This window comes from Diabrotica undecimpunctata, chromosome 3, assembly GCF_040954645.1.
Source record: "Diabrotica undecimpunctata isolate CICGRU chromosome 3, icDiaUnde3, whole genome shotgun sequence".
NCBI lineage: Eukaryota > Metazoa > Arthropoda > Insecta > Coleoptera > Chrysomelidae > Diabrotica > Diabrotica undecimpunctata.
Genome location: NC_092805.1, coordinates 6,763,516 through 6,835,604, shown reverse-complemented (window position 1 = coordinate 6,835,604; position 72,089 = coordinate 6,763,516).

The following is a 72,089-nucleotide window of genomic DNA, read 5'->3' as shown; positions in this document are numbered from 1 at the left end:
TGTTGTTATCAACACAGTGGATATTTTTTATAAAAACTTCTAATTCGTCATCAAGTTGCCTCGTGTTTTTCAATGGCACAGCAAGATTAATTTTGTGTTCAAGGTTTATTTTGAAGCTCTACCAGTCAGTTTTTTTATTAGTCAAAAGTTGTTTTAATAAAGTATTAGTGACTAATAACCTTTATTAGTTGTTTGTACTATAAAATCAATATCGTTATAAATAAAAAACATGTAAATTATCCTTTTTAAAAAAATTAAAATTTAATTAAACAATTTCTTGGCATATTATACGCTTAAAATATAGACTCAAGTCAAAAAGCTCTGAAATCAAAGTTCTAAATTAATAAAGTAAAGTACAAGAGCACTAGAGGAGTAAAGTTTTATTTTTAAATTTGTCTACGAGCTTCTTTTTAAAAGTCCACTGATCTAATATCTACGCTACTGTTCGTCAAAGATATACGATATGCCAAAAATGCTATAATGAAGGGAGAGAGTGCTGAAAATAAGGAAATAAATTGGTCATGTAATGCATCCATCTCAGGCAGCGGCTTTATTCTAGTGCTCAGGGGAGCTAAACGAAAGGGCGGGATAGGGGTTTTTAGCTGCGACAAAAAGACAAGGAGAAGCAAATGGCGGTATAATGTAGAAAGGAAAGTGCCTACTTCCTAAACGGAATTTTTAACGAGGAATTTTAAGGGAGAGAGGTTGTCGGAAAAATTGAAAAAGCGTTTGGGAAAACCAGAGGAAGTAGAGCAGCCAACATTGTTGTAAGGGTTTACCTACGCTTTTTTGGGAACAGAAAGAAAATTTTAGCTTTAACTTATTAAGATCCTTATACGGCAGGTATTAAAATCGTATTTTAAGATTGTTTTTATGAGTGTGAACGCTGAACATAGTAACTCTATAATCACAACTTTTCAGAAAACAAGTTCAAAGTTTATTAGGTTTTTCATTGATACAAACTAAGTTTTGTTTATTTAAACGTAAATTTTGGCTAGAACTAAAAGAAGATTCGTCGCTGTATGTCTATTAATTATGAAATTGAAAAAATACTTAAATATTTGTAAATTTTAACTTAAATGAACATTTAATTTACTTATTTTGAAGTAGCTAATATCTTATCAACAGATACAATATTATAACAGTTTTTTTTACTAAATTAATATCGTATATGAAGATACAATTCAACTGCTTGCTATTTCCGAAGTCACTAACATCGTATCTAAAGATGCACAAAAGAAGAATTTATTACTTTGATTTCTTGGTAGAAAAAACTATTGTTTAAAAACACAAAAATTTTTTGTACTGTTACGTAAAAATATGAGTCATATTAAAAACCTGTAAACATGTTTTTATTCACGAAAAGGTTGTACTCCCAAATTGCAGCAGTTTTGGGAAGGCCCATACCTAATTATCGAGAAGATCAACGATGTCATCTACCGAATAAGCAAGATTCCGAGGGGAAAGCCGATGATAGTACACCATAACCGGCTGGCGTCTTTCGAAGGTGACCACGACGTAGATGAAGAAGTGGAAGTAAACCAAGCCCAAGACGTGTCTGACCTCACGTTTGAGGAATTCATGGGTGCCTATGGAGGTACCGGTAAAGCAAGACAAGGTGTTACCACTGAAGAAAAGCAAGATCTACTCGCGCTCCCCGATGACTACTCGCTGGCCCTTACCATCCCGGCCAGTATCAAAGACGCACCAGGGTTGGCATCCGTCTTTCGAAGGAAGTTTGGTCGAGTTGCAGAACTTCAATGCCAGGTGCCAGCTCCCGGTAAAACCTTGAAACTCCAAGATGCATCACGTTACCTTTTCTATCTGGTAACAAAAGACACTGCCCGTGACCAACCTACCTACCGAGATGTATGGGAAGCCTTACTTCAATTGAGAGGGCACGTACTAGAGTCCGACGTGCAAAAGTTAGCCATGCCAAAGTTGGAGTGCCGCCAATTAGATTGGAGGGTTATCCGAAATATGGTGGAGGAGATCTTTAAAGACACCGAAGTCCAGGTGTTAGTCTGTTGCAATCCGCATAGTTACTGGTGCGGAGAGAAAACCGTCCCTTGTCATTTTTATACAACTGGAAGTTGTAAAAGAGGGTCCAGTTGCCGATACCAGCATACCGTTCCAGTTCTAGTCCCGACAAGGTTCCAGGAGGAACCATCTTTTGAGAGGGGGGCAATGTTACGTAAAAATATGAGTCATATTAAAAACCTGTAAACATGTTTTTATACACATGTTTATGTTTTAGATTGTACGAGAGGCTTCTATTTACCTGAACGGACCTTCCAGAAAACGGTCGAAACGATGACCCGGATTGACCTTCTAGTATAATCAGGCTGAATTCTCGACCGGCTGTGTTTTGATATATAATAACGGAGCTTTCATGGAAGGGACAGTTAATTTTGAAGACGCGCTCGCGATTTTAAATGTTACGTTCGGATATATAAATTATTGTAAGATAAGTTAATATAAATAAAAAAAATAAATTAAATTCGTAAGTGTTATAAATATTGAACCTTTTAATAAATTCACAACAGTACATTACAATGTAAAGATATATCTAATCAGTTTTCTTCATGTAATCTACATATTGTTGGATAAGTGTTTGATGGGAAAGATTTTTATTAAAGTTGTGATACATTTCAGGAGCTCCGTGCTTGCATAGGTATTACAAGTTATCATATTTTTTTTGAAATGGGAATTGTTTTTATAGGCTTTGACTAAAGTTTTAGGTGTACATATTAAAAGCTTCTTTATTCTTGTATTACTTCTCTTGTTTAAGTCTAAAATACATTTTTCATTTTCATCTATAAAGTTTTACTTTTATTCTCAGCGGTTCTTCACTAGAGATTTTCATTTCCCTTAAATCATTCCATCTAACGTACTTTCCGCTTTCATCAGTCTTCCGATTTTTATCATTTGTTACTAACTGTTTTAAATCATAACCAATACATTCTTCTTCTTCAAGTGCCATCTCCGCGGCGGAGGTCGGCAATCATCATAGCTATTTGGACTTTTGAGAGGGCTGCTCTGGCTTGCGCAGCCATGACATTATACGCCTCCCTATGCTTCTCTTTCCTTGGACCTTTCCCTGCATAATCAGTTGGAGCAAGGTGTATTTCTTTCCACGTGTAATATGTCCGAGATATTCCAATTTTCTTGTTTTAATTATATTTAAAATTTCTATTTCTTTATTCATCCTTCTCAGAATCTCTTTGTTTGTGACGTGTTCTGTTCACGATATTTTCAGAATTCTTCTATACACCCACAGCTCGAATGATTCCAGTTTTTTCATTGATGTCTCATTCAAGGTCCAAGATTCCATTCCATAGAATAAAGTCGAAAAAACATAGCACCTCGCCAACCTAACTCTTAGTTAAATCAAATAGTTCAATTTTAAATCCCTTGTACATAGCACTCTTCTCATTTTGTTGAAATTTGCTCTAGCCTTTTCTATTCTGATTTTGATCTCCTGAATGTAATCAGTTGTGGGGTTAATCATTGTTCCCAGATATGCATATTTGTCCACTTGTTCGACGTTGGTTCCGTTTATTAGAAGATTCTCGTTATTTCCTTTGATTTTTCGATATTCTCATAAATTTCGTCTTCTTGACGTTCATTGTTAGACCATACTCTTTTCCATATTCCGCTATTCTGGTCACCAGTCTCTGAAGATCTTCAATATTTTCGGCTAAGATCACAGTGTCGGGTTAACAACATTAGATATGCGGACGGCACTGTAATCTTAACCAATATACTGGTTAACTTCTATTACGTTATAACCTTCTCCAGTGACCTTTGCCATCTTAATAAGCATAATCCATTGGTCAGGAGTATATAAGACTTTACCACCTTTTTTTGTCCCTCTATTAATGCGTGTACACTGTCTCCCTTATTTTGGGTATGCCCTTTTTCTAAAAAACAGTGGATTATAGAAACTATTCAAGTAGTAATGGAAAAGTCAAGATAAATAACGAGTGATAGACAATGAACTCGTTCATATACAAGTTATAAAAGTCTAACAAAGAGAAGAAAATTTTAAACTTTTATATAATTTATTTTTAAAATATGCAAATTAAATAAAATAAATTTATTATTTTTTTTTGCATATATTTCGCTCTCTATTTATATTTTACCAAGAATGAAAACTGGATCGGCCTGTTCACAAATATCCAAGCACACAAAACTAAATTCGATCAGCAGTGCTAGCAAGCCCGAATGGAACTATTGAAAATTATTGATTTCCACTATTTTAAATGAGGAGCAGACTTTCATATCGCACTTTGTCCATTTTTAACATTTTTCAGGAAGTGAGAAAAACTGATACTCAATTATTAATAAAGTTAAAATAAAAATACAAAATATGAAAAAATGTACTTTTTTATTATCAATTTATCCCATTTATAAGTTTCATCAAGCTTTATTAGTTTTTTCAAAAAAAAAAAAGATTATTGATGGACAAAACGCCATTTGGTTGTCTTTAAATGACAAAATGTAGTTTGATTGTCCCTAAATGATTAAAATAAAAATATGAACTGAAAATGCATTTCTGCGTGTTTCTAATGCAATATAGTAAATAAAAATCATATTACATGTATGTCGTCCTCCAGAAGACAGCAACATTCTTCTCCATCTTCACATTCATCGCAGGTCTGGTCTTTTTTAATTGTATTTTCACGATACTGCTCTTTCAAAATTGGATCTAACCAAGTTAACTCTGGAACTAATGCCTATTTTTACCTGATAAACTAACTAAAATTGTTGATAAGCTATCCAGTTTTTTCTCCTTAACAGCATGCTTCATTGGCTATTCCGGCAATACTATGTTACTTAGTTTTTTCTGTGGTTGAATTATATTTAAAAACTTTTTAGTCATAATTTTTATATAGTACCTCTGTTTTATACAAGATTTTACTTTCCCCACCAGTTTTTTGCCCCGAGTTATGATCATTTTTTTGGCTCCACTGATATCTATAACTTTTTTAAGTGAAAGTGCTGCATGTTTTATGTCATACAAAGGCCAATCAGACCATAGCTTGCGTACTTCTCCTTTCTTGGAATAGATTTCATAATATTTGTCTGATGACTTTATAAAATCCATGCCCATGATTTGATGATAAGTCTAGCTAAACTTGACCAAAAACTCGACCAGCAGGCACAAACGAATGGCCACGAACTTGAAACGTCATCGTAATTGTTTTAATAGTTTTTGGGGCATTATTCAAAAGCCACAAGATGGGTGCATGTACCATGTGGGAATTTTTATTCTGACCCCCACATCCATCCGAAAACAATCTTAGATGTTATCTGGGTTATGTATATCTGGGTTAAAATCAGTCTTTTTTAGAAAGCCAGTCAACGCGGAACTTATTTCTGCCACCTCTTCCTGCTTCATGCTCAAGCCATGTATAAAAAACAGGAGTTTTGTTAAAATATCTGTCACACAAAATGCATAAAAAGACAGTTGCTGTGCATAGAATGCTTCCGTAATAGGCGCTTTTGGGAGATTTCGCATTTTTCTTGTACTTCCTGTCTCCACCACGATTGTCTTTTATACCAGTGCCAAGAATCTTTTTTTCTCACTATCGTATGAATTTTTCTTGGACCGCAATTAAATATAGAGGAAAATAATTTTTGTTCTAACAAAGACTTTCTTGCTATTATCCGAAAGCCGAGAATGTACTGATGCTGAAACTCGGTTTATTCAAATAAAAACGTACATAAAATTCTGTGTGAAAACCATGTGATTTACCACCTTTCCAGTTCCTTTGCCTTTTAATTTCCTTTATATTCGTCATTTGTGCTAATTTGTTAAAAACACAACATAACCTGCAATTTACCTTATTTCTCTCTTACGTTCTTTGCCGTAGAATTTATTTTTCTTTTTCTCGTTCCTTTATTTGTATCACTCACAACATGCTGACCTTCACTCATTTTAATATTATTATTGTAATCAGAAATAACTTATTAAACGCTAATAATATCATATACTGTTGATTACTACAATGTCTGATAACAAAATAAAGTCGTTACATGGTAGAAAAGCATTGCAATCAAAATAGCGCTGTTTGTTTGTCTCTCGCTACTAGACAAAATGCGTTTTGTATGTCTAGCGGATTTTTGAAGCCAAAAATATACGTGAAATATTACGTTTAGAATATCTAGGAGTATGTACATTAATAAATAATGTTTTGACGAATCCAACGCCACCTCGAAGTCAGAATGTGAAAATATGGAGAAAGTGCGATTTGAAAGTCTGCTCCCCAAATATGATTATTAACAAGAAAAAACTAAAAAATCAAAATAAAATCTGTGGTAAAAAAGCTGAATTTTGCTAGATCCAGAAATAAATTTTAGTTGATTTTATTAGATTATTTTCAAGTACTTCAAAACTTTTCACCCTTATCCTAACCCTCTTCATTAAAAGGTTTTTGCCTTTTTGTACATCCTTTGTCAGCATTCTTTCAATTCCTTTCTGACAAATCATCGGGATCGAGAGTGAAGCGTAATCTCCAGAGGGTAAGTTTTATACGAATTGGCATTATCTTTTGCATGAGGGTGTTCTAATAAAGTATCCCGGATTAGATGGTATTTGGATCCTCGAAGGGGTGTGGATTCTAATTGATTGTTTCCTTGGATTATGAGAAAGTTATACCTTTCAGCGTGATAGGAGGAAATTATATTTTTATATGGTGTAGGAAATAATTATCGAACATAGTGAGTAAATAGTAGATCTAAAATGTTCGAAATTTATTAAAAATCAATTACAAATTTATAAATTTTCTTAATTTTTTTTATTTACATCATAAATAGTTGGAAAATCTTTATTTTTATTTAATAATGCAAATTATGAACGGCTTTTACAGCTTAGATTTTTTATTTGTTTTACTTTGAAATCATCATCATCATCAGTAGCTCGACAACCCTTTCTGGGTCCTGGCTTGTTCTAGGATTTTCCGCCATTCTGTTCTGTTCCTTGCTTTGTTTTTCCAGTTGGTAATCTTAAGTGTTTTCAGATCTTGTTCCACTTGTTCCATGTATCTAAGTTTGGGTCTTCCCTTTGATCTTCTTCCTACTGGTGTTTGCCTCATAATATGTTTTGGTGTTTCAGTCTCCAACATTCGTTCAACATGGCCCATCCAGCGCAGACGTCCGTTCTTTATGGATGTTATGATCTCGGGTTCATTGTATGCTGTGTACAGTTCAAAGTTATATCTTCTGCGCCATATGTCATTTTCCTTTACCCCCTTATATATGTGTCTAAGGATTTTTCGTTCAAATGTGCCTAATAGGTTTTCATCGCTTTTCGATAGTGTCCATGTCTCTGATCCATATACAAGGACCGGTTTTATCAGGGTCTTGTATATTTTGCATTTGGTTTTTCTTGTGATGTTGTTAGATCTTAGATGTTTAATTAGTCCATTATATGTTTTATTAGCGATATGTATTCTTCTCTTAACTTCTTCACTGACATTGTTATCTGCGGTAACTAGTGAACCTAGGTATGTAAAATTTTTCATGCTTTCGATGTTATAGTCTCCTATTGTCAGATTCTGTAGGTTTCTTTGGCCTGTCGATTTACTGGCCTTCATGTATTTGGTTTTTATTTCATTAATGTTTAGGCCACTGTTTTGTGCCGCTCTTTCTATCGCATTAAATGCTTCTATCATCTTTCTTTCGTTTCTGGCTATGATATCAACATCATCTGCAAATGCCAATATTTGTACACTTTTTGTTATTATTGTTCCTCTGGTGTTGACTTTTGACTCCCTAATTATTTTCTCTAATGTGATGTTAAATAGAATACAGGATAGGGCATCTCCCTGTCGTAGGCCCGTTCTCACATGAATTGTATCTGTTAGTTCGTTTTGAATTCGAATTTTGCTTTGGACTTTAAGTGTTTCTTTTATGATATCAATGAGTTGAGTTGGAATATTATACTCTTTCAGTACATGAATCAGAAATTCTTGATGGATACTATCATAGGCACTCTCAAAGTCAATGAAAAGATGATGTGTGTCTATATTAAATTCACTAGTCTTTTCCAAGATTTGCCTCAAGATGAAGATCTGATCTATTGTGGACTTCTGCCTGCGGAAACCACATTGATATCCCCCAACTATTTGTTCCGCATATGGTCTCAATCGGTCATACACAATATTTGACAGTATTTTATATGCCACAGTCAGTAGCGTTATTGCCCGGTAGTTTTTACATTGAAGCTGATCTCCCTTTTTTACTTTGAAATGGTTTTTTACATTTTCACAAATTATATGATATTTTGCTAAATACAAAATTAATTTAAAATCAATAAAAATCGGTTTATCACGATTTTCAGCAAAAATTAAATTCCAATAGAAAAAAGATACATAGCAAAGTTGTCGGTAATAAAAATCTACAACTTTTGTATTTACACTTTTTCCACATGAACTCAAAAATGCAAAAAATTAAAAAAAAACCGAGGGGTGGTTTTTTATTTTTATCTTCCACAAAAAAATTCTTTTTACGAAATTTTTTAAGAACTTTCCTTTTCCCCTTTTGGCACAAACAAACTGTAATTTTTTTAATTTAAAATATTTATTTTTTTCTTTCATTTTGATTTAATATCGAAAAATGACCATAATTTTAAATCGAATCAAAATATCTGCTCCGATAAAAGAGTCGTTGTATTTTTTTCATTATTTACAATTTTCATAGGTTTCAGTACTGGTCTAAATTTTTTTTTATTTAAACACAAAAAATACATGAAATATTACATTAAATAAAATTGAATAACTTGATGTCTTTTAAATAGCTGAACACTGTCGAAATTTTTTTGGTGAGAACTATCTTGAGATCATCATCTGTGAATCCGTGGGATCTTCTTTTTTCCTTGAATTGAGGACAATCAAGCAGGATGTGTTTCACAGTCAGTGAGTTAGAGCAGGAAGATAACTACTCCGCCACTGGCCTGTTGTGCTACTCTGTTTTTTGAAAATCATTGATAATTTCAAAGATTTATATTAACTTGTTTAAAATGAGTTTCTTGAAGACATAAGATCTTTGGGCATAATTCATTTATTAATAGTTTTAACTATTCCAAATGGGTATAAAACTCATTAAGATTCCACTGTAAAATAAAGGAATTGGACATGTTAGAATTCTGCCTGAGATAATTGTTCATCTGTTTCTTCTGTGGAAGAGATATTATTGGGCTTTAGTTTCTTTTTTAATTTAGTTATATTATTTTTTAATTTTGAATTGTGGGTATAAGCGTGAACAAAATTAAGGATCTCAATTATCTCGGTAGTTTCATTCGAGTAATCTTTTGAAATTATTTCAGGGTGTTTGGCATATATTGTATTTTCTAGAAAGTCACATATTTCACCCTAATTTAGGATAAACAGTGGTGATCTGTTTTCTATTTTGTCTTTAATTGACTCTAGTGAAAGTAAAAATTCTTCGCGGGAATTTCTGGTTGACTTTTTTGACTTTTTTTTTGGTTTGCTTACTACAGGAGAAGTAAATATCTGTGAATCGGTCTGTGGGGTATTTTCGTTAGTATCTGGAGAAGATGAGATGAACCTTTTTAGTTGATTAGGGACGTTTCTATTAATTGGATTTGGTGTTATTTCTACTGGAGTAGGATTTCTGATGTTGTTTGAGGTTGATGATGTTGGAGTTTTTAAGGAAGATGTTTCACTTCTATTACTTATGGATCGTGTCAGGTTATTTTCAGTTTCCATAATTTGTTCTGTTTGGTTATTAGAGGATTTTATTGTAATTAATGTGTTTTGAAAAGTTTCTGGGTGTGCACTAGCAGTGGATGAATTAGCTTTGTCAGAACTTTGTAGTTCTGTTTGGTTATTAGATGTATTTACTGTAGGTAATATGTTTTGAGAAGTTTCTAAGTGTACATTAGAAGTAGTGGGGTTTGCTTGGTTAGAGCATTCAGCTTCCTGATGACCAATAGTCTTGCATTTTGTACAGTTAAATCCTTCTATAAAAAGGTATAAACGATAATTGGTATTATCATAAGAGATAATGAAAGAATCAGGGATAGATATATTGTCTAAAGGTGTAATAAATATTTGCCTTCTAAAACTCAAGACATGATTGTATTCGCTTTCAGGCATACCTACTCTTAGAAAAGTCATTTTTGAGACGGAGTTTATACCCATCTGATGTAGTTCTTGTTCAATTAACGAGTTTGGAACAGTAGGACAAGCATTTGATATGACTAGTCTTTGAGCTGGAGAGATAAGTCTTCTTATTTCTGCTTGAGTTTCTTTTATATTAACATATTTGTGGGAATGTAGTAGTGAATCGACTGCATTTTTAAGTGATAGATATAGACATATTCTATTGTTGGCAATTCTGGAAGCGAAGGATACGTTACGTGGACCAACTAGTGAACCAATGGCGATGATATAGTCATGAACTTTAGTTCCTTCAATACTGGAAAGTATTATAGCTTGTTCTTTTGTTGGATCTTTAAATGTGTTGACAACACTGGAATATGAGACGTGAGATGAAGTGTGAGTAGTATTCATAGTTTTATTCGAAGTCATGGTTGATTAATTATAAGTCCGGCCCTATCACCGGTTCGAAAACCGGTGTGGATTTTGACCCAAAACTGGATTTGTTTCTATTTCTTCGGAACGTTCTAGGTTATATTAATATTAATATAAATACTATGAAGTGATTTTTGGTACTCACGTAACGTTTACTCGGTTGACTTGAAGGTAGCACTATAAAGATTTTCTCCAATAAGTTTACTACCTTTTTACTGCCGAAGTTCACACACTACTTAGCTTTTAACCAGTTTTACTAAATGAAACTGTGAAAAATACTTTAATTTTAATTAATATTGAGTATTGTTGAAAGAGTTCTAAGTATAATATGTATTCTTCTAAAATTTTTATTAGCTTTTATAGGTCATATTTTTTATTAGTTTTACTTTTAAATTTGTTTGTTTACTTTTTTTCAGAGTTTTAATAATATCGTGATTTTTTGCCAAATACAAAATCAATTATCGAAGTGGCCTAAAATTTCCATGCTTCAACAAAATATCGAATGCTCTCAATAACAATTTCAATAAAATTTAAACCAATTGATGAATTGTTCTGAAATTTTTACCAAATTGAACCTAATATACAATCCAACTGTTTACGCATCAGCAAGATTGTAGGTTTAGTTTCATAATAGTTATCAGTTTATTGAAAATAATCTCAGAAGCACTTGGATCTATAATAGACTGATCGCAATAAATCAAGAAAACATTTTTTTTGGAAAAGGGTAAGGAAAAATCCATCTGAAGAAAACAGGTATTTATAGAAAATTTTCTAATATACTGACAAAAGAGTTAAGATTGTCAAGAAGTAACTATGCAGAGTTAGTTTCAGAACACAAAATTAATCTTGCTGTGCCATTGAGAAACACGAGGCAACTTGATGACGAAATAGAAAGATAATGTTGGATATTTTTTATAAATATTTTTATAAATATTTTTTATAAAAATATCCAACAGGTAGCTTGGGAAAATACTCCCACAATACCTTCTAGAACAAAAGGGAACAACTATCCAAAAGAAATCAGAGAACTAATAGTAGAAAAACAGAAAGTTAAGAAAAAATGGCAGCAATGCAGAGCTCCACGAGACAAAACTAGTCTAAATAAGACACAAAAACTAAAAAGGAAGATACATAATATAAAAAATTCAACTCGTTATGGAAGGCAATAAAAAGAATAAAGAGGCCAATTACTGATTCTCTTCCTATCAAGTTGGAAAACGGCAACTGGGCTAGAAGTAGCAAACAGAAAGCAGAACGATTTGCAGATCATTTGGAAAGCACTTTCAAATCTAACAACTATTCCAAACCAAAGAAAGAATAACGTCGACATCATTTAGAGAAGTATCAACAGAGATAAAAGAGAATATAAATCCAAAGAAAGCTTTAGGATATGATCTCATAACAGGAGAACTATTAAAAAATCTACCAAAAAAAGCCATAGTTAAGCTGACACACCTAATAAATGCTGCTTTTAGATTGAGATATGTTCCCAGACTCTGGAAAGTAGCCGAAGTCATTATGATCGCCAAACCAGGTAAACCTTCTAATAAAGTGACATCCTATCGACTACTATCACTCCTTCCGGTGATGTCAAAACTATTTGAAAAACTTCTATTAAAAAGATTCAAACCAATAATAGAAAGAAGAAATCTCATACTAAATTATCAATTTGGTTTCAGAAATAAACATTCCACTATAGATCAAGTTCACAGAATAACGAAAATCATAGAAACAACATTAGAAGAAAAAAAGTCTGCTCTACAATCTTCTTGGACGTTGGCAATTATCTTCGAAGTCATCCTCATGAACGTATCACGACATTTGAAATAGCTGAAATATTTAAATATTCATACGGACGCGTAGCCAGGCCAGTCAAAGCCATTAGAGGTTTTGAGAATATAGGAATATTTCCATATAATCCTGAAAATTTTAACGATGAATACTTTGCTCCAGGTGAATCTATCATACAAGAAAAAGATAAATAGATACTAGACCAAGAAAAAAAAGTGGATTAGATAAGGAGAAGAATAATAAGAAAGTTAAGGGGAATAAAGTTCGACACATGACAAAAAGTTTGAAGTAACTTTTGTTGACATAATTCCACTACCAGGATGCTCAAAAGATGACTCAGTTGGAAATAAAAGATCCAACCACATAAGCAACAGGAAGCAACATTCCGAAATAATGACATCAACACCAATGAAGCTACCTCTAGAAGAAAAACAGCGGAAGAAGGAAGAGCAAATAAGAAATAAAGCCAGCAAAGAAACCAAACGAAAAATAGACATCAAAGAGTCCAGTCCTCCGGGAATGATAAATAAATTAAATAAATAGAAAAATAAATTGTATAAGAACACAGAAGATCAGAGAAGATATACCATCTAAAGATGAGGATGATGACGATGATCGTGATAGGGACTTTAACGAAGATATTTGCACAATGGGCACACAAAGACTGTACCAGTTTCGAAGGTAAAATTTACATTTGCGATTTCTGCATTTAATTATTTTTTAAATGGGGGTAATAGTGGCAGTGGCCACTTTTACCCTTCGGCAGCGATTAAATATGGCCACCAACAGAAGTCTGAAAAACCGTTTTAATTTTTTTTGTTTTGTTTTTTTTGTAAATAGAGTTTGAAGTACTAAGATTTGAAGTTTTATTTACGTTAACAGTATAATTATTTTTAAAGCTATGTAGCAGTATAAATAAACCAACTATTCCCCACCTTTCCCCTATAACCTATTTTTTAGATGGAGTTCCTCTGAAATCGGTACAGAAAGTTAATGATCTTGATGTTCCGGTCAACCAAACCTTATGTTAGTCTTCTCTACTTAAAATCCTCAAAAGTTATGTCAGATCTCACCTAGAATTACCATTGTTAATTTGGTCACCCATTTGCAAAGGGACATTAATTTATTAGAAGGAGTACAACGAACAGCTATTAAGCCACCTTTTAATAATTATGGTAGAATAAACTATAACACCCGACTAAAAAACCTCAAGTTGTTTCAATTATCTCGTAGACGAGAAAAAGAGGATGTCGTATTTACTCATGGAATTCTTAGGGAGGAATTTCGAGGAACATCAAAATTTTTTAATATCAACGAAGATGTTAGACTAAGAGGAACTATAAATTGAAAAAGCAGTCTTTTAAAATTACGGTAAGGCACAACCTTTTGGTTAACCGAGTTTGTGACAAATGGAACAGTTTAAGTGATAAAATAATAGAAGCTACTAGTTTAAATAGTTTCAAAAACAAGTTTCATGAAAACTAACTGGATATTGTAAGTACCTAATCTTATGTTAACTTTGTTTGTTTGTAACTTTTTTATAAAAGAAAACTGTTATAAATGCAAGGATATACTTTAAATATTTTTTCTTCGTTAAAATATACTTTATAATATTTGTATTTTTTGTAATTTGATATTATTCTAAGAATTGTCAAAAATAGAAAGATATTCGAAAATTAACTATCCGTAGATCTTCCTAGTGGTAAAAAAAGTTCGACAGGGTTGCCTTCTGTCACCAGTATTATTTAACATATACTCTAAAAATAGACTAGACAGACGGACAGCATCACTAGAAGATAGACACCTTTAGAAGAAGAAGGGCTAGATTGCCAACGACCAATGAGGATAGGATACTGCAAAAAGATCTCAAAAAAGCCACCAAGATTTTAAATGTATGAAAGAAATAAATATTTGTCTGTACTTGTAAGAAATAAATAAGTGTAATCCTATTGATCACAAAAAAAATGAAATTAATAAAAAATTAAAAAATAAAATTAAATTAGAAAACATTTTTAAAATCGGAGTAAAACAACAGAGCAAAATGTGATATGTGAAATATTCTAATACCCTACTGATCATACACATAACCCTTTTTAATTCCCAACAGTTTAGCGAATACAAACCCTATATTTAACCGGAAGTGTATAAAGATGGCGGTGCTTTGCCCATCGCCATTTTTATTGTTCCGCGGTGCATTTCCAAAGGGTCGCGGTCCCGTCTGTGAAATGCATACCTGCTAAATGGTTTTGTTAAGAGAGGAATAATTAATGATATATTTTGCAGTTTCCGCTAATTATTCCCTTTGAGCTTTGTTGGTATGGAGCAAGACAGAGAAATTAGATTCTATGTCTATACATTAGATTTTTTTTGATTTTCAGAGGAATGCTCTAAATAATATTTTAAAAACTGATAAATCGGAAATATTAAAAATAGAGACGAATACGGTAGTCCAGAAGTTACAACGCTAAATGATCAAATAGTATTCTATTATACCCCTGCATATATATCATATAAGAGCAATATTTTTACTTTTCGACCACTTTTGTAGGGGATTTTTACCAAATTTTAGTATATCAAAAAAGTTGCCTATAGCTATAGTTTTAGTCCTCTGGGTGCCCCTGGTTCTAAGATATGCCCCTCGACGGAAAGAGAACAAAATTTAATGATTTTAAATTAACTGTCAAAATTTAATCAAACGAGAAAAAAAAATTGTAGGAAGAGGTAAATAAAAGGATTTTTAAAGACCTTTTAAACCATCATTGGCTAATTTCAATCTATATAGTAAATTCAAAGATACAGCTGCTTAAAGATAGCCAGATTTTGGAAAATAGCATTTTTTTCAATTGTAAACTGATAGGTACTATTTTCTGGCAATCTCAAATTGCATAAAAATTTAGATGACAGTGGTTCTGTATGTATGCAACAATGCCTACTTATCTAAAATCTTGACCCGGGGCTTTACCTATTTTTTTGACTACCTAAAAATTGAGCTTGAGCACTTTTTATTCTGTATGTGAAGAGCTATATCTCGGAGCCCAGTGCATAGATTTTAACTCACAATGTCTAATTTTTTTTGATATGTTAACTTTTTGATAAAATAATTTACAAGATAAAAGATATAAGTTTTATTTTATAGGTCAAGATTAACAAAAAGAAAAGTTACAAAATTTTATGATTTTCAATTAATTGTTAAAATTTAATCAAACGAGGAAAAAATTGTAGAAAGACGTAAATTAAAGAATTTTTAGAGACTTTTTAAACGAATTTTGGTAAATTACAATCTATTTGGTAAATTTAAAGATACAGCTGTTTAAAAATAACCATATTTTATAAAATCGCATTTTTTATCAATTATAAACTGATTGGTACTGTTTCCTGACATTATCAAATTGCATAAACATTTAGGTGACGGTAGTTCTGTGTGCACGCAACAATCTAAATAAGATCTTATCTAAGATCTTGGCTCGGGTTTTAAACTATTTTTTTAACCATCTAAAAATTGAGCTTGAGCTTGAGCTCTTTTTACCCTAAATCTTTTTAAGCGATTTTTACTTACAATACCTAATTTTTTTTTGGTATGTTAACTATTTGATAAAATAATTTACAAAACCTCAAAAGATAAGTTTAATTTTATAGGTTTAATGAACGAAAATAAATAAAAGATTTGAATATACAGTTGTTTAACCCTTTCAGTCCCAGAGGTACTTAGAAGTATAAGTTTATAAGTACTGGTATAAGTTATACTAGTAACTTTCTTCTTCTTCAAGTGCCATCTCCGCGGCGGAGGTCGGCAATCATCATAGCTATTCGGACTTTTGAGACGGCTGCTCTGAAAAGTTTATTCGATGTACATCCGTACCACTCTCTCAAGTTGCGCAGCCATGACATTCTACGCCTCCCTATGCTTCTCTTTCCTTGGATCTTTCCCTGCATAATCAGTTGGAGTAAGGTGTGTTTCTCTCCAAGTGTAATATGTCTGAGATATTCCAATTTTCTTGTTTTAATTGTATTTAAAATTTCTATTTCTTTATTATTCGAATTTCTATTTCTTTATTATTTAGCGAATAATAAAAGCAAAAGCAGCATTCGTTAGAATGAGAACCATTTTCAACAGTCGAGACATATCATTAAAAACAAAATGCCGTCTATTGAACTGCTACATATTCACAGTTCTGCTCTACGGAATGGAAGAATGGACACTGACTGTTGCATCTATGAATCGGCTCGAAGCTTTCGAAATGTGGTGTTATAGGCGCATCTTACGTATATCCTGGGTTGACAGAGTTACTAATGTGGAGGTCCTGTGTAGAATAGGGAAAGAATGTAAAATTCTCATGACCGTCAAAACTAAAAAGTTGGAATATCTAGGACATATAATGAGAAATCAAGAACGTTACGGCCTTCTCCAGCTGATTCTTCAAGGGAAAGTAAATGGTAAGAGAGGACCGGAAAGAAGACGCATTTCCTGGCTTCAAAATTTACGAAAGTGGTATAACACGACTACCACTGAACTGTTCCGCGCTGCAATAAATAAAGTAAAGATAGCCGTGATGATCGCCAACATCCGGAACGGATAGGCACTTTAAGAAGAAGATTTCTTTATTCATCCTTCTCAGAACCTTTTTGTTTGTGATGTGTTCTGTTCACGATATTTTCAGAATTCTTCTATACACCCACAACTCAAATGATTTCAGTTTTTTCATTGATGTCGCATTCAAGGTCCAAGATTGCATTCCATAAAACAAAATAAAAAAAATATAGTACCTAGCCAATTTAAGTCTTAGTTCCAATTTTAAATCCCTTGTACATAACACTCTTCCGATTTTGTTGAAATTTGCTCTAGCCTTTTCTATTGTGATTTTGATTTCTTGAATGTGGAGTTTCCTAATCATTTGTGGAGTTAATCATTGTTCCCAGATATGCATATTTGTCCACTTGTTCGACGTTGGTTCCGTTTATTCTCGTTATTTCTTTAAGTTTTCGATATTCTCATAAATATCGTCTTCTTGACGTTCATTGTTAGACCGTACTCTTTTCCATACTCCGCTATTCTGGTCACCAGTCTTTGAATATCTTCAATATTTTCGGCTAAGATCACAGTGTCATCCGCATATCTAATATTGGTTATGGGAACTCCATTTATCTTTATTAAAGCTGTTTCACCCCCAAGGGCGTTTTTCAGGATCTCTTCGGAGTAGGCATTAAAAAGAATAGGCGACAATACGCATCCCTGTCTCACTCCACGTCTAATTTCAATTTCTTCTGACAGCTGTTCGTCAACACGTACTTTTGCTCGCTGTTTATAGTATAAATTTGATATTATCCTAAGGTCGTTGTAGTTAATCTTCTTTGATTTCAGGACATTCATTAATTGTTTATGTCATACTTTATCGAATGCTTTATTATAGTCAATAAAACATGCGTATATATCTTGATTGACGTCCAGGCATCTTTGTATCAGTATATTAAGTGAAAAAAGAGCTTCACGCGTTCCTAGGTCTTTGCGAAATCCTTTACACTCTACGACATAGGTAACAATAAAGGATTCTGTTACGTTTGGTATGAAGAGGTGGCGAAACGGGGACAAAATGAAATTAGTAGTTGCTTGTTAGACTTTCTAAGTACACAAAAAACTAAAGGTGTTGAAAGTGTCATCTTATACTCCAACAATTGTGGGGGGCAAAATAGAAACCGTTTTATTTTCTCCATGTTTGCATATGCTTCTAAAATTCTCAACATAAAGATAACACACAGGTTTTTGGAGAAGGCGAATACTCAGAATGAAGGAGATAGTATCCATCTAGTAATAGAGACAGCTAAAAAGCGACAGAATGCTGTCTATATTCCTAGTGAATGGATCACATGAATAAAAATGGCGAAAGTAACTGGCCAACCCTACCCAGTAAAAGAAATGTCCCAAGCAGACTGTAAAATTTTCTGACATGGTAAAAAATCAGAACTGGAGAATGAACGAAACTTTTAATCCAGTAAAAATTAATAAACTGCGGGAATTGTCGTGGCTACCAGAAGAACCTAATACTGTTCAATTTAAATACGATTTTGCAGAAAACCCCAAAAATTCTATGTCTGAAAAAAAGTGGGCGTGGTCAACTTCAAACTTATTCCACTGAGTTGCCGAAACTTTATACTTCTCCTCTACCTGTTGATAGTAAGACATTGAAAGTTTTATTAGAGCTTTGCAGAGGTGATCCACTTTCAATGCTGCGTTTGTATCATAACTTCTTTTTTTCTTTACGGTCAAAGAAGGGAACACAGGTGAAGAATGATATACATCCTCCAGAGAAGGTCCTTAAATTCAAACTATCTAATGTTAGTACTATCTATACAGCTGAACTGTATGCTCTCTATCGCGCCATAGAACTAATCAATCTGACAACAAACTCCAAATATATTATCTTAACAGACTCACTTAGTGCCATACAAAGCATCCGACAACTGTATCCAAAAAAACCCGCTTTTAAAAAAAATTAAAACAGTCCTTCTTCAGACTTATATCAGTCATAATGAGATAAATTTCATCTGGATCCCATCCCATATAGGAATAAAAGGCAACGAAACTGCTGACCATAGTGTGAAAGACGCGATAGTGAGTGACGTTTCCGAGATCGTAAACACATCAGTATCAACGGATATAAAAGCTTATATAAAAAAATCAATCTTAAGTGCGTGGAAAAATAAATGGAATGTGTCGAATTCTAAATTAAAACAAGTGAAACCCAGCATAGAGGCATGGAATGTGTTACCTAAGTCAAGAAGCCAAGAAATAATAGTAACGCGCCTCAGACTCGGACATACTAGGTTAACGCATGATTACTTAATTAAAAACTACGAACCGCCGTGATGTGAAACGTGTAATACGACACTAACAATAATGCACCTACTATGTGAATGTCCCATCTACAATCAACAACGAAGCAATAACAAGATACCAGGAACACTTATAGAAGCTCTAGGTGCAGACTGTAACTTTAACAATACTCTGAATTTCTTGAAAGACATTAATAAGTACCACATTATTTAATAAACCAAATTGTATTGAAGTAATTGTACCTAATGTAATCCACTAATTTTTCGCTAATGGCCATTTGGTCGATGCGATTTTCTAAATAAAAAAAAAAAAAATGATATACATCAAGACTCTAAAAGTTCTAGTAGAACTTTATCAAATCTGAAGAAGATGACTTTGAGTAGAAATAAATGTAACCTATTTTATGAAATTTAAGATATAATTAATAATTATAAAGTTCGTATTAAAATGTTCCTTGAAAATGATCGTATGTCATTTTTTCCCTAAATTGTTTCGACGAAAACTGTAGTACCTCATATAAAATAACAGAATATATTAAGAAAAAATACAATTTTTTGGTGACAAAATTTGACTTCATTTAAATAAACATACCTACAACAGTTTTGTTTTGATCAGTTTATTTTTGGTTATTTTAGAAACTGCTAACCAGTGTTTATACTTGTAAATTAATTTTCTCAAAACTATCTAAACTGACTTACTACAGTTTTCGTTGGTTTGCTTGGCTACGTGCCGCTAATGGTTAAAGTTATTTTCATATATGAGAATTTTTATTACCTTTTTAAATGTTATTAATTTTAAAAAGGTAAAAGAAATAATAAATTAGACTTACTCACAATCAATTTAATTTAACTATCCAGACGACCGGTTTCGCTTTCTACAATATGAAAAGCATCTTCAGGTTTCGATACAAAGTTAAATAAATGATGTCGGTACTCTATTAATTGATGGTTGAAAGAACATGGTTCAAATTATCCTGTATTGTTGATTGGAGAACTTAAGTCTGCTATTGTAATTATTTGACAGTTAACGGGGAAGTTCTTGAGGAGACAGATTTTATCCAATGAAGTAGAGATAGGTATAATGTGATTGTTTGTTAGATGAAAGTAATGTTCTATACCATTGAGTTATTTAAAAGTTATTTATATTTATTCTAGAGATATATTTATGAAATGTGTTTTATTTATTGAGATTTTATTTTATGAAGGTGACAGTTGTAAGATAATGAATGAGATTAGATGTACAAATTGTGTGGGTGTGCAATTCTTTCAACTTGTAATTATCAAATTTCTTTGATAAAGTTCTGTTGCAATATGTGGCAAATGGTTGTAAAGTCAAATATTTAAAGTTAAAAAATTAAAAATTAAGGACAATTTAAGACACACAGAAAACACTTAAAAGGGGGGACGAAACAGACATTAAATTTAAAAAAGGGGGAGGACTTGAATGCACTACATCTCTTACTTGGAGACATTAATAATTTATTATTAATTATACGTTATTACGTTATTAATTTTATGTTCTTGGGCTATGTTTAATTGTGTATTCCTTTTTAAATAAACCTTGAAATGTTTCGCCATTTTATACATATACGTTTTGTTATCCGTTTTTATTATTTGTTCCAGAATTCTTTGTTGAACTCTAAAGAGGTAAAAATATTTAGTGTCAATATCCCTCTTGATTCCCTCCATTACAGTCCCCGTTAATCGGCCCCTGTTAGTTACGATTTTCGAGAGGCGCGTATACATTTCCAAATCCATTTGTGGTGCTCCAAAATTTTAAACGGTATTCATTGTTCTCCGAAGCCGGCCAATAAATAAAGCAATATGGCTCATAATAAGTCTCTATTTATCGCTTTGGCTGTGCATTCAAATAGGAAAAAATCCACACGGTTTGAATTTAAAAGCTTGTTATTTTTTTTCGACGAATATCCGACGTGTATGAAGCGATCGAAATCTTTCAATAGCTCATTTTACACTCTGCCGGATACGTCAGTTCGATTTACGTCATATTTTTCTGTAATGATGTAGTGCCTTTTTGTTCTATCTAACGGGCAATTTTTAAATTATGAAGGTAAAAATGAAATTGAATAGGTCTTATTTGGAAACATGATATTTTACCTAGGATAAAAAGGGAACACGTCTATACAGAGGGTTCAAAAACAACTGAAGGTATGGGAGCATCTGTAATAACTTTAATAATCTGTCATAATTCGTATTATCGTATTATATCAAATAAACCAAATTATGTCGGTCATAAGAATTAGAAAATAGCTAATATTACAATGGACGTTCTTATACTTCTCTTTTATTTTACTTATATTTAAAAAACTGGCTGTACATTTATAAACGTGATTTTCTAAGTTTTGGGAACCTCCAAGTTGTCCAATAACATCTACAGCAGGGGAGACCGGGGTTTATTGACATATTTTCCCAATAATTAATTTTTACTGATTTATTTTTTGCAAACTGTTAAATTCAAGTATGTCAGCTGGTTCTATACTACTTCAGGTATTGTACATACATTTTCAATTTATTCGAATTCTCCGTAGAAAAAAGTTTCAAGCAAATTTTGATCAATCAGCTCCGGGTGCGGGCTTAGTTGACTAACGGCCTGGGGTTAGTTGACTTAATAGTTTTTTAGTGATATAATAAGGGTAATAATAGTGACACGATTTAAAAACAAATTCAGATTCAATTTTTTTCGTTTATTTTGACCATTGACATTAAGAAAATCTAACAAATAAAAACCAAACTAACAAATCATCGTCTAAAGCACAATTGATGCATATGAAAAAAGTGGTATGTATTTCTTTTGTTAGTGCATTCGATATGAGCCATCAGTTATCACCTCTAATGCTATTTCGATAGGGTTCTTCACATACTAAGCACTCAGTTTCACCCTCAGACTCCGACGATGTAGGGTCATAAACTAGATGAAGACGTAGATGAAATCAGGCTTTCTTCTCGGAAAAAATTTTTTCGACCACCTCTAATTTTCATGTTTTTAATGTCTTTTTTTTGGTTACATGTTCTTCTTTCATGCGGACCTTTCTTTTCTCTCGCATTCTGTCTTTTTTCCGCGAAAGCATCTTTTATCGAAGTATTGGTTAAAATAGCAGTTTGTCTTTTCTTCCATGATTTTCTCGAATTTTGTCGAAGATCTGCTCTTGATCAAAGCAAAACTTACTTCTTCAGAGCAAAGCAATATCGAACTTATTTTTGTCGATCCGACTGTGTTTGCAGACAAATTGTCGTTGACATCTGGGAAATGTTGTATGGGAATTTTCGGCGGATTGTGTAAAATAAGTCACAAAGAGAAATTGCTATGCGATTGCCGCGTACAAACCCCCCAATCACCTCGCTCACAACATTAAATACCGCGTTTGTAGTGGTACGAGCACTTCTGAATCCATATTGTTAGTTTTAAAGTAATTATTTGACTTAAAATAGGAATAGAATTGTTGTTTGATAACCTTTTCAATCGTTTTCCCAAAAGTAGAAACAATGCTTATGGGTCTGTAATTGTCAGTTTTTGAGGAATCACCTTTTTTGTAGATAGGTAGTACTTTTGAGTATTTTGGTACTTTGAAAATACTCCAGTTAATAGAATTAAATTAATAAGTGAAAGGTGTTACAACTATTTGGAAAGTTTCTTTTAAAATTTTGCTATTAATTTCGTGAACGTTCCTATAATTAAAATTACTAATAGACTTTATTATTTGAGGGACCTCTTCTTCCACAACGGGACGAAAAAAAGGACTTGGCCGGAGAAGGATAAATTCTATAATTAAATAGGACATCGCCATTAATAGTGGGAAGAGATATTATTATATTCTCTGTAATTGTAGTAAACTATAATTGATTTATTTCGTCTGGAGGTAGATCAGGTTGTAGAACTAGATCTTGTGTTGTTTCTTTCGAAATTTACTATTTTCCAGCAGTATCTAGGTTTATTATTAGAATTAGTAATAAAATTACAGAAAGCTGACTTTTTACCAATTTGTAATTGTCGATTATATTCAAATTTTTGTTGTTTTTATAGTCTGAACAAATCGGGATCCTCAGTAGCATCTGCAATGTGTTTAATAAGAAAAATATTAGATATGTAAGACCTTAATTTACTATTAAACCCTTGCATGGGTATTTTCTTAGCAGTTTGTCGTACTTTTTTTAGTGGAAAATGCTTTTTCTAGCTAGCGCACATTTAAGCTTCTGTAAACCAAAAGAAGTTTTAAACCGTTGAAATGTTTGATTAGTGCCAACAACTTTATGCTCAGAGTCAATAAATAAATATTGAGCTTAATGATCAGAAAAACAAGGCTATATTTACTGTTAGACCAAAACATGTTAATAGATTCTGAATATCAAAAGAAGGATCAGATTCAATTTTAAAAATTTATATTAGAGTCACCAAGTATGATCAGTTTGTCTGCTGTACTAAGCAAGGACGTTATGACATTCTCAAAATTCACCAAAAACAAGTCAAAGTCACCCTTACCCAATCTGTATACAGTTAAAATATTGGTTTTTATTAAAGGTACATAAATTGCACAAAACTCTGAACTTTGCTTTATAGATTCAAAATGATTTTAGCTTGCTCCACTGTTAAAATATTTCTGTTGTTTTTGGTAGCGTTTGCTTCTTCATTTGCTAATGTCTGTCACATATGATGGCAAGAAGTCACTTTATGTAAAGATATCCTCATTCAGAGGACATATTCATGTTTTACTGAACACTGTCATTATAATAATTGGCGTAGCAGCTAGATTTAGGCTAAATTTTACAATTCCAGGAACGTCATATATGGAAAATGTCTTACCTGGATTTTTCACCATCTATTTTTTTATTTTTGTAGCCCGACGCTACTTTATTGTATCACATGTGTTTTTGTGAAAATTGTTTTAAAAATTATTATATCAGTACCTAAATTTTTTATTAAACAGTTTGAATAGTTTTACCAAGTTTTTATAAACAAAGTAAAATATTTAGGAATATTTCTCATATCCGAAAACAAGGGTTAAAGAAAACAAAAAATGGTAAGGAAGTAATGTTTATTATGATATTTTGAATACCTTGTGTGAGGGTAATTAAGCATCCAAAAGTAGAAACTTATATCAAGAACTGCTTTAGTTGTCTCTATTAGCACCTTTCGACATCACAGATAATTATTCGTCCCGTAATATAAACTGAAACCTATTTGCTACCTTATCTGATAGACATTTGTTACAGTTTATATCTCTTCTTCTTCATGTGCCAAGCTCGATTATCGAGCGTTGGCTATCAAATTGACTATAGTAATTTTGTTGACGGCTGCTAGGAAAAGAGATGCAGAGGATCTGTTAAACCAATCTCTCAGGTTTCTAAGCCATGACGTTCTTCTTTGATCTGGCCCTCTTCTTCCGTCTACCTAGCCTTGTATTATTAAATGGAGTATATTATATCTCTCTGGGTGGCGCATAACATGGCCAAAATATTCAAGTTTGAGATTTTTAACTGTTTTGACGACTTCCGTAACTTTTCCCATCCGATTCAAAACAACTTCGTTACGAACTCTATCCACCCAACTTATTCGTAGGATTCTCCGATACACCCAGATTTCAAAGGCTTCCAGTTTCTTGAGAAGTGTATCCGTCAAAGTCCAACCTTCGACACCATACAAAAGAGTAGAGAACACATAACATCTCACTAATCTAATTTTCAGACTTAAAGTAATATTGTTTCCACATAACAGTTTCTTCATCTTAAAGAATGCAGCTCTGGCCTTCTTTATCCGTATTGTAATTTCTTTGCTCATGTCCCAGTTCTCATTTAGATTACAACCAAGGTAAGTGATACTGTTAGTTCTCTCCAGTTGTTCACCATAAGCTGTTACCACTTCCGGTTGTATTGGCGTTTTACTGACGACCATCACCTTTGTCTTTGCGGTGTTTAGCTTAAGGCCATATTCATCACACGTTGTGGTAATCATATTAATTAGATGTTGAAGTTCTTCGTAATTGCTTGCAATTAACACTGTGTCATCCGCATATCTCAAATTATTAATATTGACGCCATTCATTTTTATACCACATTGAACATTATCCACTGCTTTATTAAAAACGAACTCAGAATAGATGTTAAATAGTAGCGGGGACAAAATGCAGCCCTGCATTATTCCTTTTCGTATTTGAAGCTCTTCAGTTTCTTTATCACCAATATCTACCTGCTGAAGAATTGCTATCATTTCAGTATGTTTTACTCGATCAAAGGCCTTCTCAAAGTCAATAAAACACATATAAACTGGATGTCCGACATCTCTGCATCTCTGTACCATAACCTGAATACTAAATAGTGCTTCTCTTGTTCCAAGGTTATTGCCGAATCCAAACTGTGTGTCACCAAGTTGTTGTTCTATTTTTTGGTACATCCTAGAGTGCAAAATTCGTAGAAATATCTTTAAAACATGAGTCATCAAGCTGATGGTTCGGTAGTCACTACATCTTTTTGCATTTGCTTTTTTAGGTATCGTCATAAAAGTCGACAACCGCCAACAAGTTGGTATATAGCCAGTTTCATAAATTTTATTAAACAGATGAAGGAGAGATATTTTACCTGAACTTTCGAAGAGCTTTATTATTTCACTCAGTATTTTATCTGGTCCCGTCGCTTTTCGGGTCTTTGCTAATCGTATTGCTTGTTCAATTTCGTCCATAGTTATGTCAGGTCCTGTAACTACTTCGTTAATTTCAAGCTCGGGCCTTACATCACTAAACAGTTCCTCAATATACTCTTTTCATCTGTCTATTTTATGCAAATTAGTGATAATCAGTTTTCCGTCTCCATCAACGATGTTATTTGCCTGTTTTTTGTTCTGACCTGTCAGTTCTTTTATTTTTTTATACATATTAAATGAATCATGTTTTTCCTGTAATTCTTCAATTTCTAAACATTTGTTTTCGAAGTATGTCTGTTTTGCAGCTCTTATTTTAGTCCTTATCTCTCTATTAATTACTTTATACATTTCGGCGTTTTGGTTCTTAAAATTGCGTCTTTTTTCCATCAAGTTCAAAATCTCATCGTTCATCCACTGTTGCTTTTTTTGACTGCTCTCTTTTAAGTTTAGATTTGAGTTGCTTATAATGGTTTTGATTTGGTTCCAATGATCCTCTATGGATTCTTGTTGTTCATAATTCTCAAAATTGCTCTCTAAATTGTTTGCAATCATCTGGCTATTGTTTCTAATAAAATCCATATCCAGTTTGTTATAGGATCGTTGTTGCTTTATCCGTTTAAGTTTTAATTTTATTTCGGCTAACAACAGATTGTGATCAGATGAAACATCGGCACCAGGAAAAGTTTTTACAGACTTGACTGCATTTCTGTAACGCTCACTGATAGTTATGTAGTCAATTTGGTTTCTGATGATATTATGGGGAGTGTCTGCTGGAGATTTCCATGTATATAATCTCCGTTGAGGTAGTTTGAAAAAGGTGTTCATTATATATAGTTTATGTTCTTTGCAAAAATCTGCGAAATAATCTGCTCTTTCATTTCTATCGCCCAGTCCATAACATCCAATAATGTTACTTTGTCTGCTTTTTCATACACAGTTTATATACAACTTTCAAACATTTAATAATTCTTGAATAATATTCTTTGCTTTGTGAAACATTATATTTTACTTTTCGACTTTAAAAAATGTTCATTACATCAAAGTATTTTATTACATCTCTTATTACGAGCCCTAAATACCCTATTTTATCTACCAGTTTATTTGCGCGGAGATTAGAAAGAACTGGCAAAAAATATAATTTCGATGAAGTGAAAAACATTTTTTCACTGCGGCTTCGCATTACGGTCTGGGGATATAGAGACACTAAGTCCCAGAATCATTTTTGTTGACTCCATGGAGTGTCTGATTATGTAATATCCTGCCATCCTGCCATGCAAACTCCCCAGGGACACTTAATTTTCTTCAATTCTCCATTTTCCCTCTTTCCGGACGGAAGGACGATTGTCAATTGCTCACATTGAGAAATAAAGAAAAATGTGTATTAGAATATACAAATTGACAATTCAATTTGTATTTATCAACATTTTCTGACAATTTTACAAAATTGTACAACTGTTATCTATGTATTTGTTTTTGTTTTTTATTTAAAGATAATTCAAAATATTATATATATCATTCACCCATCTTAACTTAAATCTTTTGTGTCGGTACTTTCATATAAAAATTCTTACAAACTAAATCTACTTTTAGATGATTGTAGCCAAAAAATGTGTTGTATCTTTCATCTTTACTCTATAAGTCCTATTCTAACGATGTAGAGACGTCAATTCGCTATTTATGCTTTATTGATTTTGAATAATTAGCAATTTTTATTGAAATCAAACATCGTTTATCCCTACAGAGGCAGGAAAATCCGATAATATCAAAATCAAACGAAAAGTCCGACGTAGATGTATACTATCATTCCTGCTGTTCAACATATACTCTGAGGAAATCTTTCAAGAAGCAGTAGAGAATGTTCAAGCCGCAATTCGAATTGACGATATTTGTATCAATCACATCAGATACGTGGACGACACGGTGATATTCGCTATGCAAATTGAGACCATTCCCTAGAAATTAAATGTAAAATAGAGAAAAAAGGAAGAGCAATAGAGGAAAAAGGAAGAGCAAGATCTGCATTTCAAAAAATGGCTAAGCTATTTAAATGTCATCATTTATCAATATCCATAAAAATTAGGTTACTACGATAGTACATCTTTTCTATACTGTTCTACGGAGTTGAATCATGGACTCTAACAGATGGTACCTGAAAGAACCTAAATCTTGGGCTCCACATTTGGTGTGGACAACATGCGGTGAAAAATTTGCAAAGGTCAACGAAAAAGAGAGAGAAATACACCATCACGATGATTGATATTTTTGTATTGTGAATATTGTATATAAAGGCATCAATTGGAAATATAAACAAAGAGGCCATTATGTCGCTGGTTAAAATCTTCCTGATTTGAGCTACGACAATTCTCTCCAGACGAGTTGTCCAATAAGGACGGTTCAGATAGGTCATCTCGGGCTGACCTCTTGGCACTGCGAGTGTCCATTGTGCGTACTTGAATTTAACTTAAAAAAATACCTCTATAAAACACTATATCCTTTTTTTTTGAAGCAACGATATAGCATATAGCAACGAATACGGAATCAATATCCAGTAAGAACATTAATATACCTGGCTATAACTTTGAGCGAGTCGACAGGAATAAAAATGACAAAGGTGGAGGTGTAGGTATTTACATAAAATGTAATATAAATTATGTGCTGATTGAGTCATCAAATGAAATTGAACAGATATGGTTAAAACTCTCTCTTCGTTATGAAACACTAGCTATTGGTGTTTTATATAATCCTTATGGAGCATTTTATAAAACTTTCTTTGGGGTTTTGGAAACCGCTTTATCATCAGTACTGCCAAGTGTAGATCATTTACTCTGTTTGGGCGATTTTAATGTTGATCTGTTAAATACCAATAATTATTCCACACAGTTCATTACATGGTCTTGGACTAAAGCAGATGGTAAATCAAGCAACTAGAATCACCCAGTTCACATCGACTCTGCTTGATTATGTAATCACATCTACTGAGGATAAAATCTTGTCTATTGAAGTAAAACATATCCCAGAAATAAGCGATCATGAATTGGTTGTTTTAAAATTTGGTTGTGATGTCAAATCTAATACAAATAAATTTATTACTACTCGGAATTTTAAAAATTTAAATTACAGTCAAATTAAATCTGATCTGGAATCTATACCATGGAGAATAATATATGAATTGCCAGATATAGACAGTAAAGTCGATTTTCTTACTAATAATATCATTACTTTACTTGACATACATGTTACATATCAGACTTTTAGAATCTCAAAGAAATATGCTCCATGGTTAACTAATACCATCAGGCAATTAATGTTAGATAGGGATAAAGCACTTACTGCTTACAAGTTAACTAGAAATATAAATCAATGGAATGACTACAAAGTATTGCGTAACTTAGTAACAGCCATGACTATAAGGGAGAAAAAATCATATTTTAAAAACATACATGATCAATATTCTAAAGATATATGGAATAATTTAAAATATTTGGTAAATAATTGCAAAATCAAAAATAACTTTGAAATTAAAAACGTGTGGAATGCAAATGAGATAAATAAACACTTTATTGAAGTCATACCAAACATGAAAGCAAACATTGATACACAAATATTCTATGAAAATAACTTTAATATATTCCCTCAGTTCTTCTCTTACCTTTAAAATAGTATCTGAAATTAATATTTTACATATTATTAATAATATTAAAAGTAAAGCTATTGGTGATGATGGTATTAACATATTAACGCTTCAACTGTGTATTCCCTTTCTTCTACCGTATATCACACATATCATTAACTTTTGCTTAACAAATTCAATTTTTCCCACTAAATGGAAACGGGCACATGTTATTCCGTTACCGAAGACTAAAAATACAGAAAGCATGAATGAATTAAGACCAGTAAGTGTACTGCCTACATTATCTAAAATTTTGGAAAAGGTGATTGATATTCAGTTACAAACGCATTTAAAAAATAACAACATAATCCCTATGATGCAGTCCGGTTTTAGGCCCAGATATAGCTGTCTTTCTGCTTTATTAAATAATACAGATGATATTTTTAGAGCCTATGACCAAAACAAAATATCAATTCTAATTCTTCTAGACTACTCAAAAGCTTTTGATACAATTAACCACAATTTGTTATTCTCTATTTTAAAATATATTGGTCTAGAAGCGAGAGCAGTTGATCTAATGAAATCCTATCTTTCTAATAGATGTCAAGCAGTAAAACTTAATCAAAATATTTCTTCATTTCTAGATCTTAATACTGGTGTGCCTCAAGGATCTATATTGGGTCCAATTTTATTCTCTATATACACATCTAATTTTCCTTTTGTGTTTTTGTCCTATTCACAACATTATTATGCAGACGATACCCAACTCTATATGTCATTTTATCCAAATGAGTGTGATCAAGCGGTAAATGCAATAAATCATGACCTTCTTCAGCTGCAGATTTTTTCTCAAAATCATTGTTTAAAATTGAATACATCAAAAACTCAGGGTATCATTTTTGGGAGGAATCTCTATAGGAAAATATTTTTAGAGAATTATGCCAATCGAATTATCTTAGGAAATGACAATTTAATTTTTAGCACAAAGATTAAAAGTCTTGGGGTTTGGTTCGACGAAGATTTAAGGTTTACATATCATGTAAGTATTTGTTTACAATGAGCTTACGCCGTTTTAAAATTACTGTATCAAAGCCGCAATTTATTAAGTAGGGCCACAAAGTCATTATTATGTAATGCTCTGCTATTATCAAAATTAAATTATTGTGACGTGCTTTACAATGCGTGTCTCACTGAATTTGAGTCGTGGAGAATACAGAAATTGCAAAATTCTTGTTTGCGTTTGATTTTTGGCATCAGGAAATTTCAAAGGATAAGTCATGTTTTCACTGTAGTCAAGTGGCTAAATATGAAAAATCGTCGGAAACTCCATGCTTTATGTTTTTACCATAAAATCATTCAAGAGAGAGTTCCACCATACCTGTACAATCGAATAACTTATAGGATGGACGTTCATAATCTTAATCTTAGACACAAGAATACCCTCACTTTACCTAAACATACAACATCCTTTTTTAAACGTTCATTTTCATATTCAATTGCTTGCAATATTAACAGTTTGTACTACAACATTAAAAATCTGTCTAGAGTTAAGTTTAAGAGATTAATTTATGAGCAGTTGTTAGCTGAACAGTAATTTAAAAATTTAAGAATTAAAAAAAAATAAATAGTTTATAATTTATAATGTTAATATGTACTTAATATTTTTATGTTTTATTGTAAATACAATTTTATTATTTAGATATAGTCTATCTATCCTATTTTCGGGGGGTTAGGTGGAAGAGCAGTTGTGTGCCGCTGTTGCACAGTGGTGCTACAGGAACATACCCCCGGTTTGCTGGCTCTAAGTGGTTGGCAGGTTGGATTCTTATCCTTCGTTCTCAGGACCCTTCATGGTCTATAGATCTGCGTCTCTCGTTGGAGGTACAGGCCCGTATATCGTTGACGTGGATGGTCCTGTTGACGGTTTGGTCCCAGTAGCTAGATCTCCTACTGCTCGGAGCATGATGTGAAGACTAGTCCATGTACCGCCAAAGTTACCTGGTGTCTGCTTTTACTCTTTATGCCCTGGACTTTTTTTTTTAGCCGTTTTCTTAGACCTCCTTGGGCGGTATCCAAGCAGTAGTTCGGCAGGTATATTTTCTGTGGCGTCATTTCTTCGTATCCTCAGAGTAAACACTATGTCGAAGATGTAGGTATCCTGCATATTGCATGCTCTTGACACGTTTCTTGAGCTTCTGGATACGCCTTTCCACGGGGTTCGCCTGTTGGTGGTACATGGGGCTGAACTCTGCCTGTATATTATTCTTGGCGAGGAATCTTTCCCAGGAGTCGGTTCTGTACTGGACTGTTTTGTCGGTAATGATCATCTTCGGAAGTCCTCATCGGTTATAAACCTCGTCTTGTAGAAAGCTGATGACGTGCCTTGTTTTGGCTGACATTGTACATCGGAACTCCACCCAGCTACTAAGGCAGTCTGTATCCAACAGCACGTATCGGTTGCTACTTCCTCTGGCTTTGGTTTAAGGTATGGTCCCAGTAGGTCGAAGTATACTGTCTGCCATGGATTGATTGGGAGTCTGGGCGTGACTGGTGCCTTCGGCTGTCTATATGAAGTCTTGGTTGTCGCACACATTAAGCATGATCTGACGTATTGCCTGATGTCCTTAGTTAAAGTGGGTCAGTAATATAGTTATTTGATGGCCCTGGCTGTCTCTTCGCAGCCTGGTTAGTTTGCTTCCTCTTTTTTGTGGTATACCTGAAATACATCCTTTTGGTTTTCTTGGGGTATCACTGAAATTCTGATGTAGCACCAGTAACAATTACTGCATTCTGAAGAAATCATTCCAATATTCAGTGCTGTACCTACACCCTCAGAAGATAATAAAGATATATCAACATCTGATGAAGTTGACTATTTTTAAGCAGATTCAAAATGCACAAATTAAATAATAAACTGTCACGTAGAGAATATTGTTTAAACAGAAGAAGAGTTGCTATCGGGGACCCATAGAGACACCTTCTCGTGGGTTGGCAACACCCTTTTTTAAATCATAAAAATAAGATAATTTAAGACTCGAAAAGTAAATAATAGTCCCGAATACTTTTACAAACATAACAAAACATTATAGTAATGTCAAAAATAACGTAAGGTTACCCCTTTGTGTAATTTAAACTTTTATTTCTAAGCAAAAAGTTAATGTATTTTAATATCGTATCTATAATAATTTTAGTTTAATTTTAATGATTCCATTTGATAACTCCTTTGTGAGTTTTTATTTGTTTGTAAATTTGTTATAAAGTCAGCAAAGTCAGCTTTTACACTAAAAACAAAGCAGTATTTTGCCAAAATTGTATATTTTTAATAACCAGTTTAATACAGAACGATATTTTGATTGCGGTAACCCATATAAACCGACCGGTTTGCCCTTATTTGAGGAATTTACTAAAATTCCTTTCGAAGTTTTCATAAAACAAATTCTGGAAATGATGTGATGCGATGCAGTGAACGACAGAACTGAAAATATTATGTTTGTTTATACACTTCATGCTCTGTTTGCTAAAGTTATTTCGTCACGGGAATAGCGCCATCATGTAAAATAAAATGCTAAATTATTCTCTTCGAAATGTTAAGCGATGAAAACAACGAATATCTTTTACGTAAAATATGAATAGCCCATTTAGAGACCTGGATTTTTTATATAAAATATTTTTTGCTAGTTAAAGCTAATTATTCTATAATTTTCTTCAAACATTTTTACAAAATATATTCTACATATCATCTAGATCATTGTTATCTATCATTAATATTTTAAAGCTTATAAAAACCGTTATCCTTGGTGCAGCTCGTGTCATTTTTCTCTACGATGTATCTTCCTTCCTTGCTTCTTCCTTCTTTCTTCCACCTTCCTTCCTTCATAGACCCACTGGCCAGAGAAGAAAAAGAAGATCCCGAACAAGCTTCCTTAATAACATCGATGAAGACATGAGAAATATGGGAACACGTACTTGGTGGAGGAAGGCGATGGATAGGAACGTAAAGCCAATATGATGATATATCTTCTAGCTTTTTTGCTATTAATAACTGGGAAACTTTCATGCTTAGTATAGAGATTAATATAAAAAAGGATATTAAACAAATACCCTATGAGCTATGAACTTAAAAAACGTAACCTCGCGGTATTCTGATTACTTACTTTACTTTACGTATCCAGTTCAAACAACTAAGTCTTGTCTTTCAAGAAAAGAGTGGTCAGAATGACAGTATCAGTTGCATGCAGGTGATCTTGTTCAGTGCAAGGTTTTTCCAACAAAGGACAACTAACTGGATGTCTTGAATCTTGTACAGCTTTACGTTCATTCAGGGTATCGGAATAAGCATGGCACAGTTCCCATTTCTTCATGTTGGTTTTATATTTGGACACTTTGACTAGCAGATGATTAAGAGTCGTACATTTAGGTTAAGGAAGAGTAAAAGCATTTTCTCGATCTATCTAGAGTCTGGATCTTTCGTTCTACATCTCCAGCTACGTATCTTTGGATATTAGGAGAAATTATACCTTCGATAGCGTACAGCTTATGTATGGGTGTGGGTCTTAAATATCCACTGATGCTTCTTGCTGCCTTATTGATAACTACATCTACGTGTCTAGCATATGGTGATGCTTCCCATACTAACGAGATATATTCGGCAGCAGAAATACAGAGTGCAAGCGTCTACTTTCTGAGGGTGGAAGGATATGCTCCCCATTTTTGGTATACTAGCTTGCGGAGAATATTTTTTCTGCCGTCAGTTTACCTTTTAGTTTTGAACAACGTTCTTTGAATGACAACTTGCAATCCAAACTAACTCTCAGGTATTTAGGAGAAGTACAGTGATCAAGAGAAACCAATCATTGAATATTCATTTTCCTGAAAGGGTCTTTATAAAGGTGGAAGGAGCAAATTTTTTCTGGGTTTGGCTTTAGATAGTTTGATTTTTAATATATTGTCATCTTGTTTAAGGTTTCAGTTAATGCTGACTTCTGTAAAAGTTTTGCTTGGTCTGAGCTGTGTTCTCCATCTAATATTCTTACCATTTAGAGACAAAAACAATCTTCTGTTCTACAGGAAGACGCGAATAAGACATTTAATGTCATATAGTTCTGGAGAACTGTCCTCTGATTAACGGTGTCGTAAGCGTCAGTGATATCTACAAATACCTGGTACCTTTAGTACCTGTCTTCAATTTGTTAAGTAAGATTTAGTATTTGTGATGTACATGATCTTACCGGTCTAAACCCACCTTATTCTTTTAAAAGTTTTTACTATTTAAATGGGAATAAGCCACAATTAAAGATTAAAGTAAGTCCGAAGTGGAAATTGAAACGTTAATAAACTTACTTTAACCCTTAATTGTGGCTTATTCCCATTTAAATAGTAATTACTTTAAAATGCCACAAGAAAATAGCTTCAGAACAATATTTATATGTTTTGTCAAGTTTGGATGAAATTCTGTTATGAATCATGTGCTTAAGTATTTTGAATAAGTGACAGAGCAAAAATATTTAAATATAAGGTTGAATGCTCGAATAAATGAACTTTGATCAAATAAAAGGCATATATCGAGCACAGTTTAATTTAATCTTGCCCAGGTACTTTCGATCCCTAGATCATCTTCAGGGGCATCTGAAATAAGCCAAAAAACGTTTTTTTATAACTAAAGAAATTGATTAACTTCGATAAAATTAAATTCTGTCTGGATCAGGACTTCTTTCAATTCAATCAAAAAATATATAAACAACCAACAGGTTTAGCAATGGGATCTCCACCTTTTCCAGCTGATATTTTCTTAGACAGCTTAGAACAGAAGTTTGTTAACAACAACAGCAAAATAGTTTTTTGGTCAAGGTATGTTGATGATTGTATAGCTCTCATACAGGGAACCCAAGATGATGCTTTACAGATTCTGGATGATCTTAATAACCTCCATCTCAACATCTCTTTTACTCTGGAATCAGAATCTGACAAAAAGTTGAACTTCTTAGATATGAGTATATCCCGTAATAAAGACTTTAGAGTACAATATCTACAGAAAACCTACCCAAACAGATAATGTTATACATGATACATCTAATCATCCAACCCAACATAAAATGGCTGCTTTCAACAGTTACATTCATAGGTTACTCAAATTTCCACTTTCTAATGATAATTTTAATTCAGAACTTAATACTCTTAAACAAATTGCTTTCAATAATGGTTATGATCCTATCATTATCTATAAGCTTCTAAATAGAGCTAAACTAAAAATTGCAGAAAAGCTTGCATATTCATCACAATGTTTTCTTCAACCTACTACTTCAAATAACACCAGATCTTTCTCCTTCACTTATATTAGCAGCATTTCCAATAAAATATCTAAACTTTTTACTTCTACAATTGATAACATTAAAATTTCTTCAAGTCACACAACACCTTAGGTTCCTTCTTAATCAACACCAAAGATAGGATGAACACACTTGACAAAAGTGGTATTTACTAATTAAAATGTGATGATTGTGATGCCTCTTATGTAGGTAGAACCATACGAAAGTTATCCACTAGAGTTTCAGAACATTTGAAAAGACCAAACTCTTCAAGTTTTGGTCAACACTTATTATCCAGTAAACACAATTTTAACATCAACACTGGTTCATCTATCTTACATGACATTAGTAGAAAGAAAAACTATATGGAGTTGGATTTATTGGAAGATTTGGAGATTACACTCTCACTGTCTTAATACTTAAATTAATTTAAATTGTACTAAATTTAAACCTATTTTTAAAAACTTTATTACAGCTTCACCTCGTAGGGGACCCAGCTCGACTGTTTAGACTTCCTGCACTGAGCACATCCATATTAATTTTATAGTTCTACCATTGACTGTGGGTTCAACTGAACTACTTGGATTACACACCATTTATATACTTTGCTTTCTGATTTTTAATTTTTAGTATTTTAATTACATAGTTAGATTTCTTCCTTTCTATATTACAGATAGTGCTTGCTAGACCATTTTATTGTAGTCAACTACCCACTGTAATATATTGTTTAGTCTTTTTCTTGCATTCTTACTTTACGTCGACTTCAGTTGCTCTCAAACTAACACCCTAATTATTATAGACAGGTTTGAGTGTGATATCTGGATTATTCAATCTACTTAAAAAATATTCTATATAATTTTATATTTCATCAGTGACCTCCTATAGTAGTGTCAGTTGGACCTTTGGTCAATACTTAGTCTCATAGAATTTTTAAAAGGTGCAGATCACATATCTATGATTGTGACTGCTCATCCAAGCTGTCATTTGTCACATGTCAATCCAACATTTCCGTTAGATCGGGAGCCATTCTGTCTCCGGCTTCTGCACGCAATGTAGCCATTCTTCAATAATTTTAAAGTGTTTGTTTGTCCTTTTGTAGTGTATTGTGTTGTACAATTATATGTTTATGACATTTTATTCTTGTCGGATAGGCCGCAATTGACGAAGTCTATAAACGTTAATCGCATAAAAACTCTTTATCAACCATAAACTTCGAGTTTTTATCGAAGTTAATCAATTTCTTTAGTTATAAAAAAACGTTTCTTGGCTTATTTTAGATGCCCCTGAAGATGATCTAGGGATCGAAAGTACTTGGGCAAGATTAAATTAAACTGTGCTCGATATATGCCTTTTATTTGATCAAAGCAAAGATATTTGTCGATAGCTTCTGCAGCGCAAAAAAATTTCCTTATTTTCTCTGTGAGCAGATCATCAATATCCAGAGCCTCATTATTTTTCATTATGTGAATGTCAGATCTAAGCTCAGAATCGTTGAAAAGTTCGAATAGTTTCGTCCTCTACCATTTTAAGTTTTTCTTTGACTCTTTTGACTCTAAATTTATTAATTACTATTTTAATGGGAATATATATATGAACTTTGATCAGATAAAAGGCATATATCGAGCACAGTTTAATTAAATCTTGCCCAAGTACTTTCGATCCCTAGATCATCTTCAGGGGCATTTCGTCAATTGTGGCCTATCCGGCAAGAACAGGATGTCATAAACATATAAATGTACATTACACTACACTACAAATGGACAAACAAACACTTTAAAATAATTTAAGGAAGGCTACATTACTTGAAGAAGCCGGAGACAGAATTCTGTCTCCGGCTACCTACAACTAAATAAATTGCCGAATAATATATTTTCTAATTGAACTTCCTAAGTGTCGCAATTAAGGCGTAGATTAAATTGTAGTGTTAGCAAAGTTTGTTGGTATGGTATGATAGGAAGCATTAACCTGGATGCTTAGGTATGAAATATTTGTGAGGTTATAAATTGGGGATTTGAGTTCATTTGAGTACAGTCAATCATAAGTAGTTACCTAACGAACATCATATTGTGTAATTACCAGTAGCTGTCAATAAATCAACACTTTTACTCCACAACTTCAACTTTATTATACCTATCATCGTCGACCGACAAGAAGCGGACAAAGGGGCATTTACAAAACCGATTCGATATTGAAAAAGCATATGAATCAGTTTGTTTGTTTGGTAAAATACAAATTCTTTCCAATGCCAATTGGCTTTCATTACCACAATAATCATTGAACAAACAGCACAATCTACGTCAGAGATTATAATAACAATCTAATAGGACCTGGACATAACTATCACGGTATACCACAAGGCTCAGTATTATCGCCAATCTCATTAAATCTGTACAGTGAAGGCAAAAAAATCTTTACCCAGTAAAATTTTACAGGTATAAAACAAATAACAAAATAACCCAACTCTAGCGACGAAACTCCAGAAGAGGCCAACTCAACAGTTCTGTTCGTCCCTCACAAAACTTCTTCAGAGGATGGAGTAGTTACAGTACAATGACCGTTACCATCCAGTGAATTCTACCACGTGGATTCAACACAAGGCTACCGTTTGAACATTCTGGACAGAATTCTGTCTCCGGCTTCTTCAAGTAATGTAGCCTTCCTTAAATTATTTTAAAGTGTTTGTTTGTCCATTTGTAGTGTAGTGTAATGTACATTTATATGTTTATGACATCCTGTTCTTGCCGGATAGGCCACAATTGACGAAATGCCCCTGAAGATGATCTAGGGATCGAAAGTACTTGGGCAAGATTTAATTAAACTGTGCTCGATATATGCCTTTTATCTGATCAAAGTTCATTTATTCGAGCATTCAACCTTATATTTATATATATATATATATAATTACATAATATATAGACATATATTCAGACAATATTGATGAGTTGCGTTCTATACACACTATCTTGTTTTTGAATTAAAACTTGTTTGAAATTTCGAAACAAAAAAGTTACTGAGCAAGTACATCATAATGTTCTCTCCAATTAAGACATTCATCTATATGAAGTCCTAGGAACTTTACTGATGAAGCGTTTTCAACGTCATTAGTAATTACTATTTATATTCAAATTAATTGAGTTAGTATATCGTTGCCTATTATGAAACCGCATGAAGAGTTTGTTGGATTCAATAATTTTATGACTTAAACTTATACTGTTATACTAATACTATACTTATACTAATTAAACTGTTTAAAAACTTATATCTGACTTTGGTTCTGTGTATCAAATTATTTCTCAACATTTTAAGACTTTTCTATATTTTAGTAACATATCTGTCCAACCCTTACCACTTTTGAAGAAGTTTAAATACGAGAACTTTGAAATCAAATTTGAGATAAACAACACACAGCATTTGAATCGCTAAAACGAAACCTTTTATTACATTGATAAATTTAGAATCACGTAATATTGCTAGAGAGTTGAAGTAAAGACGAGGGTGAGTACGTACTTACCTAAAATAAATTAAATTATAAATGGGTAGTCGACCTCGTCCATTTTAATTAATGTCAATATTGCCTGTCTAAGCTATTATGCACTTTAGCTACTGCTTCATAAGTTCAGGATTGTGTCTATACTCGACATGTTTAATTACTCCATTGAGGTTCATTCGCTTTCTAATAATTGCTATAAATTTGATAAATACTGATCAATTCCCAATCATTATATACATACTATTAATAGGATATCAATCTTCTTTTCCCTTTGGAATATTACTATGTAATTTATTTAGGGACTGCTAAGAAATTGCTTATACTATCTATGTTAAGTAAAGTTCCATACAGAATTAACGCATTTTTATTTTTACTATTGTTTGTAGTTTTTATTCGGGGCATATTTGAGTTCTAAGGACTCTTTTCATGTTATTGAGTTGTAGATGATCTGATAAGCTGAAAGATTTCCTTTTAGACATAGTACATAAGTTCAAAAATAAAAATAGCCATTATGATAACCATCCTCATAAGAGAAACAAAATTGCATGGTTATCGACATCTTCAAAAACATCTTATTGTTCATATCCTTAAACCCGGCAAAGACCCAAACCTTGTGGGTTTATATAGACCAATATACTTACTGTCTTGCGTATTCAAAACTTTACAAAGGCTTATAAAATTTAGATTAAATTGGTGGTTGTACACAACACATTATGTATGTCTACAACACTTGTCATCATCATTTTGGTTTTACAACTCTGTGTGGGTCCTAGCCTCCCCAAGAATTTTTTTCCAGTCGTCCCTATCCATCGCCTTCCTTCTCCAAGCACCTATTTTCATATTTCTCATATTTTGATCTAACCTACATTTTGATCTAACACTTGTAGATGTGCAAAATAACTAACTAGGAATAGCTATTTAACAGAATTATTCTTGTGTTCAATCACAAATTAACCCCTAATTTGTAATCTCACATTATTTTTAACTTCTTAATCTATTATAGTTTCACCGTGTATAAGTGACATTGTAAAACCATATAGCCCAGTCTGGTTATACAAAAATCAACGATTTCACGGCAAAATGTTTCGCAGATATCTGAAGCTTTTAAGACATAGGTGGGGGTTACTAGATGACGAATAGATAAAAAGATACTCCTATTTTTACCTTGCGTTTTTTTTAAACAATAATTGATGGTCAGAATTTGATTTTTTATCTATAAGTTTTTTCCCTTATAATTTAAATAAACAATATTTATACCATTTTTTTATATCAAGAATATCTTTATTTTCCCGTTTTTTCAATTAAAATTGATAAATAATTTCCGGAGATATTTGCAAAAAAGCAGTTTTTTTGCACTAATTTATAAATTTAATTAATTTTTTTATTAACAAAATAAAATGTTATTAATACATTTCAACATTGAGGAATTACCGTCCTTTAAATTTGTGCGAAATTTCCCCCCATCGGTCAAATAGTTTAAAAGTTATTCAATTTGTTTATTCCTGGGACTAATTATTTAAACCATTGAACTTGCCCTATGAATGATGCTAGACACATTTAACAAATTTCATAGGATTCTTTGAGACTTATACTATCTCAGAAGTTAAATAAATATTGAGTTTTCATCGAAATTATTTACAAAATAAAAGTTTGAAAAAGGGGTATGTTTTTTACTTATAAACAATTGTAATAACTTCTAAATTTTTCAAGCTACAGACTTGTACGTATAACCATTAGATAGCTGGTAAAAAAACTCACATTTAACAAAAAAAAATCTTCTATGACAATAGGAACGAAGTTAGCGACAATTTTTTTGTTAATTATATCTCCATTGTTTATAAACATTAAGAAGTAAAATTTGCAAAAATTTTGAATGAAAATCTAAACTTTATATTGAATTTTATAGCTATAAAATTCATCTAATTTTTCGAAAATTAAAACCTTTCGAAACGAAGTTACTTTCGAAAGATCGACATAGGAAAGTGGAGGGGAAACTGTTTTAGCTCCTCGCTGCAAAATTTAATATTATATTTACGGATTTATCATTCAAAAGCTTCAACAGTTCTGTTGGAATTTTATCAGGTCCATTTGCTTTTCCATTTTTAGCGTTTCTTATTGCGTATTCTACTTCTTCTTTCAATATGTCTGGCCCGGTTGCATTGATTATCTGAATTAAGTTGTTTCTATCGTCTTTAAATAATTCATTCAGGTATATTGTCCATCTTTTTATTTTATTCTCTAGATCTACAATAAGATTTCCATCTTTGTCTTTAAGTTTACCTATTTGGCATTTCTTTATGCTTCCTGTTATCTCTTTTACTTTTTTGTACATATTGAACGCATCGTACTTATTCTCATAGGTTTCCATTTCTTCACATTGTTCTTTAATCCACTTCTCTTTGGCTTTTTTTATTCTCTATTTTATGTGTTTATTTATTTCTTTGTATTTGTCTGGGTAATTCTTCATCTTTCTTCTTTGTTCCATCAACTCTAGTATATCTTGTGTCATCCACCCCTTATTCTTTGTTGTTGTTTTTGTAAGATGTTTCTTTCCTGCTGTTTGTATAGCTGTATTTATGTACTTTAATTTTTGGTTAACGTTGTTTGTATCGTTAATTTGTTGCTGCACTGAACAAAGGTTTTCATTTATTTCTTCTTCTGTTTCTTGTCGTATATTTTTGTTTTTAAGTTTATTTAAATGTAGTGCCTTTCTGTGTGGTCTTCTAATCTTTTTTGGTCTCGCCTCTATCACAGTAACTACCGGGTTATGATCTGAGCCTATATCAGCACCTGGGTACGTCTTAGTACATTTAACAGCATTATGATACCTCCTTGCTATCATAATGTAGTCTATTTGATTTCTCACTATTTTTCTTTGGTATGTTGTGGAGATGTCCATGTATATAACCGTCGAGGAGGTAATTTGAAAAAGGTATTTGTTATTACGAAGTCTTCACTTTGGCAAAATTGAATCAATCGATCTCCTCTGTCATTTTTGTTTCCAAGCCCATATTTTCCTACTTGTGGTCCTACCTTACCTTGACCCACCTTGGCATTAAGAATGACAACCCACCTTTCCCTCTCTCGGGAAAGAGAAATGTGGGACGTAGGATTTCCTGGTTGCGAAATATAAGGGAGTGGTACGGGTGCAGTTCAATACAGTTGTTCAGAGCTGCAGCCAACAAAGTAAAGATTGCTGTGATGGTAGCCAACCTCCGATAGGAGACGTTACTGCAAGAAGAAGATTAATATGTTAATGTATGAAAAGACTGACTTAATAAGTGAAGACAAACAACCTGCAACAAAAAGGTTCAGACCTGACGGTGAAGTCGAATAAATGAACCAAATTTTAACTTTTAAACCAATGTATGTAAAGAAAATAAAAAAAGTAAAGTTTAATAAACATTGCAAAATTTAATAAGGCAAGTGATGAAAAAATCGACTTATTTTATCAAAGCAGTAAGGCAGATTAGATTAATATTGTATATCATATTTGTAAGAAAAATAGAATAAAAATCAATATTGTTAATTATAAAAATACAAACAATTATAATTAATATAAGGAATATAATAATATAATGTGTAAAAAATTACCTGAAATTTAATTTATAAAATATATAAGTATTATTACATCATTGATATAAAATGAAAAAAGATATGTTGATTTTCCGGGATTTTTCGAGATTTATGGGGGGTGAAAATTATGTCATCATTATTAATACTGCGACAGACTATTCGAGCAAATTAAAAAAAAGTAAGTATTTAGGGTGAATTTCAAATGGACTCAATTTTTCCGAGTTTTCCCATATTTTCCGGCCAGTGAAAACTATGTAGTTATTCATATTTCGACAAGCTACCCCAGAATAAAAAAAAGAGGCTTGCAGCTGCAAAGGAAGCCGAGATAATGTAAATTTTTCCTACGTGTTGCAATTTGAAGTTCCAATGCCGAAAAAAAAAACGGAGCTGAAAGAGATATCCTCTCCACTTTCCTATGTCGATCTTTCGAAAGTACCGTCGTTTCGAAAAATTAGATAAATTTTATAGCTATAAGTTTCAATATAAAGTTTGAATTTTCATTCAAAATTTTTGCAAATTTTACTTCTTAATGTTTATAAACAATGGAGATATGATTTTTTTAAAAATAGTCACTAACTTCGTTCCTATTGGTCATAGAACGTTTTCTATTTTTTAATGTGAGCTTTTTTACCAGCTATCCAATGGTTGTACGTACAAGTCTGTAGCTTGAAAAATATAGAAGTTATTACAATTGTTTATAAGTAAAAAAACATACCCCTTTTTCAAACGTTTATTTTGTAAATCATTTCGATGAAAACGCAATATGCATTTAACTTCTGAGATAGTCTAAGTCTTAAAGAATCCTATGAAATTTGCTGAATGGGTCTAGCATTATGCATAGGGCAAGCTCAATAGTTTAAATAATTAGCCTCAGGGATAAACAAATTAAATAACTTATAAAATATTTGACTGATCGGGGGTAAATTTCGCACAAATTTAAAAGATGGTAATTCCTTGATGTTTAAATGTATTAATACCATTTTATTTTGTTAATAAAAAAATTAATAAAATTTATAAATTAGTGCAAAAAACTGCTTTTTTGCAAATATCTCTGTAAATTATTTATCAATTTTAATTAAAAAAACGGGAAAATAAAGATATTCTTGACATAAAAAAATGACATAAATATTGTTTATTTAAAATATAAGGGAAAAAATTTATAGACAAAAAATCAAATTGTGACCATAAATTATTGCTTAAAAAAAAACGCAAGGTAAAACTAGAAGTATCTTTTCATCTATTCATCATCTAGTATCCCCCATCTATGTCTTAAAAGCTTCAAAAATCTGCGAAACATTTTTCCACCTTTTTTTTAACCAGACTGGGCTAATATCATATAATATTTTAATAATTAGTTCATTTACCTATAACTAAATAAATTGCCGAATAATATATTTTCTAATTGAACTTCCTAAGTGTCGCAATTAAGGCGTAGATTAAATTGTAGTGTAAGCAAAGTTTGTTGGTATGGTATGATAGGAAGCATTAACCTGAATGCTTAGGTATGAAATATTTGTGAGATTATAAATTGGGGATTTGAGTTCATTTGAGTACAGTCAATCATAAGTAGTTACCTAACGAACATCATATTGTGTAATTACCAGTAGCTGTCAATAAATCAACACTTTTACTCCACAACTTCAACTTTATTATACCTATCATCGTCGACCGACAAGAAGCGGACAAAGGGGCATTTATAAACCGATTCGATATTGAAGAAGCATATGAATCAGTTTGTTTGTTTGGTAAAATACAAATTATTTCCAATGCCAATTGGCTTTCATTACCACAATAATCGGTTTTAATACAAACAGCGTAATCTACGTCAGAGATTATAATAACAATCTAATAGGACCTGGACATAACTATCACGGTATACCACAAGGCTCAGTATTATCGCCAATCTCATTAAATCTGTACAGTGCCGGCAAAAAAATCTTTACTCAGTAAAATTTTACAGGTATAAAACAAATAACAAAATAACCCAACTCTAGCGACGAAACTTCAGAAGAGGCCAACTCAACAGTTCTGTTCGTCCCTCACAAAACTCCTTCAGGGGATGGAGTAGTTACAGTACAATGACCGCTACCATCCAGTGAATTCTACCACGTGGATTCAACACAAGGCTACCGTTTGAACATTCTGGACTGAATTGCGACGTATTGGACAGCAAGATCAGCAATTATAAAATTATAAAACACCATGTAAAAATGAATATTTTTCAGTATGATTTTTATTTATTGTGTTGTTACTAAAATATTTGTAAATCGAAAATAAAAGTTTTAATTGTGAGTTCAGTTTTTAAAAAAGTGTTTTTCCCAAGAACATTCATAATTAGCGCTTATTGAAAATGGCAAATAGTCGAAATGTTTAAGCAATAATTAAATATTTTATTTATAACAGACCTACCAACCTAGGAAATAAAAAAGTTAAAGTACTAAAGTACAATGAATTCTTATTAGTTATTCTATTTTGGTAATTGCCCCATTCTAATAAATATTTTATACGATTTCATTAACGCAAAGTCAGCGTCATCGACTAAATAACGCCTTCCTTTAATGAAATATCGCTTATTACAATACTGAGCTGTAATGTATCCCTTAAATCCCTTAAAATCCTTTGCTAAGCCCTCTCTGCATCTCCTGTGTTTTACCCCCTAGGTAACGGCATCATCGCCATATCCAGCTTTTCATAATAAATACTCTGGGGAGCGACACACACACACATACTCACTAAGGGTAGATTACGATCGCAGAGGGTTGTTCTCATTACATTAGGTCGCCATGATGGTTTTGTGACGCAGTAGCGTCACTAGTGCTGCTGCTCATTGGTGCTCGAAGCCTCTTTGCGATTGTCAAGTGTTTGTTGTATACGCCAGACGCTTTTTAGAAATATATTGGATGCTGGAAATGGATGGTAGATGGAGTGATATGGGTACTTATATGCAAACGTCTCGAACGGGGGGTTGAAATTGAATATACGGATCAGTATTATAATTTCAAGATCTTATAAAATTAGAGGAATACTCAAATAACTTAACTTTGTGGCATCAATTGCTTTTGTTATTCATATCAGGTACGTGAATTATAATTATATTTAAAAATAATTGCATTAAATTTTATTATTTAACATTTAATATTTTGTATGGTTGAAAGAATAACCAGCGAACGAATCTACATGGTCAACAGCGAATTATTGCAGCTGATACTAAGCTGAACTAGACAATTTGCAATTTTTACTGGTATTTAATTACAATTATTTAAGTTTAGGATGCAGTTGAAAAAATAGCGATGGCAAAATGAGCTTGGGCCAAACATGTTGCCAGATTGACGGATGATAATTTGGCCAGAAAGATTCTGGAATGGCTACCAAGACAAGAGGCATATCGAAACAGAGATAGATGCAAGAAGCTCAAGATAAAAATAAGTGGAAAATTTTACGGTAGGCCTACGTTCCGTAGTGAACAACTATAGGATAGTTGATGATGATGATTGAAGTTTAAAATAGCGTCGTTTATGCCCAGGAGCTCTTAGATTACTAACACAAGAACTGGATAAAATCAAAGCTGATGTAATAGCAATTTACACAGATTAATCCATATTCAGCGACATATAAGCCAGATGCATGGTGCTGACAACAGAAAGCTAATCGAGGAACTTAAAGCCGATATTGTGATGTGGCAACCTATCGATGCAACACCTGCGAGATATAGCTTTAACAATAACTTCACAATTAATATACCAGGCAGGGAAGACTGGAATGAAGGCTTATCTATAAAAGCTGCTGCTACCTGGTACACCGATGGCTCAAAAACATCTGAGGGTGTGGGAGCCGGCATTTTTTTTTTGAACATATTCTCTATCCTTCCATTGTTGGATGTAGATCTCCCCCAGTTCTCTCCATCTTTCCCTATCTTGAGCTGTTCTCTGCCATGTGGGACCTCCTTGTTTCCTGATGTCATCTTTCTACCTCATCTGTGGTCTGCCTCTCGATCTCTTTGCATTGTAAGCCGGCATAGTATCAAAAGATAAATTTCCTAGTTAGTCTATCTAAGGATGTAATAGGCAGGAAAGAACGTTTCGTTTAGTTGTCATCTTCACAGATGATCAGGTAGCGTTTAAGGTACTCAATTCTGTAGAGGTTAATTTTAAGCTAGTATGGGATTCAAAGCATGTGGTGTTCGTGTGTATCAAGGTATAAAAATGCTTATTAAAAGCTTAAAACTTTTATTGTAAAGAAGATCTTTTCGGAATTGAATCATTCCATCATCAGTTTACTAAAAGAGAGAGTAAAAATACCAATATTAAAAACACGTAAGTTGAAATTTAAAATGCAGCATCTGCCTCTAACTTAAAATAAAGTTAGAGGCAGATGCTGTAGAAAAACTTCTTCCTAAAGGTCAGTTGCGAAAATTAAAAACTAAAAAGCAAGTTAAATGGTCCATTTAAAACGTGGCTTCAGCACTTTGCCTGTATGCAGGAGGGCCACGATCTTATCGTTTATTACGTAAACTAGGGTACCCTCTGCCTGGAATTCGTACGTTAACAAGATGGGCTTCCAATATAGAAATTCGTCCAGGTAAACATTGTCAAAATTTATTTAAATTAGGTACATTTCTAACAAGCACATATTTTTCCTAGGAATATTTAAAATAATTTTGAGTCTCATGAAAAATGATGGGCTAACAAAATAGGAAAAAGCCTGTATAATTATTTTCGATGAAATGAAAATTCAAACAACGTTTGAATATGATAAAAATCGAGATTATATTCTAGGACCTCATAAATATGTGCAAGTTGTTATGGCTCGGGGTATTTGCCATAAATGGAAGCAGCCTATCTTCTATGATTTTGATCGGCCAATGACAAAAGAATTATTATTTGAAATAATCGAGAGTTTGGCGAACATTGACTATCCGGTTTATGCTATAAACTCAGATTTGGGTGGCAGTAAATTTTGGGTGGTTTGTGGAAACGATTGGATATTTCTGAAAACAAGCCCTGGTTTAAAAATCTAGCATCTGGAAAAAAACTTATGCATTCGCAGATGCACCACATATGATAAAATTGATTAGAAATTTTTTGTACACTGGTTATGTTTTAAATGGAAAATTGATCAATGTCAGACCGATAGTCGATTTGCTCAAGTATACAAGAAGCGTGATTTGAATATTGTTTACAAAATCAGCGAAGAATTTTTAACAGTGAAAGGACCTCAACACCAAAAATTAAGTTGGCAACAAAACTGTTTTCGCACACTGTTTCTAGGCCACTAACTAGATTGGGGTCTTTGGGAAAATTTGAGAATAACTTCAATTGGCTAGAATGTGCTGAAATGATAAAACAAATTAATGACTGGTATTATATATTCAATTCAAAACTTCAACAAAAGGATACAAGACATCATATTAAAGCGTACGGAACATCTTTAAATAAGCAAAATAGTATTCTAGATAAAATGGAAAATCTTGTGAAAAATATTCGTACATCCACTACCAAATCTTTACTGCCCTTTAAACATGGTATTATTATTAGCAATAAATCTTTGCAACTACTCTTTCTGGATTTAAAAAAAGATTTCAACATATAACATACAATTTAAATCAAGATTGCTTAGAAGGACTCTTCTCACTAATACGAATTGGAGGTTTATATGATCATCGGTCTCCCTTGCAATTTAAATACCGTTTTTGTAATTTTATTATGGTCCGGAATGATGAAGTTATTTCATTATCAGCCAATGTAAGTAACTTACCAGAAACAAGAAACATGTCGCATCAAAACATGAAAGCAGGAAGCTCTCTGAATTTAGAATGTTATGACAATAACATAAAAGTTGCGGTAATGATAACCAAACCACTCTTTAGTCAGTTGAATCTTTCAGTAACTTCAGAAAATGAAAACCATCAAACAGATATGGAAATGGAAGAGTTGTATTGGGATGAACTAGAAAATTTAGCTGATTTTATAGCTTTCAAGCTCTGACATTAAGAGAGTTTGGGCAATCCTACAAATAGTAACACTTCGTTCTCGTGAGTAAATCATCTCTTAGAAGTCGGTTTGGTAAAGCATTCAGAAACATGTGTCATGAAGTAGAAAACAGTTTGGCCAATTCAATGGGGACACTATTGAAGTTGGCATCAAAAATCTTTATTGGAAAGATCAGTTCAAGTTCAAACATGTGATGATGTAAAAAAATTATTTTTTAGATCTCGGATGTATTTTCGAATGCGAGTTTTGAATCAAAAGTTGAAACAAAAGTCTAAATTACAAAAAAGAAAATTTGCAAAAATTTTTAAGTAAAATAAATCAAATATATGTAATATTGTTTTTGTAACTTCTTTGAAACTTAAGTTTTTTTATTATTTTTTAAGCCATTTTTTTATTTGACGCGGTTTATTTTAAGTGCCATATTTTTCTGAATGTCTAGATAGCTCTTACATTTTTGCCGTAAAAACTATGAGTTTTTTTAATACAATACATATATTGAATTATTTTACTGGTATGATTATAATTCACCAAAGAATAACCTAAACATTGTAACAGACGAACAATTTCAACTATTTAATAGTACGAAAATGTATAAAACTCTATTAGTCTAGGCGGGATCTGTTTTGGATTGGACATTTTCCATAGGAAGCTATTTTTTTGCTGGAATCCCTTCAGGATATGCCCAATATCGATAATCACGATATGCGCCAGTCGCAAACCCTGTGCTAATTTTTTTATTTAACAAAATCTGAAAACAATTGAAAATTTCCCATTTTTTTGCTCCTATTTTCGTTTATAATTCGGAAAATATTGATCCTAGAGAAAAAATTATAAGAAGTTAAAAGTTTCGTTATTCAATTTTACACAAAATTTCGTTAGCTAGAAATTGAAAATTTAATGTTTATTGTTGAAAAAATAGCAATAATTGGAAAAAAAAAGTACAAACGAATTAAGTTAATCTTTTAAATGTTTTCGACTTTCTAAACTTGACTTACAAGCTCCATATTCCGCCTAGAAAAACTTTTTAATATGTTTAAAACGTGTGCTAAATTTTGTTAAGATCGGTCGGATAGGTTTTGCATAATAATTTTACAATCCAGCCTACTGGAAAAAATCGCAAATTTTCAAATTTATAGTAGGCCATAAATAAGGCCCTCAGATAGTTGCAAATTTTTTTAAACTTAAAGGAAGGCTCAAACTTTCAAACGCTTTTTGTAAAATTTAAATCGGTTCACTAGGAGAGCCTAGAAATTTTTTTAAAGTTTTAAACATTTTTTTTATATATTAGGCTTATAAACAAATTCAATAACTTTACGAGCTTTAAACATTTCAATTTCAAAATTTATACACTTAAAGATCATTAAAAGACGCTTCTTTAAACAAAAAGACACATTTGGCTTACTGGTTGCCGAGATATTGAAGGTCAAAGTTGGCATACATTTGCCGTGTAACCATAAGTGATATAGGGCTCGTTTTTAAACAAATACCCTCGTCTTGTCAAGTACTTTTTATATCAAAAGTTTTACGTAATGCGCTTCATGGCAACATCCATAAAAAAGACAAATAAAAAACCGTTTTCGCGTAAAATGTCGCTCGGAATGCATGAGAGGTGGTGGTGGGGGACATTCACTCGAAATGTGAATCGGCGAGTTCAAAATCATAGCGCGCGCTAAGAATGACATTATCTCGGCTTCTTGTTAACCAATTTTGCTTTTTTTTGAATCGCTGCCTCGGACGACAAGGATTTCAAATATCATATTTTCAAATACCATTTTTAATTGCAAATTGGAAAATTCGCAATAAACAATTTGCATTTTTTCTTCATGCATTTTTTTTGAGCTTGCAATTTATACATTGAAGTAAATTGTTACTTTTAGTAAACAAATATGTATTTATAAATTGTTAATAAATAATTTAAATTGTTAAAACTTTTAACCAAAAGGTTAAAACTTTGGTTAAAACCAAAAAGAGAAAAAGACTTTTAAAGTTTTTTTCTCTTTTTGGAAGGATATGTTTAAAGCTCGTAAAGTTATTCAATTTGTTTATAAGACTAAAAAATGTTTAAAACTTTAAAAAAAATTCTAGGCTCTCCTAGTGAACCGATTTGAATTTTAAAAAAAGCTTTTTAAATTTTGAGCCTTCCTTAATGCGTAAAAAAATTTGCAACTATCTGAGAGCCTTATTTAGGGCCTACTATAAATTTGAAAATTTGCGATTTTTTTCCAGTAGGCTGGATTGCAAAATTATTATGCAAAACCTATCCGACCAATCTTAACAAAATTTAGCACACGTTTTAAACATATTAAAAAGTTTTTCTAGGCGGAATATGGAGCTTGTAAGTCAAGTTTAGAAAGTCGAAAACATTTAAAGGATTAACTTCATTTTTTTGTACTTTTTTTTCCAATTATTGCTATTTTTTCAACAATAAACATTAAATTTTCAATTTCTAGCTAACGAAATATTGTGTAAAATTGAATAACGAAACTTTTAACTTCTTATAATTTTTTCTCTAGGATCAATATTTTCCGAATTATAAACGAAAATAGGAGCAAAAAAATGAGAAATTTTCAATTGTTTTCAGATTTTGTTAAATAAAAAATTTAGCACAGGGTTTGCGACTGGCGCATATCGTGATTATCGATATTGGGCACATCCTGAATGGATTCCAGCAAAAAAATAGCTTCCTATGGAAAATGTCCATTATGGTCTTAATTTCCACAGATCCCACCTAGTCCCACATAGTCTATATGCTTTCCCATAACCCTCCATACAATTTTGTCGTGCGGTGACGTCATGCGCGAGTCGGTTCCAAAGTTGTTCTCGAAGTAGCTTTATCTTGTTGTCGTAGTATCATGGGAAATAGACGAATAGGTGACCCAAGTGAAAGTTTTATATTTTTTCGTACAAGCTTAATATTGGTTTCATTTTTAGCTCAATTCTTTAGTTGCCGATATCTCAAAACATCAATTAGGCCATCACTTAGGCCATTGTGCTTCTGAGCGACTCAATTGGTTTCGCGCGTGTAAACGACTTTCGTCATCGCTAGTCGCTTCAATCGTTATTTCTGAGAGAACGGTTAATTCTATGAAAAAAGTGCTTATAAACGTTTTTGTTTAAAGGGGCGGTTTTAGAGGGAAGCAGTGAGATATTTTTTGGGGTTAACTCTCTGACGACTGGACTACATTCACATTGTTAATAATAAAAAATATCTCACATTAAGAATTTTAAAATAAAATAAAACCCCGTTTAAAGCTGGTGGCCATTACGGTGGATTATGGACTTATTGAGGTGTGATATTGTGTAATAATACTGTGGGTTTGTGCATTGCAGACGATAGAACGCTGTAGTTGAGCTATTCAGCTCCGGAGAATAGAATAAAACCCGATATATCCGCGAATTATTGCTGTTCATGTAAATAAAATAAATGAACAAACCGACGTAAAATCCTTTTAATTTAAAGGGCTAATTAATATTCGAATATAAATTCGGATGTGATAAATCCGGCGTGTACGTGAGAGCTGCTATATGCGCGCCAGGGTACATATCAATTTCAAATATTTGGTTAACAAATATGCAGCTGCATTATCGATGAAGCTGTTTTTCACAAATATGCCGAACCAATTAGAGATTTTCGGGATAAAAGTTATCGAATTTAATGAACTGTTTGTATTCTAATCAATTTTTGATGGGAATTTGTGTGCATGTATTGGTTTATTTGTGCGGTTTTCAGTACATCCCAACATAAATTAAGCTCTTCAAGTAAATCGTCCATAAATGCTCACAGATAATAAAATACTCTATAAATAACATTTAATTAAACAGACTTGTGATGAAAATTATTTAAAATAAATAATTAAGTGTAATAGATTGTCATATTCTTATTAAGATAAAACCTTTAACATTAAATTTTAGTTGTATTTATTAAACATTTGGTCTTTGAACAACCTTGCACAATAAATGGGCACATTTTAGAACAGGTCAATAGATTTTGTAACAAAATACTGGGGTGTGTAGGAGGAGAGATGTATAAGAAGAGTGGTCTATATATATGGGATAAAATTGATAGAAGTAAAATAGATAACAATTAGGTAAAGAAGTATGAAAAAAATATTGAACGGAATGTGGCTAGGCTAGCAATGTAGGCAAGAGAATGACCACTAGAAACTCAAGGATGGATACGGCCAATTTGCATGCCTCTTAAAGACAGTAAATCAGGAAAATATGTATGATGGATAGAAAAGAAGATATGAAAAATGAATAGATATAATGAAAATTAACAAAGAAAACAAATTGAGGGCGCCAGAAGAGGGATACTACTCTAAAAAAGAGTAATGGTCACTCTTCCAGGTATCGTATACTGCTAATATTAATTAAAGTTGATGTTATAAACAAAAATGCTGTAAATGTAAAAAGGTAAGGAAATATTAATAAAAAAAATTATATGCAAAACAAATTCAAGTTTATTAAATATAACTTCTTAGATTCTGACAATCTCTAAGTTACCAAAAAGTATATGAAAATTTCACAATATAATATTTAAAAAAAAATGTTGAAAACAACTATAATAAAAAGTTGAAAACTAGACAGAATAACTCTGATATAGAGTGTACAACCTACATCTAGGTTAAAAAACAACCTTAAACAAAATAATGCTAACGTTGGAAGAACGTATAGCCAAGTAAATATATCAAACTTACCTACAATATGATCAACAATATTGTTAAACAACTCTAAATTCAAATATAATAAATAAGTAATATATATAAATGGGAACAAGCCAAGTTAAACAATTAAAACGGTCTATTATCCTGAAGGGATAATAACCGGAGTTAATAACGCAAGATGAAATATAAAAAAAATTAGTTAAGTAAACAAATAATGAAATAATTAAAGTTAATAATGAAATAAATGGTTAATACAAAAAAACAATGGAAGATAATCTCTGGGTAGAATTTGAGCTCAAACTTACCGATACCTTACACCAAGGGGAGTTATATTAATTAATATATATATATATGTTATAAAAAAAAACTATAACTGGTGAAACAAGATATATATATATATAGTTCTGAATCAAAAACCAACTGTCCTCCTAGGTGAAACAGTTGTCTGGAAGGATACTCCCGAATGGCTTCGGTGTCCCAGCGAAGTCCTCCTTGAGGTCCGAAATTAGCACGGAGCTGGTGCTAATTGGCTCAGTTCCGATGATTGCTGTCCTGCCCTACCTCTAGGTGCAGGCTGGAGAAAAAATGAGGGTGGAGTAGACAATACCCCCTGGCTTGTCCCAATGACCCTGATTCTAATAGAGTTGAAGTGGTACTCTCCCTCGGATGTTCTGAGGGAAATTTATAATTCCATGGTAGGTGGCTGAAAACAATTCCCCGTTACTTCTAATCTCAACATTGATAAAAAGAAATCAAAGAAGAAGTGAGGAAAGTTTCTTTCAGCATAAGAAACCGGAGCAAAAAGATAATTATGGTAGATAAAAAACCCATCCAATCGGATGTAGCGTGACCTTGCTTCACATAGAGTAAAAATATAATGGCCTTGAACAAAATACTATATTAAAATATGAAATAATTAATCTGAATAATAGGATATAGATAAAATACTCTAATGTTCATTAAAATATCTGTGGAAATTGTAATAGATGTTAGAGATTTACGAAAAATTCAGAATTTTAATCAGATTCATGCCGGAATGATTGTAAGCGGCCATACTATACTTGAATTCGTGACCCAAGGTCATTCTGAATACCTTAAGAATGTGGGAGGTGAGAACAAAAGTTAGTTTTTATAATATAAAAAAATTATTATTTACCAGATAGCTACTTAATTCCGTGCTAGAAATCTCACTTCAGCTTCCCGAGTTTCCGAAAACACCGTCAATTAAATTGTTATGGTTATACTTAGAATATTTAACTTCTTGAAGTGAAGGAAATTCTATGCATTAATTGGATTTTCTTTCGCTAACTACCACCTGTGTACCACTTCAAACTCTCGATCAAAAGTGAATTTTAATTCACAGTTAATTAACCAAGAAGAGCCAATTTCCACTTCCCTTAATCTCCTGTCATCTCTTTGGTTCGTAATGGTACCAAATTAGATCAGAGTGACAACTTAAATTATTAAAAATACACACTTAATGGGCAAATGAACACTTAAAGTTGGGCAACCCATACTACATCTCTGAAATTATTTTAATATAAATTGTTTATTATTTTAATATAAATTGTAATAAAAGTAACGACTGTTACAATTTAAGTACCTGGGATGTTGGATCGATAGCAGCCTAAATCCTGATCTAGAAATAAGATCGAGTAAAACTCGAAATTCGACTAAGTTTATCAAAATGCTACGTCTGGTCGACTCTTCTATATGCAGTTGAAACGTGGACCCTAAAAAGATCAACCGTAAATAAATTGGAGGCCTTTGAAATGTGGATCTACCGGAGAATGCTCAAAATTTCATGGATATCGCATACCTCAAACGAAGAAGTGCTGCATAGAATAGGCAAGGAAAGATTTTAACACAGTAAAAGTTAGAAAAACATCATACCTAGGCCACATACTGAGAAATAATAAGTACCAATATGCCCAACTTATAGTGAAAGGAAAAATAAAGGGAAAGAGAGGCCTAGGAAGGAAAAGACTATCGTGGCTCAGAAACATCCGACAATGGACAGGGCTAAATTTTGAACAGCTAATAAGAACAGCTGAAGATAGAGAAGAGTTTAAAATTGTAGTAGCCAACCTCCATTGAGGAGAGGGCACTTTAAGAAGAAGAAGAAGGTCTTTATAAAATTCGGTTTTCCAACTTGATAGGACGGGAATGAATAATTGGTCTCTTTATTATTTTTTTTGTCGTCTTCCATACTAGGTTAAAAGTAACGAACAGAAATCAGAACAATTTACAGATCATTTAGAAAGCACGTTCAAACCCAACAACAATGCTGTTGAAGAACTGTAATGGGAAGAACCACCTTTCCAAACCGAAAATAGAATAACGTTAACATCAGTTAGAGAAGTATCATATTCATCAGAGATAAAAGAGAAGATTAATCCTAACAAAGGTCCAGAATATGATCTCATAACAGGAGAACTATTAAAAAATCTACAAAGAAAAGCCATAGTTAACTGATACACCTAATAAATGTTGCTTTTAGATTGAGATACGTTCCCTAACTCTGAAAAGTAGCCGAAATCATTATGATCATAAAACCAGATAAACCTCCCAATTAAGTGACATCCTATCGACCAATATCACTCCTTTCGGTGATGTCAAAACTATTTGAAAAACTTCTATTGAAAAGTTTAAAACCAATAATAGAAAAAAAATTATACAAAATTATCAATTTGGTTTCAGAAATAAATATTCCACTATTGACCAAATTCACAGAATAACAAATATAATAGAAAAAACATTAGAAGAAAAGAAAGTCTGCTCTACAGACTTTCTTCTACTATCTTCTTAGACGTAGCACAGGCGTTTGATAAAATCTGGTACGAGGGTTTAAACTATAAACTAACAACGTTCATGCTTAAACAGTATTCAGAAATCTTAGAATTATACACAGCGAATGAATATTTTAAAGTAAATCAAGAAGTGTACACCGATTTAAGGTAAATCAAAGCTGGCGTGTCACAAGGTAGTGTATTTGGTCCAGTCCTATACCTATTGAATACGTGTGACATTCCAAAGCTAGAACAAAACACTATTGCACCTTCGCGAATGATACAGCTCTACTAACGATAGAAGACACTAGTAATGAAGCGACTGATAAGTTGGAATTATCAGTAAATACAATACATACCTGGACCAGAAAATGGCGAATAAAATTAAATAAGATTAAAGTGTACACCGATTTAAGGTAGATCAAAGCTGGCGTGTCACAAAGAAGTGTTTAGGTCCGGTTCTGTACCTACTGTATACGTGTGACATTCCAGAGCTAAAACAAGACACTATTGCCACCTAATCATCATGATGCAGTCATACTAGAGATAGGAGACACTACTGAAGAAGCGACTGATAAGTTGCAACTATCAGTAAATGCAATACATACCTGGACCAGAAAATGGCGAATAAAATGAAAAGAGATTAAATCTGCCCATATTAACTTTACAAATAAAAAAAAAACGGGTGTGGCAGTCCAGTGGGACTGCCGGTAGAAGATATACTTCTATACACGCATTCGCCGTTAAAAATTTATATAGGAGTCAATCTGCACAATCGTTACATATGTAATGCTATAGGTAAGAGAGAGCAGAAAGAGAAAAAGAATTAGTTATATAGGTAAGTGGTGCATGGTTTGCTGTATATAAACATTTGACCTGTAATTGGAGTATATTAAATGAAGGATTGTATCAATATTTTAATGAAAATATATATTTTTATTTTTATATATGTATAAAAGGAGTTGAATGCAAAAAAAATTTACACATACTCTGCAGTAAAATTCATTGTTTATTTTGTTAATAATATAAAAATTACAATACAATAAATACACTGCAACATAATTCAATATAATAATACAATATAAATTAAAATGTAATATTCATAAGTATTTAAAACTGCCAATATACATAACTTACTTTACGAAAATAAAAATAAAAAACCAACAACTCGGATTATGTTCTAAATTTTCATTTTATTTTATAATTTATGTTTTTTGCGTATATTACATATATTTAATAAGATTAACGTGAGGTTTTTAAATAATTCAAAAATAAAAAAGGAAATTCATAATTGGGATTAGAACTTACACCCACCAGCGTATGAACCAAACACGTAAAGGATTTGCCAATTAGACATGACACTTACGGATTTCAGAATTGACAGTTCTCGGTAAAACAGTGATTATTATGAAATACAAAAGCCTAAAATAATTATAAACATTCTATTTTAAATAATACAAAACCTATCACATAAATAATAATATTAATACATATTATATTATATATAATATTATATATATATATATATATATATATATATATATATATATACAATATTATATAATAATATATATATAATATTAAATATATATACAAAAGGAACATTTTTATTCTCGAGAGAGGAAGAGAGAGAGAAAATATATCTTCTGTCTCTCTCTTACTCATTATCTTACATATGTAATGGTTTCACAGATTCACTCTCATGCAAATTTCCAACGCCGACCGTGCGTATAGAAGTATAACTTCAAAAACGGAGTGTTTAGCCAGCCAGTTTAAAAGGAAGTGTTTAGCCAGCACATGCTTCCAGCCAAAAAATATTCACAAGGGAACGTGGAGATCTCCAGATGGGGTTACAGTAAACATGATCGATCATGTTATTATTGACTCTAGACATCACTCAGACGTAACAAACGTATGCAGCAGACGAGGGACTGCAAATGCAGACTCAGATCACTACCTAGTGGAAAGTGGAATAAGAACCAGAATCTCAAACATTAAAAAAGAAAAGGGATCCAAAATATGAATTAAAAAATTTAGCAGACAACAGCAAAAAGGCAAAATACAAAGAATATACAAAAGAAAGGCTAAAAAACAGACAAAAGCACAAGGATATAAACAGAGAATGGGACGCGTATAAAAACATCATACAAGAAGCGGCCAAAGAGACCCTGGATCTACAAAAAAAGCTCAAATCAACTAAAGGACAGTGGTTCCATGAAGAGTGTCGTAACAGAAAAAAAAAATGCATATCAACGACTACAACAACAACATAGAACATGAAAGGCAGAGGAGGAATATAGAATGCTAAGGAGGGAAGAGAAGAAAATGGAAGAACTAAATAAACCATCAGAAAACAGAAAATTCTACCAAAAACTTAACAAAAGTAGAAAAAAATTTAAAGCAAGAAACATGACGTGCAGAGACAAAGAAGAAGATATAGTAACTCAACAAAATGAAATACTACAAAGATGAACAGAATTCTTCAAAGAAAAGTTTGAAAAAAACAAAGATCCACTATATGATGGAATTATACTATCAGAGAATCAGAGATATCAGAGAAACAACCCCCCTTCAGTAGCTGAAATGCAAGAAGCAGTTACCAGGTTGAAAAACAACAAGGATTAGACTGGATTAGACAACATTAGCGCAGAATTATTAAAGAAAGGCGGAGACTCCCTATTGAATGCGATACACAAACTAATAGTGAACATATGGAATAAAAAACAACTGCCACAATACTGGAATACCGAAGTAATTATTCCACTACATAAAAAGGGAGATCAGCTTCAAAGTAAAAACTATCGGGCGATAACGCTACTAACTGTGGCATATAAAAAACTGTCTAATATTATATATGACCGATTTGGACTATATACGGAATAAATAGTTGGGGGATATCAATGTGGTTTCTGCAGGCAGAAGTCCACAATAGATCAGATCTTCGTCTTAAGGCAAATCTTTTAAAATACTAATGAATTTAATATAGACACACATCATCTTTTCATTGATTTTGAGAGTGCCTATGATAGCATACATCCACTGAAAGAGTTTCATATTTTAACTCAACTCATTGATATAGTAAAAGAAACACTTAAATTACAAAGAAAATTCGAATTCAAAACGCACTAACAGATACAATCCATGTGAGAACGGGCCTACGACAGGGAGGTGCCCTATCCTGTATTCTATTCAACATCACTTTAGCGAAAATAATTAGAGAGTCAAAAGTCAACACCAGAGGAACAATAATAACAAAAAGTGTACAAATATTGGCATTTGCAGATGATGTTGATATCATAGCTAGGAGCGAAAGAGAGATAATAAAAGCATTTAATGCAATAGAAAGAGCGACACACAACAGTGGCCTAAACATTAACGAAATAAAAATCAATTACATAAATGCCAGCAAATTGACAGGCCAAAGAAACCTATAGAATCTGACAATAGGTGACTATAACATCGAAAGCGTAAAAAATTTTACATACCTAGGTTCACTAGTTACCGCAGATAACAATGTCAGTGAAGAAGTTAAGAGAAGAATACATATCGCTAATAAAACATATAATGGACTAATTAAACATCTAAGATCTAACAACATCACAAGAAAAACCAAATGCAAAATATACAAGACCTTGATAAAACTGGTCCTTGTATATGGATCAGAGACATGGACACTTCCGAAAAGCGGTGAGAACCTATTGGGTACGTGTAAACGAAAAATCCTTATGACACATATATAAGGGGGTGAAAGAAAATGACAACCCGAGGTCATAACATCCATAAAGATCGGACATCTGCGCTGGATGGACCATGTTGAACGGATGTTGGAGACTGAAACACCAAAACATATAATGAGACAAACACCAGTAGGGAGAAGGTCAAAGAAAAGACCCAAACTTAGATACGTGGAACAAGTGGAACAAGATCTGAAAACACTTAAGATTACCAACTGGAAAAACAAAGCAAGGAACAGAACAGAATGGCGAAAAATCCTAGAACAAGCCAGGACCCAGAAAGGGTTGTCGAGCTACTGATGATGATGATGATGTTCCCTGAATCTGGAAAGCAGCTGATGTCATTATGATCGCCAAACCAGGTAAACCTTCCAATGAAGTGACATCCTATCGACTTATATCACTCCTTTCGGTGATGATTTTAAAACTATTTGAAAAACTTCAATTGAAAAGATTAAAACCAATAGTAGAAAAAAAAATGTATACCAAGAATTTTTCAATAATTTTATGCAATACACGTAAATTCTCAAAATTAGTTTATTGCTCAGAATTTTAATAAAGTTGACAAAAAAGTTGAAAGACTAGACACAATCGACAGCCAAGCAAAAGACAGTTTATAATTTTTTGTTTTCTAAATAATGAACAAAAAGTTAAAGTTTGCCGTACTATATTTTTAAATACTCTTGATATAAAACCAGGAAAAATAAAAGTATTAGCTAAGAAGAAAAGAGACTGTACAAGTGGTATCTGCCCTGAAGATCAAAGAGGAAGGCATGGACACCAACAGAAAGTCACTGACGAAGCAGTTACGATAATAGAAGACCATATTAAAAGTTTTCCTTCGTATGTAAGCCATTATCCAAGATAACATACTGAAAAAAAATTTGTCGCAAGATTTAAATATTTTTAAAAATGTATCTATCGGCTGAGAAAAAAGAAAGATGCCCTTCTGAAAGACGCAAATGGAAAAATCATTATAGAAATTAAAGAGAAATTAAAAAAATGGAAGACATACATAACAGATCTGTTTGAGGATAATCGGCAAGAACCGGAAGAAATCGACAGCGAAACGGGGCCAGAGATCATAATAGAGGAAATCGAACAAGCAATACGAAACGCAAAAAACGGAAAAACTGTAGGTCCAGACGAAATACCTGCGGAACTACTGAAATGTCTAGACGATGAAACTCTACCTGTACTTCTGGACCTATTTAATGAAGTATATAAAACTGGAAAAATCCCACAGGAATGGTTGGTGTCCACCTTTGTAGCAATACCAAAAACAGTATATGCCAAAGATTGTTCAGACTATAGGACAATATCACTAATAAGCCATACCCTCAAAATATTTCTAAAGGTGATTCATGGAAGATTATATAGAAAACTAGAAGATGATATGGATGATACTCAGTTTGGGTTCCGCAAGGGACTGGGAACGAGAGAAGCATTGTTTGCTTTTAATGTCCTCTCTCAAAGATGCTTAGATATGAACCTAGATATTTATTCCTGTTTCATCGACTTCGAGAAGGCATTCGACAGGGTCCGACATGAAAAACTAATAGAAATACTGAGAAACAAAGATATAGACAGACGAGACTTACGAATCATTATCAATCTGTATTGGAATCAAAAGGCCAATATAAAGGTAGAAGAACAAAAGTCCGAAAATATAGATATAAAGAGAGGAGTAAGACAGGGCTGTGTTCTGTCACCATTACTGTTTAACGTGTACAGTGAAGCCATATTCCAGGAAGCGATAGCGGATCTGGGTGATGGAATCTCTGTAAACGGAAGAATAGTAAATAACATAAGATTCGCTGATGACACCGTTATAATGGCAGACACCCTGGAATCGCTACAAGAATTGGTAAATAGAATTAACGATTATTGCATTAGATACGGACTAAAAATAAATAAGAGAAAAACTAAATTCATGATTGTCTCAAAAACGCAACATGGAAATGAAAGATTAATGATAGAGCAAACCCAAATAGAAAAAGTAGAGACATATAAATATCTGGGAACCTGGGTTGATGACAAAAATGACCAAAGCAGAGAAATCAAAGTCCGAATTGAAACTGCAAGGCAAGCATTTGTGAAAATGAAGACAATGCTTACCAACAGAGACCTTCAGTTGCATCTCAGATTGAGGGCTCTAAGATGTTACATATTTTCTATCTTACTATACGGAATGGAAGCTTGGACATTGAAGAAACAACACATAAGGAAAATAGAAGCGTTCGAAATGTGGTGTTACAGAAGAATACTAAAAATTCAGTGGGTTCAAAGGATTACCAATGCTGAGGTACTACGACGTCTAAATAAGGAGTTAGAAATTATGAACAGCATAAAAAGAAGAAAACTAGAATATTTGGGTCACATAACCAGAGGAGAAAAATATGAGCTGCTGAGAATTATTATGCAAGGAAGGATCCAAGGAAGAAGAAGCATAGGAAGAAGACGCATCTCCTGGCTGAAAAACCTTAGAGAATGGTTTAACTGTAGTTCACTACAACTTTTCAGAGCAGCAGCTAACAAAGTGACCATAGCCGTTATGATATCCAACCTCCGATAGGAGATGGAACTTTAAGAAGAAGATCTATCGGCTATACAAAGATCATTGTAGTTCTCACAATGTAACACCCGAACTAGAGTCATTTTATAGAAAAATATTCGCCGAAAAATTTAACCTGTCATTTCACCCTCTTTCTAATGATGCTTGTGCAAAGTGCGATAGGTATAATTCATTAATTGATACAACTTCTGATTTGCAAGAACAAGCAGTTTATAAAGAGAATTATAGCCAGCTTCTTGCCATGTCAGATCGAGCATACAAGGAGGAAAAAATAATAAATTCCGAAGCTGTAATTCTGAAAGTGTTGCATTATTGTCATTTGATTTAGAAAAATGTTTAGCTACACCCATGCTTTAAAACAATATTTAATTTTATAAAAGATCATTATGGACTTTAAACCTCACTATCTACAGTTGCATAAATAAAAATAAATATGCCGTTTGTTACGTTTGGGACGAATCAATAGGCGCTAGAGAAGGACAAGAAATAGCATCCTGTTTGAGACAATTTCCTTACTAGTCTAGGCGGGATCTGTTTTGGATTGGACATTTTCCATATGAAGCTATTTTTTTGCTGGAATCTCTTCAGGATATGCCCAATATCGATAATCACGATATGCGCGAGTCGCAAACCCTGTGCTAATTTTTTTATTTAACAAAATCTGAAAACAATTGAAAATTTCTCATTTTTTTGCTCCTATTTTCGTTCATAATTCGGAAAATATTGATCCTAGAGAAAAAATTATAAGAAATTAAAAGTTTGGTTATTCAATTTTACATAATATTTCGTTAGCTAGAAATTAAAAATTTAATGTTTATTGTTGAAAAAATAGCAATAATTGGAAAAAAAGTACAAAAAAATGAAGTTAATCTTTTAAATGTTTTTGACTTTCTAAACTTGACTTACAAGCTCCATATTCCGCCTAAAAAAAACTTTTAATATGTTTAAAACGTGTGCTAAATTTTGTTAAGATCGGTCAGATAGGTTTTGCTTAATAATTTTGCAATCCAGCCTACTGGAAAAAAATCGCAAATTTTCAAATTTATTACAGCGGATACGATCCATGCAGCTATTGAAAAAGTCAAGAAATATACAACTGTCAAAATAGTACTCAGAGACTGGGCGCACTTAATTAGAATGGTTCCGAGAAATCCTTTTATTGAAGTTGTAGAAATGAAACAAAAAGATTTCTTGAATTTCCCACAAATTCTAAAAAGTCACTACGTACATCACAAACTAAACACTGACAATGAAAATATTTCCTGGCTTCACATAAGATGGTTACAGTACCGCACAAATGCACTTTCAAAAGTTTCTTATAAAACTTCTTTTAGGACTTAATGCCTTACATTTCTGTATCAAGCATGTACTTTTATGAATGTATTTTTGCTAGACCAGCACCAGCCCAGCTGTAGATAATGCAATATTTACCCGACGAGCGCATATATGAAGATGATATGTAAACACCAGGAATTTACTTGGCCATCTTTATTTTTAAGTAGAATATGTATCACAGATAATTTGTAATACATTGCCTATGTTAACCTTTAACTACGGGCTACGGTGTACTCAGTACACCAGTCGCACTAAATTGGCCGCTATTTCTGATAAGCACTGGTTGCGCACGTGTCCCTCTACCTAACCTATCTCTGATGTGTCAGCTATAAACCTCAACAGTTGTAAAATTGATTGCTGCAGAGATAGACTGACGGTTGGAAAAATTCAGGAGAAGTTTACCAGTGGTGTATGTAGTACACCAAGCACCTAGTTATGTAAGTAAATTTTGTGAGATTTATATTACGTTTATCTACTAAAAAATAGCATTATTAATGTATAGCGACTTATATGTAACAAAAGCTAGACATTTTGCAACGTTTTGAATAAAAGAATTTGTAATTTGTTATTAAAATTTTAATAAAATTTTCATTTTATTATAATAAAACTAGTTTTATGATAATACATTTGATCAAATATTTTATTTTAGCATTTTCTCATAACTTAATATACCGTTATCTATTTGGATATTTGTATTTGTGAGTACCTATTATTGGACTATTTAACGACCTTCTAGTTGTTTTTGTGGTCTTGTTTTTTCATGTTCTTTCTTCCATAGCAATACGGTCATGTCTCTTTGAAATATTAATTAGAAATAAATAATAAAAATTACAAACATTGCCTCTATATATTTCTCGTAACGTTTATAAATCGAGAGGTACTACAAAATATTTACTTTGCAGGGATCGTGTACCAGTAAGAAATCCCCAAAAACTCTCAGAAGATGAACTTAGAGCCATGGCTCAAGCTATATTTGAGGAAGAATCTGATGAAGATGTTGGTGGAGACCCAGATACTTCAGACGACGAGCTAATAGAAAAAACGGAGCACGACACTGAATCAGAAGTTGATCTGAATGACGAAAATCAATATACGATTGACTCGGACACAAACAGTAACATTGAAAACAGTTCAGATCTTGATGAAGACAATGATTATTTTATAGCAAAAGACAGAAAAACTAAATGGTATAAGAAATCTCTTCTTAGCAAATTTACTAAAACTCCTTCAAAAAATATTGTCAAGATATTTCCTGGGCCAACAGTTTGTGCGAGAGATGTTACTACGGAACTAAGTGCTTTTGAAAAACTCTTTACAAATGAAATCATAGAAAATATAGTTGAATGTACAAATTTGCAGATTGCAAAAATGCGATTAAATTATGAACGGCCAAGACGGGCTAAAGATACGACTAAACAGAAAATCATGGCATTATTAGGATTATTATTTCTTGCAGGGACTAAAAAACAAAATCATACACACTTCCTCGAATTGTGGACAAAAGATGGTACCGGCTCAGAAATCTTTCGAGCCTGTATGAGCGCAGATCGATTTTTATTTTTGCTTGCTGCTCTTAGGTTTGACAACAAAGATACTCGAAAGGACCGAAAATCAATTGACAAACTTGCTGCCATTCGCTTTACTCTTGATACGTTTATGAAAAACTGTAGCAGCAACTATTCCTTGGGAGAAGAAATGACTATCGATGAAATGTTGATACCTTTTAGAGGTAGATGCAACTTTGTGCAATACATTCCAAGTAAACCTGCAAAGTATGGCTTAAAAGTGTTTGTGTTATGTGACGCGCAGACCTTTTATGTCACCAATTTTGAGGTGTATTGTGGTCAACAACCGGAAGGGCCCTACAAAAAATCTAACACACCAACGGATATTACCCATCGCCTGCTTCAACCTTGGAAAGGTAAAAACCGTAATTTAACATGCGACAATTGGTATACGAGTTATCCGTTGGCAATTGACCTTTTGAAGGAAAAGATAACGATGGTTGGCACACTTAAACGAAATAAAAGGGAACTACCTCCAGAGTTTTTACCAAGAAAAAACACACCAATTGGATCATCCACTTTTGGTTTTCAAAAAGAAGTTACCATTGTATCCTACACACCAAAAAAAAAATAAAGCTGTCATTCTCCTATCTACCATGCACAGTAATTCTACAGTAGATCCCGAAACAGGAAAACCAATGATAATTTTAGACTATAATTCACATAAAGGAGGCATAGACACTGTAGACAAAATGTGCAGTACCTATTCGGTATCCCGAAGAACACGAAGATGGCCAATGGCATTGTTTTTTCAACTCCTGAATATTGCCGGAATTAACAGCCAGATCCTGTACAATGCTGCCAACATCGACAATCCTCAAAAATATAGAAGAGTTTTTCTAAAAGAATTATCATTGGCATTGATAAGACCTCATCTTTCTGAGAGGGCGGAAATACAGAGTTTACCTCTGGATTTAAAAATATTCTTGAAGAAATACAAAAACGTACAAGACGACCACGATGAAGAACCACCAGCAAAAAAACGGGGGAGGTGCCATTGTTGTGGAAGGAGCAAAAATAGAGTTACAGCAATATCTTGCAACAAATGTAATAGAATGGTTTGTAAAGAGCACTCTGTTACAATTTGTGCAAATTGTAATTTAGTAGACGCAAACGAGGAAGAAAACGAAAGTGAATAGCACACATATTCTCAAATATGTTCATTTGTGAATGATTATTTACTCCTAGTTTTTAGATTTATATACTAGTTTTATAATATTTTTAATGTTAAGCTAATATACAAGAATCTCAAGAAGGTTATTTTTAGAGAAAAAGAAGTGGTTGAGTTTTTGTTCTTATATTTGTTGCTAATCTTTATATTTTCGTTATGTATTATTTTTTATGTTAAGACATTTTTTTAAATATATGCCTACATTTATTATATACAATATATGTACTAAAAATACCTAGTTGTGGCTTTTATTTGCGTTTTTAGTCGGTGGTGTACAGAATACACCGCGCACGTAGTTATGACTAATGGAGGGGCGCCCGTAGTTAAAGGTTAATACACAATTAATAATTTATTTAAAATTTTAATTTCAAGAAATTACTATGTCACTCAAGAATACAAAAAAACTAGAATTTTTGTTAAATTTTTAACTAGAACTTAAACTCTTTTGTTATTTCAACAAAATTACATGATCGGTATCAAAAATATATTAAATAAACTATTTGTACAACACAATTTTAAGGGAAACAAATTTGGCTCTATTGAAAAACATCAAATTTTGACTTAGGGCACTTCTTGTACCTAACCACACATATTAATATTGTATAATTTGTTTATATCAATGTATGAAGCCAAATCCGGTTCTGACTCCCACTCTCTTTTAGGCGCACATCGCCATCTCACCATGTAAACCGACAAAACGCAAAAACAAAACAACGCCGTTTTTAATCAAATTAACCCTCATGGCGGAAACCCGTGGACAATTCGGAGATTAAAAGATAAAAACAAACAAAGCCCTGCCAGCCCTAATTAATACGGTTGCTTCTTTATTTACAAAAATAAAAAAGAAGAAGGAGGACGTAACAACAAAGCTGGGTACGAGATGTGGCAGCCTCCACTTTACTGTTTTTTAAGCATGAGAATGGCTCAAGTGTTTCCTATTTTGACTTCATACGTACCCTCTCGTATTCGGAAAATGAAAATGAAAACAAACATGGTGCAGGAGATGTGAATGGGTGGTGTGTATAAATTGCGGACGCTTGAATATAGACAGGCATATGGAGGCTGGGAAATTTTAATTTGACTAAGCAAATTACATTGAAAGCTTTTTTATTTACTACAACTGGTTCAGAAAATAGCAAATAAATAAACTACTGGGTACAAAAATAAGTAATAAAGAAAACGATACAAAAATTGATGAATTCTTTGTTAACGTGTTTATAGTTATTAACAATTAAGGCGGTAGCTAGAAGAAGGGCCTATCTGCTAAAAGTGTATTTTGACAAACAAGCATTCAAAGATTTAACATCCATGCCTAAAGCGAACCAACACCTGCATTGGTTAAGTGTTTTAGTTTTAAGAATTTTCAATCCATTAATAAAATAATACGGAACACCTCTTTATAAAATATGTCCTTTTTCTTTTCAACTGAAGAGTATTAAAACAAGTTTACATAAGCCCTTCTTCTGAAGAACACATTTGGCAGATTTAAACGTGTTCTGCAGAAGAAAGGCCTATAACTTTTTACTGTTGTATGTATAGGTTACTACAGTTATATATTATAGTATACAAAGGCTTAAAATAAAAATCAAGGTCTTTGTACAACAAGAAAACTTTTATTTTGTTTACACTACATTATATTTAATATAATTTTATGCTAAAATTCCTTACCATCTGAGTCATCAGCACTACTCTCATTGTCCTTTTCAGGGGGTGTGCTTTCTTGAAATAAAAGTTTCTACTTTCCTCTCTTAAGTTCTGAAACAAGTCTCTCACGTCTTTTCTTTCAGATTGATTAATAAAAACCCGAGGCAAAGATGTAAGGGTAAAATCAAGTGGCAACGTTTTTGCATATGTTACGAGCAATGTCCGAAATTGGACAATCCTAGCATTGTACGGAAAATCTTGTCCACTTCTAGCATTGTATAGTCAGTCATATATTATAGATGAGTTATGTTCATGGCAGAAAGGAGAAGGAGTTTGTCTGCACTGTACGATTTTTTCTAGGTAGATTTTAGGTTCTTCGACATCTTGAACTCTTTTTAAGGCCTGTCTTATAACCCCAAAATTTATATCGCACTGACTAAGGTGGTGTTCACGAACAGGATAAATATGCGTCACTTCTATTCTTTATAGTTTTGATATCCAAGAACAAAACTGTAACAAAGTCTGATTTTCTTTTGTCCGCCAACTTCATCTGAAGAACAGTATGCTTAGTATTAGGATAATCTGCTAATTTATTGTGAATACAGTCAAAGACGAATGAAGCAACACTACTTGCTCCCTTTTTACATTGAGGTTCTATGTTTAACTGTTTTGTTATGCTGAGCGTTGGCAACGGTAGATTTTGTGCGTAATCTAATTCCAGGACAAGAATGCCACTATCATCGGTTGCACAGCGATTGTCAAAAATGCACCATTTTAAGAAATTTCGAATTTGAAACAAATATGAATTTTAACGAATTTTTGAACGAAGAGGTAATTATTTAATAAAACACGTTTTAACCCTTAAAATAGCGATTTAGTAATGTTCATTAACTAATTAGTTGGTTAGAAAATTGTAAAAAATCTAAGAATTATTAATTTTTAATAATTGTTCGTAATTATTGTAAAAATGGTCTTTCATTAGTACACGTAATTTTGGCTCTATTGTATAAGGATTTAAGACAAAGATATATGATAAGCTGTGTTCTGTCGAATAGAGAGTTATACTCCATTCAAATCTTGGATGTAAAAGCACTAACATCAGCATAAAACACCAAAATACACCACAAAGATAAAAGTCGAAATCTTACAGAATGACTCCACAAGATACCTATTCCAAAAAAGAATAACCGAAAAAAGCTAAAACACATATATCACATGATGGGAGATGGGAGTCGAAGAAAGCTGGGCAAAAATTATGTCTAATATCTTAGCCTCAATCAAGGAAGTTCTTCGCAAAAAAAAACAAGACAATTAGAAACGAAACACATGCACTTGTAAGAAAAATAAAAAAATGATCACTGGGAATGCTTTTCGAAAGAAATGGAACATGATTTTTACGGTCTGCAAAAGGAAATATGGCGCTTCATAAGAGGTCAAAGAACGGAAGTAAAGGAACTAATAGAAACAAAACACGTAGAAAAGGATATGTGGATTGACTACCTAATAAAGCTCTATGCAGGGGAAGAACAAACGACTCTAGAACCGGAAACACTAGAAATTACCACAAATGAAGAACTTAATATAAATGTACAGGAAGTTCGGAAAATACTTGAAAACCTGAAGAGCAGAAAAGCAGCAGGTAAAGACGGGATACCAAACGAGGTACTGACATATTCTGGAGCAGCAATGACAGAACAATTGACAACATTAATTAATAAAATTATAAAACACAATAAAATACCGAAAGAATGGAGAACGAGCGAACTAATTCTACTATTTAAAAAAGGAGATAAAAAACACCCAGAAAATTACAGAGGTATAAACTTGTTAAATACTACGCTAAAACTTACAACTAAAATTTTACAAGTGCTATTAAATCAGAGGATAAGTTTAGCAAATGCGCAAATACGCAGGAAATGCGTCTTCTTCCCGGTCCTCTCTTACCATTTACCTTCCCTTGGAGAATCAGCTGGAGAAGGCCGTAACGTTCTTGATTTCTCATTATATGTCCTAGATATTCCAACTTTTTAGTTTTGACGGTCATGAGAATTTCACATTCTTTCCCCATTCTACGCAGGACCTCCACATTAGTAACTCTGTCAACCCAGGATATACGTAAGATGCGCCTATAACACCACATTTCGAAAGCTTCGAGCCGATTCATAGATGCAACAGTCAGTGTCCACGCTTCCATTCCGTAGAGCAGAACTGTGAATATCTAGCAGTTCAATAGACGGCATTTTGTTTTTAATGATATGTCTCGACTGTTGAAAATGGTTCTCATTCTAACGAATGCTGCTTTTGCTTTTATTATTCGCTGTTTAATTTCTGTTGAGTGGTCCCATTGGCTATTTAAATTGGTGCCTAGATATGTATATTGCTCGACTCTTTCGATATTCTGTTGGTTGATTGTAAGTTGAGCGTTTAGTATTGGTTTTTTACTAATTGTCATAAATTTGGTTTTCTTTATGTTAAGAGCTAGTCCGTATCTGTTGCTGACTTCTGTTATGCGATTTGTTAATATCTGTAAGTCATTCAGATTATCGGCAAAAACTATAGTGTCATCCGCATATCTAATGTTATTCAACCATTCACCGTTTATTAGTGTTCCTTTCGCACAACCGTCTAAAGCTTCCTTAAATACCCATTCAGAATAAATATTGAACAACAATGGAGACAAAATACAGCCCTGTCGTACTCCACGTTCTATTGCAATTTTATCAGTTAACTGGTCTTCTATTTTGATTTTGGCCGTTTGATTGTAATAAATGTTTCTGATAATTCTAAGATCTTTGTTGTCAATTCCAATTTCTTGCATTAAAGTCATTAGTTTGTCATGTTTTACTCTGTCAAATGCCTTCTGGTAATCTATAAGGCATACGTATATGTCACAATTCACATCTCTGCATCTCTGAAACAGCACCTGTACAGCAAAAAGGGCCTCCCGTGTTCCCAGAGCATCACGAAATCCGAATTGTGTTCTTGTTAGTTGTTCCTCACATTTTGTATATATTCTTTTGTGAATGACCTTTGCTTTATAACTAATGTGTATATAAAAAATTGCATATCTAAATAAATATTATCCATAATTACGCATATTTTGGAAAATTTTAATGCATATATATTCCCGGTGTCTAGATAAATAACTTTTAATCATAAAGAAAGCTGTACAATAATCTACATCGACGCTTTTATATTAATCCTGCTTAAAAATCTCCACCACTGCCGTTAACCCTAGTAGGCGTTCACTAACCTCCCTGCACATTGACTCATTCAAAGAAGGGGACATTTTCATCAAAAAAGGGTGCTAATCTAGAGCTTCATGGCTCCCTTGACAGCAGCCATTGCCTAATTAGAATTTTCATTATGTCATATCACTGCGACGGAACATAAGTGCTTCGCTGATGCTCCATACTCTCTTATTTGTAATCACGATGACGATACTCGTCATACGGTTTCTCTTTAACCCCCTCGCTTTTGTTTCGTATTTTGATATTGCGTCCTTGTTTTGATAGTTGCTCGGAATTGGTATGTAGTAGTTTCGTGCACTCAAGTAGTTATCCATTATATACAAGGTGTTTCATTATATACATAAATAATTTATCTGATAAATTCTTGAAAATTTATAGACTATATAAATAATAAATATAAATATATTGAGTATAGTTATACACAGTAGAGTATATAAAAAATGCGAAAAACAAATGTCATGGGCCCAATTTAGATTTGGCGACGCTTAAAGTACACGAGAGACTTGTCTCGATGTACCAGTTCTGATTTACAGATGCAGAGATACCAACTACGACAT